The 72,089-nt window shown below is 42.3% G+C and overlaps 2 protein-coding genes and 1 non-coding gene across 4 annotated transcripts; 1 reads left to right on the top strand and 2 right to left on the bottom strand.

Moving 5' to 3' along the window:
• The first annotated feature begins 3,496 nt into the window (after positions 1-3,496).
• LOC141590259 (uncharacterized) lies at positions 3,497-4,991 on the top strand. Its single transcript, XM_074410864.1, has 2 exons — positions 3,497-3,797; positions 3,916-4,991. Exons 1-2 carry the CDS (start codon positions 3,497-3,499, stop codon positions 4,989-4,991), a joined length of 1,377 nt encoding a protein of 458 aa, XP_074266965.1.
• Positions 4,992-26,996: 22,005 nt separating this feature from the next.
• LOC141592307 (glycoprotein 3-alpha-L-fucosyltransferase A-like) lies at positions 26,997-35,622 on the bottom strand. Of its 2 annotated transcripts, none has more exons than XM_074412917.1 (7): positions 35,133-35,622; positions 34,149-34,309; positions 32,688-32,929; positions 32,027-32,131; positions 27,869-28,025; positions 27,512-27,739; positions 26,997-27,332 (listed from the first exon to the last, which is right to left on the bottom strand). In XM_074412917.1, the coding sequence occupies exons 1-7, from the start codon at positions 35,451-35,453 to the stop codon at positions 27,080-27,082; spliced, it is 1,467 nt and encodes a 488-aa protein (XP_074269018.1). In that variant the 5' UTR covers positions 35,454-35,622; the 3' UTR covers positions 26,997-27,079. The 2 variants fall into 2 exon arrangements, with proteins under 2 accessions (XP_074269018.1, XP_074269019.1); XM_074412918.1 differs by having other exon boundaries at positions 34,145-34,309; positions 35,133-35,320.
• A 6,525-nt stretch (positions 35,623-42,147) lies between these two features.
• LOC141593718 (small nucleolar RNA R71) lies at positions 42,148-42,254 on the bottom strand. Its single transcript, XR_012521787.1, has one exon. It is a non-coding gene; the product is annotated as a small nucleolar RNA R71 (small nucleolar RNA).
• Between the last annotated feature and the right edge of the window lie 29,835 nt (positions 42,255-72,089).

Below are 72,089 nucleotides of genomic sequence, written 5' to 3'. Positions count from 1 at the left end.
AGGTATCCTCATCCAACTCATTCCCCAAACTCTCCATGCTAACCCACCATCCTCCAAAGTCCTCAACCACTTGGTGTCAAGAAAGTACTCATGGTCCAAGGTAGGCACCATCGGAGTCAAGGGTGTATCGGCCGAGGAGGCCTCAAAAGAGGTCAGACGCTCCGCCAAACGCGTGGCAATGGCACCACAGCTCAGGAAACGAGTGTCATAAGAGGCCATCAAGGCCAAGCTAGCACACACTATGTCCGGGGCACTGAAGGTGACTCTCTGAGATCCGGTGGGGTTAAGGTATGCCGCAAGCAACATCACCTCGTGTGAGTTAAGCTCACTCACATATCTCCGCTCATAAAGTAAACAGGTCAAAGCACGGAGAAAGATCTTTAAGGTGACATGTTGAACATCATTAATAAACATGTTGCTGGAGGTGGGGGCGGGTTTGCTGGTAAAGCAAGGCATAAGGCTACTAGCTCCACACTCAGTCGGGATGTTCCTAAGAGCTCTATTCGCAGGTCTAGCAAGGCCGAGGTGGGTGGCAAACATTTCCATGGTCAGAAAGAAACTGGTGTTCATGAGGCGGAACTTGACGTTCTGTTCTACGGCATCATACTTGAAAGAACTCATGAACTCAAGAGTCAGAAAGGCATAAGAGTGTTTCCGAAGATGATACAACCCAGTCATACCCAAAAGATGTGCCTAACATCAATCTCAATCCCCAGGTCAGTCAAGAGAGTGGTATCGATACAACGGGTGGGTCTCATACGACGTCCCTGTAAAGCAATGAAAGCATCTCTTTGCATAAAGTCCGCAAAGACAACAGAAGGGTACTCGGGTACCGCTGGGATCGTAGGTCCCCCACTCCCCTCACCTACCTCGGGCTCAGAAGCCCTCCCTCTCTTACTTTGACGAGTTCCGACAGTTAATCTCGGCATCTGTTTCAACACATAACTTAGATACACAAACAACACTTACTTGCAATCATATAAATTCATGTAAAGACAAAAAAAGAATTACTATGCACACACTTTCCCCAAACAATCCAAAAATTACAATTAGAACCTCCTAAATAATCGTTAAACGGTCTCACAGCTACAACATTATGGCCAATTATGACAACAATTAACAACCCAACTACCAATTTTAAAGATTAAACTTTCAAAATAACTTCACCAATAAACAAATTTCACAAGCATATAGGACGAATTTCAGTTTGGGGCACTTTTAAGACGGAGTTTTAAGGCAAAATTTTGAGTACGAACCATCAAAATCAACACTAAACATGATGCCCATAACATACATTATCCAATTTCCCCTCTTTCATATGCAAAAGACAATCAAAATTCAACTTAAAATTCCAAACCCTAGAAATTTTGATACACACATTCCCCCAAATTGATTCGATTTTTGTATATCTAGCATCAATACTCAACAAATTAAAGCAAATAAATCATGTGACAACAATTATAAGCAAGATTCTACACATACAAATCGAATTTTTAGCAAATACCAACAACTTACATGCTTCTAATCAATTAAAAATATAGAAAGAGATGAATATCGTTACCTTGATTGATTAGCAAGCAAAAGGATGGATTAACAAGATGAACACCAAGAAATTTATGCACCCAAAACACAAGATTGAAAGCAAAAGAGAGGTATAAAGGATGTTAGGGCTTAGATGAGATAGGAAATAAGAAGAAAAGAAGATAGCAAAGGGTATAAGAATCCCGCAAATCCCCGGGTACTGTTCACTTACTCGATCGAGTAAGTGGGTTACTCGATCGAGTGGCCTCTACTCGATCGAGTGGGAGCTACTCGGTCGAGCTTCCGCTGGCAGATCCAACCTTTTCGATGTTATAGCTTCCTAATTAGATCGAATGAGGTCTACTCGATGGAGTAGATACTCTTTCTCGGTCGGGCAAGATTAAGAACAAGGTCAAAAGTTACGAGTTTGGTTAACGGTTCCTGCAAAAAAACAACTCGTGTCGATTCCAAAAATGAATTTGGAAATCGTCACAGATTATTATATTCATTCACAACGCACTATTACTACTTAAATGTAACGCCACAGTTTCATTCGACCAAGATACATATTACTTCATTCTATAACGGACATTACGCAAAACGATCTACTAAGCCATTACCTTATTCATGCATACCATCACACATTATTTTACTTCTAATCATGCATTTGCAATATCAACAATACAACTTATACTTATTCTATCGTAGTCATTCATCTAACATTAAACCATCATTTATCATCCAAGTTTGTTAATAATTTAACCATGTCACACCTAATTACCAACTAAGTTACTCAACTTAACTATGCCATATAATAAGAGCATTCAACCATTCATCCATCACAATTACCAAATACTACTTGACAAACATTACAACTAATTCAAAACTTACTACGTACTATCATCACCACATGCAGAACAAAAGATTGAGAAAAAAAGAAAAATGAAGAGAGATAAGCTAGAGAGAGAAAAGCTCTAAATTTCACAAAATATCTGTATCAGAAAACAAAAAACAGCAAGCTCGAAACCCTAAAAATGGCAATAATGGCGAGAGGATCTCAAGCCTCCTCGTCCAAAACACCAAAAAAATCTAATTCCTTTTCAGTACTTGCTACCCAGAATCCAACGAATGGTCCGACTGATTCAGTGAGTGCAAAGACGAAGAATATCAATGAAATTACTGGAATAGCGCCGTTTGACCTTGAATCAGTTGAAATTGATGAATCAGGAGAGGCATGGTTAGTTCAAGGGAAACGTAAGCAAACTTTGGAAACTATTGAAGAGGAACCTTCTGGATTGATACAATGTAGTGCTGAAGATATGCAAGAAGAGTTGAATTACTGGAAAAATTCAGTCTACTGCTTCATACTAGGAGCCAACCCTCCTTGGGAAATAGTTGAAGGTTTTGCGCGTCGAATTTGGGCTAATTATCCTGTTGATAAGGTATCGTTCCTTCCGAATGGTATATTCTTGGTAAGATTCATGAATGAAGCTAGTAAGGTTGTTGTCCTAAAACAGGGGCACTACTTGTTTGACAATAAACCTTTAATAGTGCGTGATTGGCAACCTAATATTGAGTTAACTAAGGATGATGTTAAGAATGTAGCCGTCTGGGTAAAACTCCATGATTTACCTCTTAAATTTTGGGGGAAATGTCTACCTAAAATTGCGGGACAGCTTGGTACATATCTCAGAAGTGACCCCTCTACTATGGAGAAAACTAGGCTAAGCTTTGCTAGGGTATTAGTGGAAGTCCCTTTTGGTGTCAAGCTTCATGAAGTTGTGAAATTTTTAGATGTGGATGGGCATGTTGTTACTATTAACCTGGAGTGGGAATGGAAACATGTACTTTGTGAGGATTGTGGGGGGATTGGCCATGAAAGTTCACAGTGCAGGAAACCAAAACCACAACCTAAAAAGAATGCTCCACCATCTAAGAAATGGGTACCAAAAAAACTAGTCCTACTGTAGCAACTATGGTTATTGGAACTCCGACTCCTGTTGTAAATGTGGCTCCACAGGCTGTGCAGTCTGAGTCTCCAGTCATAGCACCGGCTGCTGAGCTTACTGCTACTCCTGAGGAAGTTCAGCATCAGATTCAGGTGGTTTGGAATAAGGATGGTACTTATGGGCAAGTTAATACTCCATTGAGGCCTGTGGTTTCCTTGAGTAGGACTGCTATTATCAGAGCAGGTCAACAATCTTCAAAACTCTCTCAATACACCTTTTTGGATGCAATGAATAATGCTACACCCAAAGTAGGAATTGGCACGAAAGGTAGTGCATTACTCCCACGGGGGAGTAATGCATAACATTGGTTTTATGAATGTTAGGGGATTAAATAGTCCTACCAAGCAGAAATTTGTTAAGTGGTTTATGCACTCTCATAATGTAGGGCTATTTGGTCTCCTTGAGACCAAGGTAAAACCTAAGTCTCTAAATCATGTCCATATGAATATTTGTGATGGGTGGTCTATTACTACAAACACTACTTATCAACCTGGTGGAAAAGTTTGGGTTCTATGGAACCCTCAAAAATTTAAGGTTCAATTCCTGTTTTACAGTGCTCAAATGATACACATGAAAGTTACTGATTCTAGTCTCAATTTTGATTTCTATTGTTCTATGATTTATGCCTTTAATGATCTCAATGAAAGGAAGTCTTTATGGCAAGATTTAAATCAACTGTCTACTCAGTGTCAAGGTCCTTGGGTTCTTTGTGGTGACTTCAACTGTGTGTTATCCCCAACTGAAAGACTGGGTGGGCAAACCAGTAATGAGGAAATGGAGGATTTTCAAAATTGTATTGATCAATGTGGTCTGATTGATAGCCCTGCTGCTGGCTCACTTTATACCTGGACTAACAAGCAAGATCCCAGTACACGAGTTTATTCCAGACTGGATAGGGTTCTTGTTAATCAAGACTGGTTAACTGGCAGGAGGGATTATTTTGCTCAATTCTACAATGAAGGTCTTTTGGATCATACTCCTTGCATTATTCAGGATTCCACTAGTGCTTTGAATGGAAGAAAAAGTTTTAAATATTTCACTATGTGGAGTCAGGTTGGAAATTTTCTCCCCTGTGTTCAACATCATTGGCATGTATCCTACCAGGGAACAAAGATGTATCAAGTTGTGAAGAAATTGAAGAGTTTGAAGAAACCCTTGAGAGCTTTGAATAAGGAGCTTTTTGCTGATATTGAGAACAATGCAATTCATGCTTGGAAACATTTGGATAGCTTACAGACTAGTTTAAAGCAGAATCCAACTAATCCTTGTCTTATACTTCAAGAAATTGAAGCTGCAAAGGTGTACAGAGAATTGCAACAGGCAGCTGATAGTTTTCTCCTCCAAAAGTCAAAAGCCACTTGGGTAAATTTGGGAGATGATAACACTGGCTATTTTCATAAGATCCTGAAAGGGAGATATACAAGGAATAAAGTGCTAAAAAATGTTGATATGGATGGTTAGGAGCATTATGATGGTGATCATATCCAGCAGGCTTTCTTACAGTACTACCAATTACTACTGGGAACTGTATCCTCTACTTCTCCAGTTTGTAAAAGTGTTGTTCAACAGGGTAAACTTTGCACTGATGCCCACTGGCAAATTTTGTTATCACCTGTCCATAAAAAAAGAAATTCAGGAGGCTTTGTTTTCTATTCCTAATCACAAGGCTTCTGGGCCAGATGGATTTTCTAGTTCCTTTTATAAAGATGCATGGCCTGTTGTTGGAGAGGAGGTATGTGATGCTATTACTGATTTCTTTCACACTGGCAAACTTCTAAAGCAGATTAAGCACACTTTCATTACCTTATTGCCTAAGTGTGAGCTTCCTCAAGATGTGACTCAGTTTAGGCCCATTGCCTGTTGTAATGTCATCTATAAAGTGATTTCTAAGCTACTTTGCAATAGGCTTTCACTTGTTTTACCTGATATTATTAGTGAAACTCAAGGTGGGTTTATTAAAGGAAGGAATATAATTGAAAACATCCTGATTTGTCAGGATTTAGTCAGACTGTACAATAGGAAGTCTATCTCTCCTAGATGTTTGATCAAGGCTGATTTGAAAAAAGCTTATGACTCTGTTGATTGGGGTTTCTTGGATCAAATGCTGGTTGCTCTCAACTTTCCTCCCCATTTCATAAGGTTAATTATGGAGTGTGTCAAGTCTGCTTCCTACTCTCTGGTGCTTAATGGCCTAAATTTTGGCTTTTTTAAAGGGGCTAAAGGTTTAAGACAAGGGGACCCTATCTCCCCCTTACTTTTCACCATTACTATGGAGTATTTGAGTAGAGTCTTGGATCATGTGACTACTACTATGAAATTCAGGTTCCATCCTTTATGTGGTCAGCTCAAGTTATCTCAGTTAATGTTTGCTGATGATCTTCTTATGTTCTCAAAAAGAGATGTTACTTCTATCATGATCTTGCTACGTGCTTTTGCAACATTCTCAGCTGCTACTGGCTTACAGATGAACACTACCAAGTCAAATATCTACTTCAATGGAGTTTCAGAGCATCTTAAATCTGATATTTTACAAGTATCTGGTTTTTCTGAGGGGAGTGTTCCATTTAAATACCTTGGAGTACCTGTGTCTGCAGGGAGATTGAGTGTAAGACAATGTGCTGTTCTTATTGATAATGTTGTAGCCAGGATTAGAACCTTTGGTACAAGACATCTATCCTATGCAGGCAGGCTCACCCTTGTAAATTCTGTTTTGACTACTCTATATAATTATTGGGCCACTGTCTTCATAATCCCTAAAGGAGTTTTGAGGAGGATTGATGCAATTTGCAGAAACTACCTATGGGAGGGAGGTCCTGATTACATTAAAGTTCCCATGGTGAGTGTTATGGGCAAAATTCACATTTTCATATCGTTACACGTGGCAAGCAATGAATGGACAATCAAGGCTTGAGAGGATCAATGTCGTGGATGAATTCGGGTCGTAGATGAGAAAAGCACACATGGGATATTAGAACAAGTGCAGTCAAAGAGGTTAAGGGTCAACTCACCTACTTCCTATTTTTGGGCGACTGGACCTAGAAGTCGGGAAACAAATTCTAGAGGAGCCTGATTCTGGAAGAGCGAGCTTGATTCCAGAGGAGCCTGACTCCGGAGGAGCCTGACTCTAGAGGAGCCTGATTCTAGAGTGACTCGACTCTAGAGGAGTTTGACTCTGGAGGAGCCTGGCTCTAGAGGAGCCTGATCCCAGAGTGACGCGACTCTAGAGGAGCCTGATTCCAGAGGAGCCCGGCTATTGAGGAGCCTGAGGAAACGACACTCTAGAGGAAGCAGCAATATTAGAGGAATAAAGATTAGCAATAAATGGAGGAACTAATGGAGGATTTGGAAAAATAAAGACTAGCATTTAATGTGGCATTAGTTGAGCATTTAGTGGGGGATTTAAGAGGAAAGAGGAAACAGTCAAAGAAGAAAAAGTCAGCACATTTAATTCCTAAAAATCAGGTAACTGACCCCTAAAAAATGGGGTAACGGCTCCTGAAAAGTAGGAGGTCACCGGAGGAGCTGGAGGATCTAAACCCTAAGAAGAACAACTATAAAAGAAAGAGCAAATTCAGTCAAGAGACATCTCATTCCAAGGCAACACATAATCACTAAGCAACGACATCTTGTTTCTTCTATATCATTCTCATGAAACACCATTGTAGCTTCCTTACTTGCTAAAATATTCCGATTATAATGCTAATATTGGCGGGATTCCGACTCCCCCCGCGGTTGTTCCCACACCGGGTTTTCCGCGTCACCAAAAACTCCTTGCGTCGATCTTTCTTTCATTGTCTTTTACTTTGTTTTGCACCGTGACTCCTTGATTCACTTGTAGTTATAGACGATCACTTTGACTCACTAATCTAAACAACTAATCGGTAAATTTTTACCAAAACAATTTGGCGCCCACCGTGGGGCATAGTGATCATTCTCTATAACCTAATTTTGCAAGTGTAATTTTATTCATCTCTATGTCTGGAGCCAGTTCGAATCCGTCCAGCACCCAGGGAGCACCCCCTCAACCTTATGGTGGAAGGCCTCTTCCAGCATCCACGGAACCAGTCACTGCGTCACCAGCAGCCAGCCAGATGGTCCCCGTCAGCGTGTCTCCCAAAGCCATGCCACCACCTTTCAAGCCACCGCAGGTACCTAAAGCATCAGCGGCACCCGGTGTGACGGAATCTAGCGAGGAGAGCGGCCCCGGCGAGTGAAGTCCTTACTAGGACCCGGATCCGGAGGCGATCGGGGGAATTCCCAAGAAATCGGGAGCCTCGCCACCGGATCCAATGCGAGTGGTGCTAGAAGGAATGGATACCCGCACCGGCCATTGAAAGCTTGAGGAAGGACAATCGGGATCTCGGAACCGGATCGCAATGGTGGCACGAGTTAGGCCATCGGCTCCACTACCTCCACCTTCGAGGCCCCAGTTTCAGCCACCAGTGGAGGATTTTTCCGGCAAATTTCGTCAGACCTGGTCACCAGATTGGATCTCGAAGGAGTACCACCCAGAGGAGCCATCGAGCCCGGCGGATTAGGGTTCTGTCTTTTGATCGACCACCCGATCTGCGGCGGACTCCGGTAGTAATTTGTCTAATAGCTTGCCGGGGACTAACTTGCAATCTCTTGCGGGAACACCCGTCCAGGGCGACGGGGATGGAATCCGGGATCCAAAGCACTAACGTGATGAATCCGGCAAGAAGTCATTTCTCTGAGAGAACCTGGCTTGGAGGAACCTCCTCTCGGCGAGCACCAGAATGCCAACCAGGAACCATTATTTACACCAAACCTTTGGCGAGTCAAACAGTAATCGGTTCCCGGAGGAACCTGGTTCGGAGGTACACTGTTGGCTCTTTTCCGCCTCCCTCTAACCCTCTGGCGAACAGGTAGCTTCTGGAGCAATGTACCGGAGTTAAGGGACTGATGTACGAGATTCCGGCGTAGCACGACCCCCCGGAAAAGGCGACGCAATAGCTACGTAGACTCCCCTTTTGTGGATGACATAGAGCCCTCGTTGGTGTCCCCAAAGGATGCGTACCACCAACCATGACACTCTACGACGGGACCACGTATCCTCTCGATCACATCAACCATTACAAGCAGAAAATGATGGTGATAACCGCAACAGGGTCCCTAAAGGAAGCTTGTATGTGCAAGGGTTCGGTCCACGTTGTCCGGGCTTGACCTTGCGGTGGTTCGTCGGCACCGCCTAACAAGAGCATAGCCTGCTTCGCCGACCTAGTTAACGCCTTCCACCAGCAGTTTGTCAGCAGCCGCAAACCAGAAAAGCAAACCAGGGACCTGTATCGAATAGTGCAAAGACCAGAGGAGACTACCCGAGATTTCCTGAACGGGTTCAACGGGAGAAGGTAGCAATTCCCCGGTGTGACATAGCCACGGCTATCGAAGCCTTCCTCCAAGGACTCCACCAGATTGATTTATACAATGACCTAACCAAGTACCCATGCACTACCTTTGAGGAAGTACAAACAAAGGCAATCGTTTGTTATGCGGTGGAGGAAGACTCGGGGCCCGGGAGGGCTACCTATGGTGCTAACCCTACATCTAGAGAGGCTCTTGTGGCAAACCAGATTCGGGAGAACCACTGTTCCAATATCTACCAGTAACTGAGGTAGAAGTCAGTGCAGTAGTGATACGACAGCAGGAAGAAGCTCAACATACATTATACTATATCGTTAAGTCTCTGCTACCTGCATAGACCAGGGTACCAGGAGGGGACCCGATCGTCAAGCTTGAATAGTCCCAAAGTCAAGCACCAAACCATCCAAAACCAGACGGATCCCCCCTGCGGACCGAGAATCTGGGGGCGGACGCTCTCATTACTCACGGGGCAACATCTCGGCCAGACCAGGTATTTCTACAGATCCAATAGATAACCATGCTAGCTGGAAGATCCATCAGACGACTCTGCGTCCAGAATAACATTCAGAGAGAACAATTTCTGGAGGATCAACAAGGAGGTGAGGTATTCAGTGGTTGGTTGTTCGTTATCTTGCATTGTGATCCTTGGCGGGGTAGAGACCCATGGTGCGGGGCGGTGCATGTCGTTGAACCATCAATGAGTCCGAAACACTGAGGATCCGGAGATATTCAAAGAAACCCGAGAATCTTTGAAACACCAAATTCTCACGAGATAAAATGAAATAATCGGAAGAAAAAACTTGCAAACAACAAGATGGCTGCAGGAACCAGGGGCATTCTACAACCCGCCCGGAATATAACCGCTTATTACTCAACAAAGAAAGGTGTTCAGGTGTCAGGCTATTTTGTATGCCCTCCACAACGAAGCTGTGCAAGACATGCAGGGGGCAAGAGCCTCCCCAACAATTCGCCAGCATACTGCATATTTTGGTACATAGTCTACCAGATGAAACTCCGCCAAACTCAGGTTTCAGGTTTTATCGCCAGCACCCTCAATTTTTAAGACGACATATGTTGGTACACAGTCTACCAGATAAAACTCTACCAGTGAAGCGTGGGCCTATGGTTGAGTACCCACAGATCGGACGAACGAGGATCCTGTAGTACTCAGCACCCACGCAAGCGGGGCTCCTCTGAATAGAGTGGGCAACTAAATCCCAGAGCCTCCAATCAACGAAGGCCGGCAACAAAATAGCGAAAAAATATGCACGCACGATAAAACAAAAATACGCCAGAAAACGGCAGAATACAAAACAAAAGTACGCCAGAAACGGCAGAATACAAAACAAACGGTAGAACACTCGCGACATCATAACACACACTCAAACGTGATCATTCTCACGACACATTGATAGACATTGCATTCACAGCATATAAAGGTCACAACGTGCCTAGCCACCATATAGAGTAGATCATGCATTAGTATATTGTCGCATACACCTATATTGCATCACTGACATTTTTCAGGTACCAGCTGCATACTAACTGCAGGAGCAAGTTCTGCTCGAGGTTTTCACCACCAGAATTATCCCTGACACTCAGAGGCAGAATGGTAAAGTCAGTAGGAGGCTGGTCCCAGCTCGACCCAACAACCATAAGCTTTCATGAGCAACACCTAGCGTCCATCAGCATCCACCGGCTGGAATCCATAGGTCGATATCTATAAAGCATCTACTTGCTGCTACTTCCAGAGTAGGAGAACCGTAGAGAGTCTGGAAGAAGATCCTGGAGGAGGCAGCTTTGCTTATCCATCAACCTCACTCCAATGAGAATCTACCAACACCGCTCCGCCTCGATACCTACATAGCCTTACTTCCAAACCAGCACAAACAAAGAGACCCAAAAATCAGCCTACCAGGAGCCTGGAGTAAAAATCTCGAGTAAAATTCTGGGTACAGAGAATGGGTTCATAACTAGGCCCGGTGTATCCAGCAGGCAGGTATTTGTTCTAGCAGAATGACGACAACATCCAGAACTTGAAAGACTAATTTCCCTCCTCATCTTGAGGCTGAGGAGGAAAATTGGGGGCAATTGTTATGGGCAAAATTCACATTTTCATATCGTTACACGTGGCAAGCAACGAATGGACAATCAAGGCTTGAGAGGATCAATGTCGTGGATGAATTCGGGTCGTAGATGAGAAAAGCACACATGGGATATTAGAACAAGTGCAGTCAAAGAGGTTAAGGGTCAACTCACCTACTTCCTATTTTTGGGCGACTGGACCTAGAAGTCGGGAAACAAATTCTAGAGGAGCCTGATTCTGGAAGAGCGAGCTTGATTCCAGAGGAGCCTGACTCCGGAGGAGCCTGACTCTAGAGGAGCCTGATTCTAGAGTGACTCGACTCTAGAGGAGCCTGATTCCAGAGGAGCCTGACTCTCCGGAGGAGCCCGACTATGGAGGAGCCCGACTCTCTAGAGGAGCCCGATTCTAGAGTGACTCGACTCTAGAGGAGCTTGACTGAGGAGGAGCCTGGCTCTAGAGGAGCCCGATCCCAGTGACTCGACTCTAGAGGAGCCTGATTCCGAGAGAGCCGACTCGGAGGAGCCTGCTATTGAGGAGCCTGAGGAAACGACACTCTAGAGGAAGCAGCAATATTAGAGGAATAAAGATTAGCAATAAATGGAGGAACTAATGGAGGATTTGGAAAAATAAAGACTAGCATTTAATGTGGCATTAGTTGAGCATTTAGTGGGAGATTTAAGAGGAAAGAGGAAAGAGTCAAAGAAGAAAAAGTCAGCACATTTAATTCCTAAAAATCGGTAATCGACCCTAAAAAATGGGGTAACGGCTCCTGAAAAGTAGGAGGTCGACCGGAGGAGCCCGGAGGATCTAAACCCTAAGAAGAACAACTATAAAAGAAAGAGCAAATTCAGTCAAGAGACATCTCATTCCAAGGCAACACATAATCACTAAGCAACGACATCTTGTTTCTTCTATATCATTCTCATGAAACACCATTGTAGCTTCCTTACTTGCTAAAATATTCCGATTATAGTGCTAATATTGGCGGGATTCCGACTCCCCCCGCGGTTGTTCCCACACCGGGTTTTCCGCGTCACCAAAAACTCCTTGCGTCGATCTTTCTTTCATTGTCTTTTACTTTGTTTTGCACCGTGACTCCTTGATTCGCTCGTAGTTATAGACGATCACTTTGACTCACTAATCTAAACAACTAATCGGTAAATTTTTACCAAAACAGTGAGTTGGGAAAAAATATGTGTACCAAAGAGTGAAGGTGGATTTGGAATCAAGGATAGCTTTTCATGGAATATTGCAACCATTGGAAAGCTAGTATGGTGGATTTTTACTAAGCCTGATAGCTTGTGGGTCAAGTGGGTTGATCACCTTTATATAAAAGGGGGTGACTGGCTCACTTACACTCATGCATCTGATGCTACCTGGAGTTGGAAGACCATTTGCAGGGTGAAGGATACACTCAAAGCTGGCTTTTCTGCTGGACAGTGGCTCCCTAATTCTGCAGGTTACACAATTACAAGTGGATACAGCTGGTGCAGAGTCACCCAACCTGCTGTGCATTGGAAGGATTCTGTTTGGAACAATTGGTGTTTGCCTCGTCATAATTTTATCAATTGGCTAATGTCAAGGAAGGCTCTTAAGTTGAAAGATAAACTGTTCAGATTGGGGATTTGTACAGATGATATCTGTTGGTTATGTGCAGGGGCTACTGAAACACATGAGCATCTAATGTATCAGTGCCCTTATACTGTACGTGTGATGGGCAGGATTAGTTCTTGTTTGCAACTAGTCCTCCCTGTTCAGAATACTTTAGATTGGATACAAGGAAAGCCATGGTCTAAAGTCAGAAAAAGAGTGGCTAATGCATGGATTCAGGCTGCCTACTACAGCATATGGCATCAACGCAATCAAGTGAGGGTGGAAGGAGTTCTGTTGCACCCAAAACAAGTGATGGAGAATATCAGAAGCATGTTGAAAATTCGTTCTATATTTTGGCTAAGAAATGTAATGAAAGATAGAGATAAACAATGGATTATGGCATCTTTTTAATATGTTAAATGTCGTAATCATTGTGCAAATTGTAACCAATGTTGGTAGTTTGTAATAGTTTGTTTGTTCTTCAATGAAAGCTTACCTTTTACCAAAAAAAAAAAAAAAAGAAAAAAAAAGAAATCATCACCACATGCAAGACTCACAATTCCTTTATAACTAATACGCATAGAACGATTTAGAAACATTATTATCGCCACATCACACAACATTGTTACGTACTATAAACATTTCACCACTTCCACTACTTCCATGCACGCCTCTACTCAACCACGGACTTACACAGTTCTCATCACAGTTACATATACTAACATGACTAGAGACTCCATCACAGATATTTCCAACATAACCATTATACACTCTAGGCACATAATTCCCGACTCGATATCCCATAACCGGTGACTGGCTTAAGCATAATGGGGCCATGATTTTGAAATGAGGGTGCCTACTCACCCAAAATCTAGCATCAGCTGGGGCTCCCAAGATACATACACCATGTTCATTTTATTAGACTCTCTACGTTCATTAGGCTCATTTGTTACAGGTTCCAAAATCATCGCTCTGATACCACTTTGTAACACCCCCATATACCGAGGAGCCTTAACAAGACCTTCCCTAGGATATAAGGGTGTTACCATCTTGGTTGCCCGAGGACAGTAATAATCAAGTGTCGATAAAAGAACAATTAAGTTATATTACAAGTGATTAACAAAACTAAAGATATATAAAAGGTACAACTCAAAACCATTATCATCTATGTGAACTACTTCTGTCGTGACTCGTGATAGACTCATCCCGCCAAGCACCCAGCTATCATCCAGATCACAACCTGCTAAGACTGACTGCTCACCATAGTGGATCACGGCAGACACAACCGAAACAAACAACAAAACAAAACCACACAAGGTCAGCAACTGAGGAAACAGACACACAACCACAGACACAACACAGGCACAACAACATACACACACACACACACACACACCACATTTCCTCCAATCAATCACCATCACCGATTGTCCACTGGGCCAACCCTACCAGTGGGAGACCGCAGTCGTTCACACCTAAGCCCCACTCATCATACCGAGCAATAAACCCATGTCCATTAATGTGCACATCCCCTCCCATGGCGGGTTCCACGGAGGGCGAACTACGGGCGTGAAACCACTCTCGCAAGTGACTCCGCTCAGCCGAGGACACACCTCGAGAACCATAGACAAACAATCACAATCAGCTGTACCACAACAACGATAATCAAAACAACACAACACCCACCAATTACCACAATCAATCAACCATACCGACACTACATCAACCAAACCACATCAAAAGACACTCTAGACAACCAACAGTACTGAGTAGGCGAAACTACATTTAGCGCACCGCAGCGATTCCACGTCCGATCACAAGAAAACAACCAACCAAGCAAACCACTTATACAAACAGTACAACCATCTATCATTACCACTACTGTAACACCCCCATACTCCAAGTGCCTTACCAGGACCACTCAGGTATGAAGACATTACCATCTCGGTTACCCGAGGCAATGATAATCAAACACCAATAAAGAAACAACGTTTATTATAAATAATTTAGCGAATAGTTACAATCCTCAAAACCAAACCAAAAGTACGATACATGATCTCAAACAGACTGTTCTAACTGAAATGTAAATAAACTAAAGGCTACAGCGGAAGACTCCTATCATCATGTCGTGGCATCCCAGCTATCCCAGTACTCATCTCAATACCTGCTCAATATCTGCTCACCATCCCCGAATGGATCACCGCAGGTTTACAAAACAACACCGGGGTCAGTACTAATCACACAATCAATATGTATAACAACAATAAGATACACCGACAGCTTAACTGTCACACACACACACACAACCAACCAATTCCCATCATCTCAATACTCGATATCCCCTTTGGACCACGGACCACTGCCGATGGGGACCGCCCCGTACCCACCAAATCCCCGCTCCACATAGTGAGCGATAACCCTATCCATTAATGTGCACATCCCTTCTGTGGCGGGTTCCACGGAAGGCGAAACTAGGGCGTGAAGCCACTCCCGCAAGTGACCCCACTCGGTAGAGGCCACGCCCCGCGAACCATCAACAACGATCACAACCACAATCACAAGACAATTATTATATCAAACAACCAAATACAATACATCAACCAATATCCCATTATGGGACTAATACCGAGTAGAAATCCTACACGGTATGCACACAATCGACGGTCTCTCTTTCGCCGAGTCAAAAAGCCTCTTCTATGAACCCTCCTCCTATCATACAACACATAGAGGCTACCAATCACATACTACACATAAAAACCCCCAATCTCTAAATTAGGGTTTAACCAAATCAAAGGAAAAACAATAAAAAGGGTACATAGATCTTACCCTCGACGCAAGGAACCCAACGATATAAACAACGACAAGAACTCGACCGTCGAACTCCGGAATTGCTAAGAATACGATTAGGAAGATGAACTTGTTGCTTTCTCTTTTAAACAGAATTTAGGTTTTGTAAAAGTGGTTTAGAATAATGACGACGGAACTTAAATACCTTAATCGCATAATTAACAAAACCCGAGAAAACTCCCCGTAAAACCGGACACTCGATCGAGTACCCAAGGTACTCGATCGAGTACCCCTTACTCGATCGAGTGCCCTAGCTACTCGATCGAGTACCCAACAGTCGAAAACTATTTTATTTCGCAACTTACCCTTACTCGACAGAGTAAGGCCTACTCGATAGAGTACCCCAAGACTTATAAATACGGAGTATTACAGTCTTCCCTCCTTAAAAGGAACTTCGTCCCCGAAGTTCAAACCACTACTAAACAAAGGTACTCCCCCAACATTCCCGACTCAAAAACCAAAACAAAATTCAACATAAAACATGATACTAACCCAACTCATCCCGACAACATCCCGACACAACATATAAAAGGGGTATAAAACTCTTAAAAACTGCTCACGATCATCTCCTACCCCCCCTAAAAGAAACAAGGTTACGTCCCCGTAACCATACATACCTGATCAAAAAGGAAAGGGTAACGCTCTTTCATAGCTTCCTCTGGCTCCCATGTAGCTTCCTCGGTCTCGTGGTTAGACCACAGGATCTTAAGCAAAACTGTCTCACCACTCCTAGTCTTTCTAACCTTTCGGTCTAGAATCTGCTTAGGCACCTCAAGATATGATAAGGACTCATCTAGCTCTAAGCTCTCTGCCTCCAACACATGTGACGGGTCACTCACATACTTCCGCAGGTGCGATACATGAAACACATTATGCACTCTCTCTAACGCAGTTTGGTAAAGCCGGACGATAAGCAACTTCCCCAACTCGCTCTAAGATCTCATAAGGCCCTATAAACTTCTGACTTAACTTGCCTTTCTTCCCAAATCTCATAACCCCACGCATAGGAGACACTTTCAAAAGAACCTTGTCCCCAACTTGAAACTCTATGTCCCGACGATGTAGATCTCGCATAACTCTTTTGTCGATCCCCGGGTCGCTCTCTTCCGTTCCCGATCATCTTAATCTGTTCCACCATCTCATGCACCATCTCTGGTCCTAAAACCATCGCCTCAAAGACTATCGTCCCCACAGATTGGACTCCTACATCTCCTCCCATACAAAGCCTCAAACGGTGCCATACCTATACTTGGTGTGATAAGCTGTTATTGTAAGAAAATTCTATCAAGTCCGACCTCTCTGCTCCCACTACCACCAAAATCCATCACACAAGCTCGCAACATATCCTCAAGAGTCTTGATTGTTCTCTCGATCTGCCTCTGTCGCGGGATGAAATGTTGTACTCATCTTCAAGGTTGTTCCCAACGATTCCTGCAACTCCTTCCAAAACCTCGATATAAACCTCGCATCTCTGTCAGACACTATGTCCTTAGGGACTCCATGTAACTTAAGCACGTTCTTTCGATAGGCCATAGCCAATTGTGCCTTAGTCCATGTATCTTTCATTGGAACAAAGTGAGCGACTTGGTCGACGATCCACTATCACCCAAATCATGTTGTTACCTTGTTGACTCTTTGGCAAACCCACAATGAAATCCATGGAAATGGATTCCCACTTCTACTCGTGCACCTCTAAAGACCGAATCTTACCTTGTGGTCGTCATTGTTCCCCTTTAACTCTCTGGCATGTCAAACAACGGGACACAAACTCAGCTGTCTCTTTCTTCATCCCAGGCCACCAAAATGTTTTCTTCAAATCCTTGTATAGCTTGTCTCCACCTGGATGAACTGAATATGGTGTGCAATGTGCCTCTGTCATGATAGTCTTTTTCAACTCCTCGTCATTAGGAACACACCACCTACCATCAAACCTCAAACTACCATCTGTATGAATAGAAAACCGGACACTCTCTTTCTCTACTCCAGCTCTCCACTCCACTATCTTAGGATCCAAAGCCTGCTTACCCCGAATATCATCATAAAACTCCAGATGTACTGTCATATCACCCATGGCATCTCCTTTCTGCATCATATGTATCCCAAAACTCGCTACCTCATCTCTCAGCCTCATCAAAGATAGAGCTGTACACAGGGAATGTACACTCTTCCTACTCAAAGCATCAGCTACAACATTGGCTTTCCCTTCATGGTAGATGATTTCCATGTCATAATCGCCAATCAGCTCCATCCACCTCCTCTGTCTCATGTTCAACTCCTTCTGCGTGAAGATGTACTTGAGACTCTTGTGATCAGAAAATACCTTAAAGATTGCTCCATAAAGGTAATGTCTCCAAATCTTGAGAGCAAACACCACTGCACCCAACTCCAGATCATGAGTAGGGTAGTTCTCCTCATAAGGCTTCAATTGCCTAGAAGCATAGGCAATCACTTTGCCATTCTCGCATCAACACACATCCCACCCATTCTTGAGGCATCTGTATAAACCTCAAAGTTCTCGCTCCCTTCAGGCAATGCTAAGACAGGAGCTGTGGTCAACCGCTCCTTTAATGTTTGGAACGCCGTCTCACAACTCTCATCCCAACAAAACCTGTTCTCTTTCCTCATCAACGCTGTCATCGGTTTAGCTATCTTGGAGAAATCTTTCACGAACCGTCTGTAGTATCCAGCTAAACCCAAGAAACTCCTAACCTCAAGAACATTCTTCGGTGCTTCCCACTTTGTCCTTTGCCTCAATCTTCGTCGGATCCACAGCTACCCCATCTTTAGAGATTACATGCCCCAGAAAAGCAACTTTCTCTAACCAGAACTCACACTTGGACAGTTTAGCATACAACTCATGATCCCTCAAAGTCTGCAACACGATCCTCAGATGCTCCTCATGCTCCTCCTTAGTCTTAGAGTAGACTAAGATATCATCGATAAACACTACTACAAACTGGTCCAAGAACTGTCTGAAGATTCTATTCATCAAATCCATAAACACTGCCGGCGCATTAGACAACCCAAACGACATCACCACATACTCATAATGGCCATACCTCGACGTGAAAGCTGTCTTTGGTATGTCCACCTCTCTAATCTTCACCTGATGGTACCCCGACCTCAAATCAATCTTAGAAAAGACTGTTGCACCGCTCAACTGATCAAACAAGTCATCTATCCTTGGCAAAGGATACTTGTTCTTTATCGTCACACGGTTCAGCTCCCTGTAATCTATGCATAACCTCAAACTCCCATCTTTCTTCTTCACGAAAAGAACTGGTGCTCCCCACGACGATACACTTGGTCTAATGTATCCCTTCTCTATCAGATCATCCAACTGCTTCCTAAGCTCCTCCATCTCCTTAGGACCCATACGGTACGGTGCCTTAGAGATTGGCCCCGTCCCTGGCTTCAACTCAACGGTGAAATCTATCTCCCTCTTCGGTGGCAACCCCGGAATCTCCTCTGGAAAAACATCTGCAAACTCCCCCACCACTGGTATCTCATCAACTGTCGGACTCTCTATCCGATCATCTCTCACATGGCACAAGATCGGAGGACATCCCTTCCTCGGATAAGACTTCAAGGTGACAACCAATCAACTTAACTTTGGGTTTGACTAGAAACCCACGATAAGACACACTAACACCCTTAGGACCTCTTAAAGACACTTTCTTTTGATGACAGTCTATCTTAGCTTTATACTTTCCTAACCAATCCATCCCAACTATCATCTCAAAACCGTTAAAAGGAAACTCTAGCAAGTCTACAGGGAAATCAACTTGCCCAACTATCAAAGATACATCTCTGAACAATCTCCCACACGATACAGACTCACCCGAAGGTATGAAAACTTGCTCACTGACAGACTCATATACTCTAAAAACCCAACTGTTTGACATGACTCGAAGACACAAACGACTGAGAAGCCCCCGAATCAAACTAAACAAATGTAGGAATACCATTAACAAGGAATGTACCGGTGATAACGTGCGCATCTTCCTCAGCTGCTTTCTTCTCCATCATGAATAACTTGCCACTGGTTTTCTGCCCACCTCCCTGGACAGTACTGGCTGAGGTGGTCGGCTTAGCACCCGACCCTTGATTGTTGTTGTTGCTCGCTGGTGGTTTCTGATAAGAATTACCGCCGTTGCGGTTGCCTCCACTCTGGTAACTCTGACCTCCCCGGTTTGGCCACGATCCAGCCCGTCGGTTGCTCGCGAAGCTCTGCGCCGGTCTCTGGAAAGATCCCGGTGCACTTGTGCACTCATGTCTCTTGTGGCCTACACCACCACAGCTATAGCAGGTCACTCCCCAACTATTACTCACACTTCCACGGCCACGCCCAAAGGAAGCCCAAAGATCGAACCCGGACCCGAAGAAAATCCCTTAGACTGATTGTGGTTGCCTTTCTTGTGATTCGATTGGCCACCACCCTCACTCTCAGACTTCCTCTTCTCACCACCTAACCTCTCCTGAGCCATCTCCACCAACCTCTCAGCTCTCCCAGCCCTCTCATAAGCTTCCTTAACATCAGTAAGGACTCCCACGGGTAACTTATCCATAATCTTAGGGGTCAACCCTCTCTCAAACCTCAATGCCAGATTCTCCTCACTCAAACCCATATCCTCAGCATACCTAGACTTCTCATTGAACGGCTGTAGTACTCGGCCCACGGACATCTCGGCGGTCATCTTAAAACCATCAAACTCTTCTCTCATCTTACTCCTCACATGTTCCGGTACAAACTCCTTCCTCACAGCCCTACGAAACTCCTCCCAAGGTATAGCAGGTAAGCCTTGGTTTGTATATATCTCCTTAGCACTCACTTTCACTGAATCCCACCACTTGCCTGCTTGCCTCCCTCGGATAGAACGCACTGTTCCACTCTCATCTCATCAGGACAGTGAACCAAATCTAATATGTTCTCCATCTCTCTCAGCCAACTATCAAGAAGGTTAGGCTCCCCAACTCCCTTGTATTCTTTCGGGTTAAACCTCGCAATATAGAGGCTGATTTTTGAATGATCAACCTCCTTCTCCTTATCCTTATTCTTGTCCTCATTCACTTTCTTTAGGGTCTCAGTAAGAGCATCCTGGTGCTCTAACATCTTAACGATGTCATCCACGGTCATAAGCTCAGCTCTCGCATACAAAGCAGTTCTCTTGGGCGGCATCTTGAAACTATACATATATAAGAAAGGGTAGATATGAACACACGTACTAAACTTCAAAACACGAAAACACGCCACCCAGAACCCACTCGATCGAGTTCCCAAACACACTCGATCGAGTAACGGGCTACTCGATCGAGTGCCCCACGTACTCGATCGAGTACCCAAACTTCAGACCCCAAACAGACCTTCTGATCTCTTACCTACTCGATCGAGTATCTAGGCTACTCGATCGAGTGACCCCCTACTCGATCGAGTGCCCAAAAACGCGATTCTGGACTCAAAATCGTTAAAAACCCACCCGATCGAGTCAGTCCCACTCGATCGAGTCATTCTAATACATAAAAACTACCCGCATGTTACGTCATATGCTAACATGCTAAACTTATAAATCACATTATATCATAATAAACATACTACGCATCTTTTCTACTATCTACGAGATCATTTCATCATGTTATTAAATGCCACATTGTAAATCATCCAACATGTTATCATCTCATCAACAAGTTCCCACATATCACCATTTTCTTTCACATGCTCAACTTTCTACTTCAACACCCAACAATTAACACATTTCATCACATTCTTACACAAGTTAACCAAACACACATACGACTCGACAAACACTTCCCCCATGTGACCGGTTCAAAGTTGTAGGGCGACCCCTGCGACTTTAGGACGTCTCCCAAGCCTTTGCACTAGCTCCTACAACTTTTACCCCGGGTTCATTTTAATTGACTCCCTATGTTCATTAGGTTCATTGGTTACAGGTTTCAGGATCGTCGCTCTGATACCATTTGTAACACCCCCATACTCCAAGTGCCTTACCAGGACCACTCAGGTATGAAGACATTACCATCTCGGTTACCCGAGGCAATGATAATCAAACAACAATAAAGAAACAACGTTTATTATAAATAATTTAGCGAATAGTTACAATCCTCAAAACCAAACCAAAAGTACGATACATGATCTCAAACAGACTGTTCTAACTGAATGTAAATAAACTAAAGGCTACAAAAAGACTCCTATCATCATGTCGTGGCCATCCCCGCTATCCCAGTACTCATCTCATACCTGCTCAATATCTGCTCACCATCCCCGAATGGATCACCGCAGTTTACAAAACAACACCGGGGTCGATCTAATCACACAATCAATATGTATAACAACAATAAGATACACCGAAGCGACTTAACTGTCACACACACACACACAACTAACCAATTCCCATCATCTCAATCTTGTCCACTGGACCCGCCCCGCCATGGGGGACCGCAGCCCGTACCCACCAAATCCCCGCTCCACATAGTGAGCGATAACCCCGTCCATTAATGTGCACATCCCTTCGTGGCGGGTTCCACGAAGGCGAAACTAGGGCGTGAAGCCACTCCCGCAAGTGACCCCACTCGGTAGAGGCCACGCCCCGCGAACCATCAACAACGATCACAACCACAATCACAGTACAATTATTATATCAAACAACCAAATACAATACATCAACCAATATCCCATTATGGGACTAATACTGAGTAGGAAATCCTACCTGGTATGCACACAATCAGACGGTCTCTCTTCTGAGTCAAAAGCCTCTTCTATGAACCCTCCTCCTATCATACAACACATAGAGGCTACCAATCACATACTACACATAAAAACCCCCAATCTCTAAATTAGGGTTTAACCAAATCAAAGGTAAAACAATAAAAAGGGTACATAGATCTTACCCTCGACGCAAGGAACCCAACGATATAAACAACGACAAGAACTGACCGTCTGAACTCCGGGAATTGCTAAGAATGCGATTAGGAAGATGAACTTGTTGCTTTCTCTCTTAAACAGGAATTTAGGTTTTGTAAAAGTGGTTTAGAATAATGACGACGGAACTTAAATACCTTAATCACATAATTAACAAAACCCGAGAAAACTCCCCGTAAAACCGGACACTCGATCGAGTACCCAAGGTACTCGATCGAGTACCCCCTTACTCGATCGAGTGCCCCAGCTACTCGATCGAGTACCCAACAGGTCAGAAACTATTTTATTTCGCAACTTACCCTTACTCGACAGAGTAAGGCCTACTCGATAGAGTACCCCAAGACTTATAAATACGGAGTATTACAACTACAAACCTACATAAAACAACGATGACGATGATGGTGAGATAACATACCTACGTATAGCAATCCGGCGTCAAGACCGCTACCCGACTCAAGCAACCCATCCCCATGGTGTAAGCATCCTCAAAGAACCCCAAGGAAAGGATTAAGGTGAAGGAGAAAGAGGGTGACGGCATCTAGGTTTAGGAGAAGAAGTGCGGAAATGATTTGGGGTTTCACGATTATCGATTTATAAATCCCCGCTGCAAACCCGTTACTCGATCGAGTAACTAACTTACTCGATCGAGTGACCCCTACTCGATCGAGCTCCCAAGCTACTTGATCGAGTAGCCTCAGCTAGATCGAGTCACACACAAACCAAAGCTCACATCGTCACAAGACATCGCCCGTAAAGTTTCCCAAGGTCAAGATCAGTGTCTAAGGTCAGTCAACGTCAGTCAAGGGGTCCCTAAAAGGACGAGTATTACAGTTCAATGGTTCCCTTTTGGGTTAGGTTTTTAGGACTGAATCTGGAGTTTTGGGAGGCCAATAGTTTGGAAAAAGTTTCTTTATTAACTGGAAAGTCTGTTAAATATGATGAACTACTATTGATAAAACACGGGTTAGGGTGTGCAAGGGTAATGGTTGATGTCTCATTTGGTCAAGAAATTCCTGAGCGGATCCATTTCCTTGAGGAACAACAAATGGAAAATTCAGTTTTGCTTGAACATGAATGGAAATCAGTAAGATGTACTGGGTGTAATAGTATTGGTCATGTCCAAGAGCAATGTAGGAAAAGAGAAATGTCTAAACAAACTCAATTTATTTGGAAGCCCAAAGTTCAACAGATAACTCCTAAAATCCTACTATGGATAAGCAGAAGGATACGAAAGAGATGCCTTTATTATCGAGACTCATGTTCATATGGAAGGTGTTAATCAAGCTGGAATACAGAATATTTTTAATCCTTCCAGGACTATAACTCGAATTATGGGACAAGATAGGAAAACTTTGGAGACTGGACCTAGTACTAGTAGACAAGGTAGATTTTTTATGAATGTTTTAAATATTGCTTTGAAAACTGCATAATAAAAAAAAAAAGGCATAGATACATGCCTCACTCACTAAGGATGTATTTGGATAGAGGGATTTGGAAAGAAAAGAAAGGGAGGGAGAGTAAGGGATTTAAAATCCTTTGTTTGGATAGCAAATGAGGGTGGAGGGAAATGAAGGGGGAGGAGATTTGGAGGGATTCAATTTCCCTCTTCCAAGGCTAATCAAAATCTCTCCACAATAGGCAAGATTTGGAGGAAAATTGTATCCAAACACCCACACTCCATTTTCCCTCCCCTTCCCTTCTCTCCCTTTCCCTTCCCTCCTTCCCCCTCCCCTTCTTTTCCCTCCACTTTTGCTATCCAAACACACCCTAAGGGTCCGTTTGGATACAATTTTAGGAGGGAAAGGGAGGGGAGGGGGAGTGAGGGGAGGTGAAGGGAGGGGAGAGAAGGGGAGGGCAAATGGAATGTGGGTGTTTGGATAACAAAAATTATGAAGGGAAATGGAAGGGGAGGAAGGAGGGAGATGAAGAATGGATGGAGGATTGAAGGATGGTGGTGGTATAATTAGAGTCCAAATAATGTTTTCTTTCCAAATCTTGCCACCCTTGAAAAGATTATAATTTGTTCTATAGGGGGGAAAATAAGTCCTCTCATTTCTCTCCCCTTCCATTTCCTTTCTCCCATATTTTTTATCCAAAGAAAGGAAATTAAATCCCTCCCTTTCCCTCCCCTCCCCTTCTCTCCAATTCCTTCAATCCAAACGGACCCTAAGGGTGTGTTTGGATAGCAAAAGTGGAGGGAAAGGGAGGGGAGGGAGAAGGGGGGAAGAGAAAAGGAGGGAAGGGGAGGGGAAATGGGATGTGGGTATTTGGATACAATTTCCTTCCAAATCTTGTCTATTGTGGAGAGATTTTGATTTGTCTTGGAGGAGGGAAAATGGATCCCTCCCAATCTCTCCCCCTCCATTTCTATCTACCCTTATTTCCTATCCAAACAAGGGAGTTTAAGTCCCCTACTTTCCCTCCCTTTCCTTTCCCTCCAAATCCATCAATCCAAACATACCCTAAGGGTGGCAGAGGAGTCAACTAACCTAGTGATATCTGATAATGAATAATTTGGATTTTTGGAATATAAGGAGAATAAATATACTTACTAAATTAAATGAAATAAAATGACTTCTTAACCTAAATAAATGGGTTGTTGGAAAAAAAGGTGGGATCTGGTACTAGTACTTCTACCTATAATAATTTGTGTAATAATTAATTTGTGGTTACTAATAGTAACAGACATCCAAATGGTAGAGTATGAGTTGTTTGGAAGTCTAACTTATTTCAGATTTTTGTGCTTGATTGTGAGGCAATTCATCCATATGATTGTTAATATCTGTAGTACCAAGAAAATTTTCTTCCTCACAACGGTATATGCTTTCAATAAAATTGAGAGGCAAAGTTTGTGGGATGCTTCGAGGAGCAGCAGATGGTGTAATATGCCTTGTGCTGTTTGTAGTGATTCAATTGTGTGTTGAACTACAATGAGAGAATTGATACTGTCTTCACTATAATGAAATTAAAGATTAAAGATTTTCATGAGTGTGTTAGCTTCCGTGGTTTCAGGATATAAAAGCTAAAAAAGTTTTGTTTACCTGGAATAATAAGCAAAATGCTCAGACTAGGGTTTACTCTAGGATTGACAATACCTGGTTAATAATTATTGGCTTGTTGACTTCCCTAATTACTATGCTACCGTCACCTTAAGGGTGTGTTTGGATTGAGGGATTTGGAAAGAAAGGGAGGGGAGAGAATTGGAAGGATGAAAAATCCATTGTTTGGTTACTAAAGTGAAGGTAGAGGACTAGAGGGATTTGGATGGGAGGGAAAATAGATCCCTCTATTTCCCTCATACAAGGCAAATTATTTCCCCACCAACATAGGCAAGATCTCGAGGGAAAATTACCTCCTCCATTCTCCCTCCCCTCCCTTTCCCTTCCCTCCTTCCTCCTCTCCTACCTTTCCCTCCGTTTTTTCCTATCCAAACAAGGCTTAAGAGTTTCTTTTATCAAACCTCTTATCTTATTCAAAATCAATGTAGTCAAAGAAGGAGAAAGACTAATTTCAAATACTTCAACATGTGAAGTAAACCCCATGAGTTTCTTCCTGTTGTGAATCAGTATTGGCATACTAGGAAACATGATTTTTTCAAGTATAGGTTGGTTTGTAAACTGGAGATCCTTAAGAAGCCTCTTAAACAACTTAATAACGATCTTTTTGCTGAAGTGGAGAAATCTTGTGAGGTAGCTAAAAATCTGTTAGTAGAGCTACAACTGAAGCTTAAGATAGGGGTACCATGTAGGAAACGCAAAAACACAAAAAATATCCTATAGAAAAACCAAATTTTGATTTTGAAAACGGTTTATAACCGGCAAAATTATCACTCTCCGACGAGTATAAATTAGCAACCCTCTGAATCTTCATGTGGTTTAGGATTATTGACTAGTCTCTTATCTATAGTGGCATGAAGCCATGACACTCAATTTTAAAAATAGCTCATTTGGATTAATCAGAAAAAAAAAATATTTTGAGAACAATTGATGACCGACAAAATTGTTTCTCCGCTACGAGTATAAATTAGCAACCATGTGAACCTTCATGGGTTTGAAACTAGTAGCTACTTTCCTACCTGGTCGCATGAAGTCAGGGCCTAGGTAGCACGGGCACTTCACTTAACTAACGTTCCCCGCCAAAACGTGTCGAATACCTATAAAGCCGCGTCCAACTTTCATTTATTTGGACACGTGTCCATGGTATTTGTGCATATTTTGGACAAGTGTCCATGGTATTTGGGCACATTTTGGACAAACGTTCAAACGAAATTAAGTTGAATTTAAGGTGAATGGTGTGGATTGTTTTATGGTGTAGAGCTTGGTGAGGAAATGAGTTGAGTTAGGGAGAATAATGTTATTTAGACAAAGAATGAGATGTCGAAAGAGGTTGATTATAAGATGAGTTTGGGTGAAAAATGAGAATGAGTTATGGTCAATATCAAGTTTGAACTTTACTTGTATAAATTTAATATCAAATACTTTTAAAATCGTATGTTTATAACTATAAAATATTTTTTTTAGTAATTTAAATAACATGTCATGTGTCCTAAATTTCATGCAATGTCGTGTCACGTGTTCGTTTCGTATTCGTGTTCGTGTCTGGTTTGGTACTACGTAGGCTATGACGGCTCGAAAAACAATTTATATCCTCAAAGCTATACGAATATACAACCGCCCATAAAAGTGGTAACAGAAAAGGGAGAAATTAAACAAATATGACCTCAAACTTGGAACACGGATTTGCTTCTATATGACTCCTAAATTCCCTTGGACCTGGGAATGTGAAGCTATACAAAGCTTGCCTTTGGGTCAAGCCAAGCGGATATATTTTGTAAACTCGAAGGTTGTTTCCTCGTATACTTTCAGGCCTTTCGGGTTTCCAAATGGGCACATGTCTCAAGTAATCAAACTTCTTCAGCACTGCAGACTTCAAGGCCTCTAGTGTCAAATTGCTAGACCTATGAGGCAAAAATGGCAAACAAAATCAGCAAAACTGAAACAGTAAATGGCAGCAATTACACAAGTACATGTCGTGACAATCACTTTTTAATAAAAATTGATACAAGATCCATTTACAATTTTCACACAAAATTCAATATTGATGATAATTGAAAAAGAAGAAAAACTGAAGAATTACCTCAAAAAAATGGACTCCATCTCAAATGTCCCTCTCTCTCTCACATATACATGATAAATAGTTTCTGAGCCTTGGGAACACTTGCAAGGACGTTTCTCAGATTCTACACTTTTTTCCTCGTTTTCCCGGATTCTAGTAGCTAGAAGAATGCAAAGGCGGCAGGACGAGTGAACTGCAGCCATGTCAACAAGGGCCTTGAACGAGTCAGATGGCCCCTCGTACTTCCATCTAGAATACCAGTTCATTTTTGGACAAAAAAGTACTTCAATTTAGAGAATAAGAAATTACAACTGAGATCCTTTTTCTGTGGAGCAAACGAGAAGCTAATAAGCAAGACACCAAAAGCCTAAATTGTACCTTAATGACTGGTTATATGCATCTGGATTTTCAGCAAGAAAGTTCATCTTCTTGGCAACTACAGCAATATCGTCTATCTCTTTTATGTGCAGCACTGAGCCGGGGGAAGGTGCAAAGTCTTCAATGTTAGGAGCACCAACAACTACAGGGACAGTCCCTGCAGTAACAGTCAACTTTATCAAGACACTTCATAAACGATGAACTGCGACTATGTTATCAAAAAATGTGTGCATGGTTTAAAGTCGCTGTATCCCTCGTGGTAACAGTGTCGCAAAATCGTCCTCAACTCGGCCGTCGCGGTCCGGGGAATGGTTATCGCGGTGTTATTTATATTAAAAGATTTTGTAGATATTCTATCATCTACTCTCTATTCCATATCAAGTTAAGATTAAATCTATTTAGAATAATTAATTGGACCAATACTATACAAATTTTTAGTGTTTTTCATTACAAAATTTTGGGACTAAAGCTCTGATGTTGTTGTTTTCATTATAAAGTTTTGCCGGTGCAAGTTATAACTCAGCCATCATGGGGTTCATATTGGGCCGAATTGGCCGATACACTTTAAAAATCTCTGTCGGCTTGCCGATTCATTCCTATATTTAATTTGCCCGATACACCTCGGGGGATATCAGGGGATATCTCGTATCGGCGGCTTCCAATACCAATATACCTTGGCGATACAAGACATCAACCGAGAATTTAAGCCATGCTTGTGCGTGCCCTTTTCAGATCCTATTTGTTTTCTTCAAAAGGATCACAAAGTGAGTTTTGATGCCGAATGGTTCCGAACCCAAGTACTTCACCAGTTTTAGAAATGAAAATAAGTTTTGATCCACCCGTAGAAAAAACATCCTTTTTTAGAAACTATACGATAAGGAGAAAGGGAGAGGAAGAGAGAGGGAGGGAGGACGCAAGGGAAGTGTGGGAGAGAAGTTGGGTGTGGAGACAAAGGATGAATTTCGAGCCTTAGAAAGGAAGGAGGTTTTTCTTAACGCGATTAGGCTTCCAAAGTCCTAGTTTTCAAAAGGAGATAGAGTTCCCTCCATGACATCCACCTACTGGTACAAAACTCCAAAGATTAGCAAATTTTTTTCTTAATCAAACACCCTTTTATTGAAAAAGAAAAGTAAAAAAGTAATCACTACAATTCAAGGTAAAATGAAGTGTGAAAATCAATGCTAAAGGTAATATATCTTGTGAGATAGATAATAGAAAGCTATTCATAGAGATCACCATGACTGATCAATTTTTTCATCACTCGGAACTCCATAAACCATGTCCTCGAAATATTCCTAAACTTTTTACCAAATAGATGCATTGAGGCCTTGCAGCGCATAGGCGATTGTAATACTTGCAGTCTCATCTCCTATAACCTATCACAAAGTGAATCTTCCGCATTCTTATTAAGTCTTCTTAGTCCCTGAGTGAAACTCTTTATGTAAGTAACCAGAACTTTTTATGCCTATTTTATTGTAGCAATGCAAAGTTATTGACAAGAGGCACTTTACTTTGTCACATCATCAATTTTCAGCAAGAACATAGTTTCCAAATCCTTCTCACAACCTAGGCAGACGATATATTAGACACAAACAGCTAGGGTGTATTAAAGTCAGTAATAAAGGCACACATGAGAATATGGGCCAATAATACCTTCCAATAGAAACTATAGTTACATGAAACTGTTTCCTATAACTCAAGTCTGAAAGGTATTAAAATGTTCCCCTTACGTGATGGAATTTAAGATTGTCATTACGTTTTTTCCCACTAAATATTTTTTTCAAAATATCATCATTTCTTTTACATCATTATCTTGACTTAATCTACACTGCCCGGTTATTATTGGGAAAACATATGGAAAAAGGTCATCAGAGAGTGAAGGTAGGCTCCAAACATGGTAAATGAAATTTTTTTAAATTTTAAATCTTTAGAATAAGTGAAGATTTAACGCACTTGGTAAGCATTTTTGAAACTACAACAGCCTGGCTGCAACTCGTTACTTGCATCTGCCACGTATCGATTTTTGCGACTGTTACAGCAATCATGACAGTTAACAATAACGCACTTTTAATATCATGCACGTATGATATCCATGCCATAAGGTGGTAAATAGCTTATACATGTCCACAAGGATTCAATTACTTTGAATTAGCAAGAAATTCCTAACACATTTGATGCAACTTATTTGTGCAGAACTTTTTACTACATGCACATGTCAAGAGAAAGTGAGAAACCATAGTGGCTCCACCAACTACGGTTGTATGACACCAATACAACACATTATACGGGGGCGTCTGTATCGGGTATACAGCTCTACAGTACCTAAAATTCCAAGATCTAAATTTATGCTGTGAAACATTCTATACTTAAAAACTTTTGAAACATTTGGACCAATTTATTCACTACTCATTCAAAGATAGCTTTCTACTTTTGTAAGTACTTGCATTTCGGAGGATCCTACTTTACCAAAAAACAAATTCTACAAGTTCTAATAACAATACCCATAACATAAATAAATTAGAAATCATTTATTATTAAAGCTTTTAGAGGATAAAATTAATCTTTCTAGCTTTTACATTTTGATAGGGAAGAGTGACCATAATTTTATCATCTTAATTCGAAACAATAACATTAAAGTCTCAATCCCAAAATTGTTATGAGGTTTTTCAATTCCACTAAAAGTAAATATTTACCAAGTGTTTGATTATGTCATTTTAGTATTCAAGACATTATCAGCTATTTACCAAGATGAACGACTTGCCAGAAATGAATACCCCCCGCGACAACCACCCTTGGAGACCCCTCCTCAAGCCACGAAATTCCCTCTCTCCTCCCCTAAGAAACTAGATCCTGGTGTTTTAAGGGTGGAGAGGATTCCGTGGCTTTAGAAAGGGTTCTCAAGAGTCAAGGGTGGTTGCTGTTACGGGGTGGGTGAGGGGATTTCCTCAGGTACATAGCTTGGTTGGGGTCGGCAGCGAGCTCTATGGAGGGTGAGCGCCAGCGAGGGGACTAAGGTGACCGCCGGTGGTAGTTTTGGTTCCAGGTTGATGAGGATGGTTTGGGGTGGTTCTTGGGTTTGAGTCAATTTGTATTCACTCTTAGAAACTCAGAACCAAACACGTAAGGGAATGGAGGGTTAACCCATTCCTTTCCCCTTGAAACCCTTTCTTGATTCCATTCCATTCCCTTTAACAAATCAAACACCCCCTAAAATTTTATAATGTTACTTTTTGGGCTGTTCCACTCAAATCCATACATTTCTTTACGTGGTAAATCTTCACTCTGAATGTTACAATTATAAGAACTACCAAGTACCACCTCCCATAAAGCCAACACAGCCCACGCCTCTGCTGTCCTACGCCATCAGTCACCACCAAACCCACCACCATCACCCCGAACCACAGGCACGACGACTACAACCTTCACCAAGGCACATCAAACACACCACTTTTTCTCGTAGGTGCCAGATTTGAACCCACTAACGCCCAAGGCCACCAACCACAGCTTTCGATTACCCTATGACACCACCGAAGATCTCCAACATCGACCATTTCCTGTCGTAAGATTGTTTCGAGTGGCAGAGAGAATATTGATCAGGGTGTCGATGGTCTAGGTGCGGTGGTAGTATCATGTGGTTAGTGTACTCTAATGGTAGTGTCATATGGTTAATGGTCGCTAGGAGAGGGTAGGTCGACAAAGGCCAGGGCAAGAGGATGCTGACGAAGGTGCCAATAAGCTTGTGTGGCAAGACGGCGTAGGACTTTTGAAGGGGTTTGAGGGCGGTGTTATTTGATTTTTAAAGGAGTTTGAGGGGGCGGCCAACGGGGAAAGGCCCGGTAGGATTGTCGGTCAGCCGCGTTTCTAGTGTGTGTCAGGGTGGAGGTGTGGTGGTGGATGAGGGTGATTGGGGGATGGGATAGTGGTGGCAAGAGGTTGTGGGTAAAGTAAAGGTGTAAAATTGAATATAATAGTATTTTTCCTTAAAACTTCTGCAAAAAGTAAATGTATATAATTGAATGGAAAGGCCTCAAAGGAGTAGTTATAAAACCCAGAACCGGATTAGCGGTTATTACTACAGGCCTACAGCAGTACGGCTACAAAAGTATGTTGACGTCAACTAAGAAACAGTAGTTAGAATTGAAAGCTGAGGTTTCATACCAGCAACAAGCGACTGGAAGAATTTCTCAGTCACATAGTCCTCCTCATTTGAATTCTCAAAGGCCAAGCTGAATCTATAGTGCTTCAGAGCTTCTACCTTGTCAACTGAAATATAATAGAAAATCAAAAACACGCTCATTTGAGCATCAAGCAGTAATAAAAAAGGAAAAAAGAATGATAATGACAAAAGTAGAGAGGATTTAATATCTACAATGCTTCCGATGAGAGGCCAGTATAAATGGGGTTTTCAGGAAACGATCGGAGACAGCAATAACACAATACATGAAAAGTGATACTCCAAAAACAATGGACGCACGTTATGGACTTTGGAGTGGAATTACAACATTAGTCATAGGTCCAATATATCAAAAATTATGCAGAAACAAGAAAAAGCTATGTTACTCCGACACTTCACTTAACTGTCGTGTCGCGTGTCAGACACGTGTCGGTGTCCGACACAACACGACACTTCGACACTTCAATTTAGACCACAAAACAGGAAAATTCACCCCAAATAGCCGTGTCCGACACGCCGACACGTGTCAGACACCGACACGTGTCGGCGTGTCTGAGTAACACAGAGAAAAAGAACTGCGATGCAGCCAGAAATAAGATGTCAAAAGAAGTTCAAAAATAACTAATTACGATCCAACTGAATAACCTCTTCCATCACGGTTCCGGTGACAACCACCATAAGAGTCTATCGTTATCCCGCTCTTCTCAAGCCCTTCAAGTGCTTGAAGACGGAAATTGCGAGCACCGCAATTAGAGATGAAGGCTGCGGCCAAAGCTTTCTCCGTTTTCTGCTGCACTGGCGCCATGATATCATACTCTGACCAAGAGAAATATCCGACTGGAACATCAGAAGATAGACTAGTTGTCATAATGATATCATAGCCCCTCCTGACACGGCCAACACAAACATAAGAGGGAGAGCAAGAAGCAGCTATCTCAAGATAGAATAAACAGTGATAAGGCATGAACTAAGAATGCACAAACACCTCTACAATATGGTCATGTAGGCAGCAATCACTTTATATTCAAAATTGCATTCTGCTAACCAGGTTAAAGTGTTAAACCCATGGTCATGCTGATTCACAGTGACACAGGAGCGCAAACAGAGGGTTGGCCCTTTGTCAAGATCAACACAACACAAACGATAAAAATAAACAGAAAATTGTTTATGTGATGGACCAAATTCAAAATACAACAACAAAGAGTAATGGTTATTTGTACGTAGTAGAGCCTCCATTGTTGGGGCCTGGGGGTTTGACCCTTATATAGTTACGTCCCTCAAGTTTAAAATCTTGAGGAGATTGTTAGGTTGGATTTCCTAATTCTTCCACATCCCCAATCCTTGGTCAGTTAACTTTCCTGCCAAAAGTTAGGAGTGTAGATAATGGACTGCAGATAATGGATCAGGAAAAAAACAAAAAAAACTAATAACTGAGGGAAAAAGGGAAAACATGAGTAATAAAATCTTGAGGAGATACATCTTTTTTTTTACCTCCTTCACAACCAATCTTGCATATAATTACCAATTCACCTTTGTTTTAGCACCTTTTATAATCTTCTATGGTTCCTCTTTATACTTCTCATAACTTTTATTGCTCCAACAGTCCTACATTTTCTAAATATAAGACAGTATAAACACTCATGTTTAATCTTTACTACTTGTTTTACTTCATTGTCCACGAGACCTAACATCAACTTCAGTCGTCGTATCAATATATTTTTGTTGATTTTCCCCCATTTAATTAAGCATCCAGCACTAGATTATAGAACCAAACTAGAGGTCTGTCATGTAAGATGGTTCCTTGACAGGTAAATGGTAAAATTTCAAACCCAACAGAGAAAAGCATACAACTGATGGTAGCTAAACATATATCTTAAGAGTTCAAACAAAGGGTGACTTGTTGAACTCCTACAACTGAAGGACAAAAACTCTTCAGAGTCATTTTCTGAACAATTCTTCTCAAAAGAAGAAATTTGGCAGATTTATTTATTTTTCGCATAATCCAATGAGAAAGGAATTAGTTCAAATATATTAAACTTTGTGATAGCACAAAATAGGGCAAGATTCAAGCAATACTATCTTATGATATATGTGTTGCTTACCCACCGTCGTGCATTGGCAATATTATTTTCTGCATAGTATTGAGCTGATTCCATAGATCGCAATATAGAAGCTGTTCCATGCTCTTGAGGCCAGCCGAATGCAGCATCGGCCTTCTTGCCAGGCTCATATCCAAACTTGCATCCCACTGAGCAAGAGTTCCAATCCTTCGTAATTACAATTAGAAAAAAAAACGATTGATAAAGGTTCAGAATGTATCAAAATATGTGTTATTGGCTTCTACTTTGCAATGCATGAAAAGCGATAAGATTAAGAATCCATAATGCACTGCCCAATTATGAAAGTGAGAGGTTCTCACATTTAAATAAGCCAGAAATGAAATTTCCAATCTAAATATTTCGTACATCCAAAGAAAAGGCAAAATTTGACTGGACAATAAACCACTATAACTAGTTAACGATCTTTATCAAGCATTAAATAGCAAAGAAGCTGCTAATTTCATCGGGTTCTCCCTACAATACTTAACCATTCTGAAGCAACAAATAGAATGAGTCGAATACTTATTTCATCGGGGTAAGACATAAAGACTTATATTTATGACAAGCAAGGCTAACATGCTGCTGACCACTTACTCTAATACCACAAGGGTCCACAACGTTCTACAAATGTTCTTGGTTCTTTCAATTAAAAACCCCGTTCCCTCATCATCTCCCAGTTGAGACAATGAGCAGGATATTCACCCACTTTGACATCAAGTCATCCCCAAGCGCCTATGCTGTAAATTGGATAGATTTGAGATAACCATTAATCCTATAAGCCTGTATACTGAATTACTGATACAACGGCTCAAATGTACAACCACAAATTCTCAAATAAGATCATATTACAGCGTACCTTGACCTCATTAAACACAATCAGTATATAAGGTGCATAAACCTCATGATCTCAGCAACCTTCCAAAATAGAACTACATCAAAATTCCAAAAAAAAAAGCAAAAGCAGTGCAAAGCAGAAGAAAGAGGGGGGGACCTGCTCAGCGCCAGCAACGAGGACGGGATCTTTATCAAAGTTTCTAGAGTAAGGCAAGGCATCTTGCTTAAGAAGCCAGGTCTCACAAGTATTGTGTTGTGGCACAACGAAGGCGGCTGAGTCGGGAGAAGAATGACGGTTTAAGAGGGAATCGGCCCAGGAATTAACCAAGGCAGCGTTTTTAGCCATGTCTAGACGACCTAAGAAAGCGATCTCTGCAATTACGACTAAGGCTATGAAAATGGGCATTGCAGTGTAACATTTCTTCCTTGAGTTGCTTGAATTATCGTTACCAGCAGCTGCTGCCGGTTTTGGTGCCATTTGGAGTTGTCTTTGATGAATTCAGCATGAGATTAGATGAACGCCTTTGTTAGGTAGTGGGGATACCGACTACAACTCAAGCGTCAACGCCGATTGGTCCAATTCACCAACCCACTCTTCCTAACATCTTCTCACGCTTATTTACTCCCTCTACTTTTTCTTTTTTTTTTTCCTAATCTTCGGTTAGTCTTAACTCTTAGGCTCCATTTGGCACGACACTTCAAGTAGCTTATTTGACCAAAGTAACTTATTTGACCAAAATTTCAGCTACCTGATTTTTTTGCAAGTGTTTGGTAAGTAGCTTATTTGGTCAAATAAGGTACAAAAATGAAATCTTCCTCCTGAAAGATTTGAGAAATCGATCACGAAATTACTTATTTTCCATTTTGTACCCCGTTATTCTATAATATTAAATAATTTTCATATCCTTTTAGGTCATTTTACCAAAATCAGCTACATTTTCATCTAGTTTGCCAAACACATTTTTATATAATCAGTTACCTTATCAGCTCCTAATTTTCAGCTACCTTATCGATTCCTTTTCGGGTTTCGATTAATTTTTCAATTTTCAATACATTTTCGGTTTTAAATTCCTTTTTAGGTAGTTTTGCCAAACAGAGCCTTATAACCTAGGTAGCACTAAACCAGACACGGACACGACAAGGACACGTAACACATCCCATGAAATTTAGGACACGGGACACGTTATTTAAATTTAATAAAATTATAAACATTTGATTTTATTTTTATAATAGTCTTTGATATTAATTTAAATTGGTGAAGTTAAAACTTATCCTTTATTATAATAACTTATTTTCATTACCATTCAAACGCATCTTCTAATCAATCTCATCTGACAGCTCATTTCTCGTTTAAAGAACATCATTCACTCCAAATGATGTCCAAATGTCATGGACACGCGTCGGACACGTCCCAAATATCATGGACATGCGTTGGACACGTACCCGAATAAATGTAGAAAGTTAGACACGGCTTTATAGGTGCCCGACACGTTTCAACGTGTGTCCGAGGAGTGTCGGTGTCCGACACGGTGTCGGACACGGGACGGCTGATTAGGAGAAGTGTTCGTGCTACCTAGGTCTTAACTAGACATTGCAAATGGGTTATTTGGGTCGGGTCTAGTCCGGTTTAGATTGGGTCACTTCAAATCAGGTCATTTTCGGGTCAACAATTTATCGGTTATTTTTTAGTCGGGTCATTTTTGGTCGGGTTGCTTTAGGTCATTTTGGGTCATGATTTTGTCTTAATTAAGTCATTTCGGGTCAATCAGGTAATTTTGCATCACTCGAGTTGGGTCTATCGGGTCACTTTCGTGTCATACATTTCGGGTCATTTTCGGATCTCGAGTCAGCCTTATCGGGTCGGGTCATTTGGGTCGAGACAATTTTGTCAGGTCTAGTCTTAACTAGGGCATATCTCGTTGTACTGCACGCTCTTTTAGAGCTTATCTTTTAGAAAATTTTAGTTTTTAGGATTTGCTTTGATTGAGGGGAAAATGGTGGAAAAAAAATCAAAAATAATGGAGTAATAATTTTGGGTCATTTTAGTGAGTTTGGTATAAGAGTGATTATTCATCTAGGGAACTCATTACTCTTATATATACAGGGTAATGTATTACCCACCCTCCCTCATATGTAACTATTATTGGAGTAACGCATTACTCTTTATATTGCGCAAATATGAATTCATTTTATACCTAATGCACTAATTACACTTTTACCAAACCTGAAAATAGATTACCCCAATAATAATTCTCTTAACATTCCAAACTTGCAAATAAGGAACATATTACTTCCTGGACTATATTCCTTGATAATTATCTCTTAAAACATTACCCCACTAATTATTTCTGATAAGGCTAAAGTCGTATTACCTATATCAAAATAAACTTAAATTACTATTAACTAAGAAGGGTCGAATCCACAGGGGGGCGAGTTAATTATTCTAGTTTGTTGATATTTAAGTCTGTCTTAAAGTAACCGTTTTCTGGAAGGATTTGATTGGTTTGCTAAAACTAATTGCGATGTAAATAAAAGATGAATTCAATAGTATTAAAAAGTCTAGGGATCAAGTTTACTAGGTAGTTATCCGGAGGTGTCTTCTAACTAATTGATAGAGCAATTTATGTTGTTTAAGGTCATATATGATCGGTCGATTCTAATATGTCCCTTAGATCTAACTTAACATGTGGTCGCTATCATTAAGTTAATTCTATTTAGTTATTGTAGCCTTTATTACTCTTAACCCGGTCGGTGAAAATCCTAATTTGCAACACTGGTTAATTAATCCTGCAGAAACTAATCAACTACATTCAAAACAATCAACTGAACAACAACAAAGAATCAATTTAACTAACAATTCATTAATTACCTCCTTCTAACAACCTAGATCCCCATTCACCTTAGATTATGAAATTAGCTACTCATACTAATATTAACAACAACTATAACGATAGAACGAAGCATATTTAAGAACATGGTAAGATGAACAATAATAAAACAATTGTAATAATAAGAAATTTGAATTAATCAATAAATATAGAAAGATTAGTATCGTAATTATGGAGTATAGATCCGAAAACAATACGTAAATAAATTGAATCTAAAGTATTCTAGGAGTTTTTAGGGTAAAATAGACGTAAATTATAATAGGGCACTAATTAGGTATTTATAGTAAATATAAACCGACTTTAGGAAATTTCGCGGAAGTCATCATATCGGGGTATAATCGATCGAGTCATAGGGAACTCGATCGAGTACACACCCACTCGATCGAGTCCTTGTGTACTTGATCGAGTATTTCTCGTTTCAGCACCTTTCTTCGTCTAATCTTCTTCAATTCTCTTCCTTTATTCTTCTAGATTTTCGTGTCGTGCTTCGTGTATTCCTTCATGTCATCTCCGCGGTGCTACATTTCATTCCTTTACTCCATAAATGCATTATTCCTGTATTAAACACACACCAAATAGCGGAAGTAACAACATTCTAATTTAAATGGCATATAAACAATGTAATTTGGCACGAAAACCGTACCAAAAGTAACTAAGAGGAGGCATATAAATGTATATAAATATGACTCATCAAACTCCCCTAAATCAATTATTTGCTTGTCCATAAGCAAAGCATCACACAATACATAGGGCAATCGTACAAATGGCGAATAAATAACTCAGAGCTAATGTTAATGCACATACAAATCCCAAGCTATCCATATTTATAACAAAGTAATGACCAATGTGTACCAATAAAACAAATTCAAAGCCACGGGTTGTATTACCCGGATAATTTGGGACCCACAAAGGACCTAGGGACACGTGAGGGGACCCACGCATACTCGGAAATAAATGATGACCCTTCCACTAGACCAAGTAATACCTAAACTAGACCTAGTAGACTTTCAGTGGACCGAGTAGAATCCCTAGCGGACCAAGTGATCGGCACTCGTTTGAGTAAGGAGTATACTCGACCGAGTGGGAGGCACTCTGTCGAGTGAATCGGTCACTCGGTCGAGTGACACTGTGCAGTACCCGAGAAATGATATTTCGGGATTTCATCTTATCCAAACCCCTTATCCTCTTCATTCTTCGGTAGTGAAATGGCAATGGGCTCGGCTTCTTTTGCTTTGGTAGTAGTTTTGGAAGCACCGTGGTCAGTTACGGGGGTTACTCGATCGAGTATAAGGGTCACTCGATCGAGTACAAGGGTCACTCGATCGAGTACCCTATTTTCACCAAAAGCCGTAGCTGAAAAACGTTAAATATCAGCTTCTGGGGTGGATACTCGATCGAGTCCAGACAGGCTCGATCGAGTACACACTGTTTTACTCACTTTTTCTTATCCCGTGTTTTATCTTTACTTATTTCTTTCTCGTCCTCACTCAACTCCAAGTTACCCAACTCCTTAGGATGCATGTAGGGGACCTCATCTTCATCAATGGGCATCTCCGGACTCTGATAAGTAGTACCGCTCCTCAATGAAATAGCATTAACTTGTTCATGTGCTTGTTTACCTTGAGGAGGAAGGTTGCCAGGTTGTTTTGAGGGATTTTGAACCGCCAATTGAACAACTTGAGTGTCCAACATCTTGTTATGAGCTATAAGTTCGGGAATTTGAGTCGTCTGCTTTTGTTGAATTAGCAACAAGGCCTTCATCTCTGTCATATCATTACTAGGAGCTTGTTGAAAAGGCTGCATTTGCTGAAAACCTCCTTGATTTTGTTTAACAAAATTCCCTTGTGATTGATTAAAACGATTCTTGGGACTAACATAGGCATTCTGCTGCGGGGCTTTATTGAATATGTTCTGACTTGTTTCAGGGAAGAAGTTAGAATATGGAGTACCTTGCTTAAAAGACTGAAAAGCTTGGACCTGTTCAATTGTACTCATACATTTGGCCGCAGTGTGGCCATTGATATGTCCATTTTATATATACTTGTACCCTTCATTTTAGCTCGTTTCTATTGTTTATCATACTTTAATTAGTATATTTTTGAGCTAATCTTGTGGTCTAGGTGTATTGTTGTGTTTGTTACATTTTTGTAGGAATCTAAGCATTTAGAGGCTTTTTCCTATCATTTTGTACACAAAGTCCACTTAGCTAAACAAGACCAAGTGTTGGACTAAGCATGGAGTATTGGAATGGGTTTTGCATGAAGAAACTGGTGGATCAATATATTTAATTCAAATATTGTCAAAAGCAAAGTCAAGCCCAACTCAAAGTCCAAGTCAAAGAGGAAAGAATAGGATTCCAAGCTACCTAGGATGCCAAGGGATTAGGTCTTTAACCGGGTAATCAATCACACAATTAATCACCAACATAGGATTCTCCAAGTAATTAAGAGGAGAATTAAGGCAAACAACCCGGAATCCTACGTCCCCGATCGGGGCCCCCAACCCTAATCGGGGTTGCATGCTTCTTGGTGATTTACGTTTTACCTCCCTCTCCTATAAATAGGAGAGGCATTTCAAGGCTTAGGCATCTCATTTTTTATCTCGTATTCTACGTCTCATATACTTACAATAAGCCTTAAGCATTATATTTTCTCTCAATAGTTTTTCATATTAGTTTTACAATATTGTTAAGCTTGTATTCTCAAACAATTAGTCCTTAATATATTTCAAGCATTTGGTTATAATTTACTTCTTCCTTACAAGTTCTTCTCTATTAAGGTATTCTTATTTCTAGTTTGCAATTTTACATTTCTATTTTAGTTTACACATAGTTTATAATTAAAGTACTTTATTTAGATTACATTAGCATTATTTCTTTTACATGTTATATCACCTAGTCTATATAAATCATACAACCATGTGTAGCATTTCTTACAACATAGTTTGCAATTTACATTCTAATATGAGTAGCTAAATTTCCTAGTCTAAGGGCTAGGGGAGCCATGCAAAATCAAGTGTATAGCATGTTAAAATAGGTTGATAATAATATTGTTCATATTGCTTCTATCCCATGCTTGTGCCATAATGTTTAATCTTTGTTTAAGGCCTTATTCAATTGATTAAGTTTGTTCATTCGTTCTAAAGTCGAGAGGCACGAAATTGAATTAGACTAAGCATGTATAGTAGGACGACCTAGTCATGGACGAGAGTTTCTCTAGAATCCGGTCTATGGTTGACACTAATGCCGTAAGGTGGGTGTCTCTAAGCCTAAGCAATTGACAATGTTTTTAATACCAAGTTTAACATAATTATATACTTACCTTTGCATGTGTGACCCGACCCCCTTAAACTCTTTTCAATTATATAATTTACACCATAATTTTCATTAGTCATCAAACCAACAACAAACAAACAAAACGAAATTGACCTTGATAAGAATCTTCCCATAGCATTTCACAACGTAAATCCCGTTTCCTTGTGTTCGACTCCTATTTCTACATTAATTTGTTGTTTAGGGTAATTATCTTTGCATAGGTACACGATAAGCCTATCAAATTTTGACGCTGTTGCCGGGGAAACGGCTTTATTGCGTTTTGAATTGTCGATTTTTATCTTGTTTTCTTTTGTCTTGAGGAACACTTGTTCCTTGAGACCGTTACTTATCATTTCTCTAGAAATTGTTGTCTTATGCCCAGGTCCTCTTGTCGTGGAGAATTGCTTTCACCGGATTCCGATGCCGAGAAAACCTTTTGGAGAAGACGACGTTTTTGGAAGGAAGTGAAAGAGGCCTCTTCCCCCGTACAAGTTGAAAGTTCTAGAAAGTCTTACTTAGACGATCTAGAAGCCCTTGAAGAGGAGGAGGTTTCAAGTTCATCATCTCCACCACCACCACCACCATCTACTACCAAAAAGATGGTGAAACTTTCCGATCACTCAAAGCCCACCGCGGCCATGCTTCCGGCCGGTATCACAACCACTCAAATCACCGCGCCGGACTTCGAGATCAAACCGGTTTTCATTAGCCTTGTGGAGAGGAAGCAATTTGGGGGAAGTCCTTTGGAGGATCCCAATTTGCATGTGCAAAATTTTTGTGATTATTGCTCCATGATCCGACAAACGGGCGTCACTCAAGCTCAAATAAGGGAAATACTTTTCCCTTTGTCTTTGAAGGACAAGGCCAAGTTTTGGATCAATAGCCTTGACTGCACCGCCATGGGAATCACTAATTGGGAGACATTGACTCTTGCTTTCTATCAAAAGTTTTTTCCACCGGAGAAAACTCAAACTTTGAGGAGCCAAATCACCGGATTCCGTCAACAAGCTCTTGAGAGCTTATATGAAGCTTGGGAGAGGTACAAGGAGCTACAAAGACAATGCCCACATCATGGGCTAGATGATTGGTTTCTATAAATAACATTCTACAATGGATGTTGTGCCGAGTCCCAAAGGATTCTTGATTCCGCCAACAATGGGCGGTTTGATCAAATTAACACAGACCTTGCTCATGCCACAATCGAATCTATGGCGGTCCATGATGCACAATATGTCAATTCCCGAATTGTGCCACCCAAAAGTAAAGAATAATCCTCCAACAACTCCGTTTTGCTAGCTTAAATTGCCTTGCTCCAACAATAATTGGCGGAAAGAGATGCTAGAAATTCCGTTTAACAACTCAATGCCATGTCTTCTACAAGCCAAATCATCGTTTTTGATGGTTGTGGAGGTGCGGGTCACTACATCGCTCATTGCCAAGCTCCCATTGAAGGGGTAAATGCTTTTCAAGCTTTAAGACAAAATGCTTATCCACCGGGTACATTCTCAAACACATATAATCCAAATACAAGATTTCACCCGAATATGTCTTATAGAAGCAACAATGTGCTTAATCCTCAGCCACAACCCCCACCACAACAAAATGCCTATGTCCCTCAACAACAAAAGTATATCCCTCCACCGGGTTATCAAAATCAACAAAGGCCCCCACAAAACAATTACCAACAAAATCAACCCCCACCACAAAATGGCCAACAAAATAACCAAGAAGGAGGTAAGCTTGAGGGCTTGATAGTCCGAATGCAAAAGGAATTGTTGGCTCAAATCCAAAAGAATGAGCAAGCTTAAAATGCCGCAATCAAGATGTTGGAGCAACAAATGGCTCAATTGGCCTCATTTAGCTCTTCGAGGAAAATGGGTCAACTACCCCCTCAAGGTGAGCAACCACATGTTACCCTTAATGCTATCTCCTTAAGAAGTGGTACGAAATATGATGGGCCATCCATGCTCAAAGAAGATGAGGAGTTACTTGTTGAATTGGAGATTTCTCCAAATGATAAAACCATTCGTCGCACACCGATGACATTAGGGGCGTCGAACGTACTTTTGTAGCTCAAAACCATACTTTGGGCAACGACTCGAGTTTTTGTCGTCCCAGATGCTTGTTGGGCGACGACTTTCTCCATTTGTAGCCTATTTTATAAGTATTGGGCAACAAATATATTCGTTGTCCTTTCTCGAAAAAAAGAGGCGCAGAAATTTACCTCCAAATAATTTTCATGCATTTGAAAAATTGAAACACAGAGTTAAAAATTAAAAATAAACACACACAAGATTTCATTCACTCCCAGATTTCATTAAAAATAAACAATAGAAAGAACCCTAAATCTGAGTTTCTTACCAATCTCATTCACTCCCAGATTCCATTCACTTCTCTTATCTTATTAGTCCATCCGGTGAGTTCAATCTAACTATATTAATTTTCCCTTTTAAAATTTTATTGAATTGTAATTTTGTGCATAAGTTGTCCTTTAATGCTTTTGATTTATCCCCAATGAAACATGTTTGTGGAACTTAAATGTGAATTTATCTTATGCAAGACTTTATGCCCAAATAATTTCATTGATTTGTAGGTTAGATTTTTCCTGTATTGGGTTTCAAGTTTTCGAATTATAAACGGAGTATGCTGTAATTATTCCGTAATACGTGATGTTTCTCTAATTGAGTATTTGTTTTGATTTTGTTATAGATTAATGTTTATCAGAGTAAATAGTTTATTACTCTCAACAATTAGTATAACCTGATGAAAGTATGGGTCTTTTAATTTTATCTTCTGTGTATTAGTGTAAATATGTAAATATTTTATACACCGTATCATCAGCCTTGTAATTAGCCTTGTAACTAGGTTATGTATATGGATTGTATGAGATACGATATTGTAATTACCGAGTATATATACTAAGCTTTGCTAATCACCCTAATCAGGAGATTACACAATTTACATGGTATCGAGCCTAGTTCCGAAACCCATATACGTAACCTAGTTACAAGGCTAATTACAAGGCTAATGATACGGTGTATAAAATATTTACATATTTACACTAATACTGTGGATAGGTAACCTGTAAAATTCAGGAAACTAAGTGTTATTCTTAGTGGGTGAAGCTCTTGAGTTTTTGGTGATATGATATTCAGTAAACGATTGTATGATGTGAATCATAAGATGGTGTGAGTCCATTTTCTTTTTCCGGTTTCTTGTTTTAATCTTTTCTTTAGGTGAAATGCTTGTAATTGTCAGTGTAGTTCTTTGTGTGAGTATGATATAGTTTAATGATGTTTTTATTTTATATTAGTAAAGACTACTAGTATCTACCTTTGTGTTAGAAAATATTTTGCCTTTTCATAGAGGGTACCTTTGTGTTAGACGATTGTTTTAACTAAATTTACACATGTGGATGATGTTATTGTCTTATCTTTTTATTTCAATAATGACCAAAACATAGGCTAAAATCAGAATATAAAGATAGTGTGACGATTGGGTTTGGCTCATAACTCGAAGACTATGCAGGTTTACATGGACACGACATACAAAGTGTTTGGGGAAATGAGGTATGATGTGTTCCTTCTCCCTTTTTTCACTTTAGCTTCATCCTTTATGTATAATAATAAGAGAGGGTGATTGATATTTAAATTTGTTTTCTTGCTCTGTTTTAAGCCAATTAAACTCTTTGGTAAGTAACAAACCCTTGACCTCTTAATTGTCCTTACTGCTGCTTTTCAAAACATTTACCTGCTCTAATTGGCAATTTGGAAGTTATTAAGGTATTGGATAGATGAGGCAATGAGGCATGTATGGTGTACCCGTTCAATTTCCATTCCCCTCGGATAACTCCAGAAAGAAAGTCAGGGTCAGCACAAGTAGGTTTGTCATTGACTTACTGCAGGAGCACATAACACTAGCAACATTCCTATCTACAACACAACTCTTGAATGGAGGTTGGTATGTATCATCCAAGTCTTGTTGTGTCACATGTACCGTAGGCGTAACCATGCTTACATTTTTACCATAATATCAAGCTAAACATGATTAAGAAGTTAGAAACTTACGACGACATTAAAATGATGATCGACACCTTTGTGACCTTTCCAATTATCAACATCATAAGCAGTGTAGTGTTTACAACAAGCAGCAACCTTAAGCTTATTGGGATCAGCATCATTAGTTAAGTGTAAGCCCTTCATACAAGATGATCCATATTTACTTGAAAGAAGTGGTCTTCCCCTGAGTCCCATCTTGGGTCTCTGAATATGTTCACATTTGGTGACCAATATGTCAACCCTGCCAATCCCACATTGTACATTGCCCTTGCTTTATTTGATATTACCTATATCATGGTTCATGCATATATGCATGCCCATTATTATCCCATATTGTACTCTTTTGTCTCAATCATTTGTTTGACTTTTTTATTCTTTGTGAGAGGTATTTGAATCAAAGGCAAATAAATGACTGAGACGAAGGAGTATTTGTCTCAAGATTTTAAAATGTTTAGCTCCTCTCAAGGTCTATTGCACATATACACTATGAAAATATGCGTTGTAATGCAGTCGATTATATTATGGCATAATTTGTTTGTACGGGAGGCGGGGATAATGGTGCATATGAATGCTTTGTGGATTTTTATCAATTCTTTCGCATCTGGTGCAGATTGAAGTTGGATAATTGGGCTTTATTTAGTTAAATATACATGTTTAAGCTTAGTGTTTTATTGTAAATTTTGTATCTCCTTAGGCTTCACCTTTTGCTACATTATATTTCATTTAGTCGAATGTATATGAATAAGAAGCATATGCTTACCAACCTTATGATATATTTTAAGAAAATTATCTATTTTATAGGAGTTTGAAAGAAATATGGATGACGATCGTGCCTAGAAATGAAATTCTGGAGTATTATCTCTCTAGACACTGAAAAAATGATGTCCTGGCAACAAAAGGGTTTAGTCCAACAAATTAGGATGGGCGACAAAAACCTTTTTAATATTCAATTTTTTTTTGGCAAATGTATACCATATTACCATTATGTTGCACTAAAAATACGTTATGAGCAACGAAAGAGTTTTGACGCCTAAAACTTTATTTTTGTACGACAAGATTTTTTTTGATGCACAAAGCCACCTTTGGGCAACAATGGAAAATTGTCCGCACATAAATGTATTTGGACGACGAAACGATGTGTCGTTGCACAAAATATTAAGGGCGTCGAGCCTTGGGCGTCAAAGTCACGACAAAATTTGTTTTGTTGCACAAGCGTTTGGGCGACGAAAATAGGACTTTGGGCGACGGAATATTTTGTCGCCCAAAGTTGTTTTTCTTGTAGTGTAGTCCGAATGCAAAAGGAATTGTTGGCTCAAATCCAAAAGAATGAGCAAGCTCAAAATGCCACAATCAAGATGTTGGAGCAACAAATGGCTCAATTGGCCTCATTTAGCTCTTCGAGGAAAACGGGTTAACTACCCCCTCAAGGTGAGGAACCACATGTTACCCTTAATGCTATCTCCTTAAGAAGTGGTACGAAATATGATGGGCCATCCATGCCTAAAAAAGATGAGGAGTTACTTGTTGAATTGGAGATTTCTCCAAATGATAAAGAAAGTGAAGAAGTTCCCAAGAAGGTGGATGATCCACTTGTTGAGAAAGTCAAGGAAGTGGAGGATGGTCCTCCAAAGAAAGATGTTGAAGCAAAGATTCCGGAAAAAGTCAAAGTGCCATTTCCTCATAGATTGGCAAAGCATTAAAAGAATTCTCAATTCGGTAAATTCATGGAAGTTGTGAAGAATCTCCAGGTAACCGTTCCATTTATCGAATTAATCATTCAAATTCCATCTTACACTAAGTTCATGAAAGACATTTTAACTAAGAAGTGGACTTTTGATGAAGTTGAAACAATAGCTCTCACCGCCGAGGTGAGTGCTCTTTTACAAAACAAGTCCCCTCCTAAGTTAAAAGATCCCGGTAGCTTTTCTATTCCATGCACAATTGGCACCTACCAAATTGATAAAGCTTTATGCGATTTAGGTGCTAGTGTGAGTGTAATACCTTACTCTATTTGTGCTAAGCTTAATATGGGAGTCTTAAAATGAACTAGTGTCACATTGCAAATGGCGGACCGTTCTATAAAATGCCCTTTGGGAGTTTTGGAGGATGTCCCCGTTAAAGTTGGTAAGTTTTTTATTCCGGTTGATTTCATTGTTCTTGACATGGCCGAAGATGCCCAAATCCCAATCATTTTGGGAAGACCCTTTTTACATACCGCGGGTGCGTTAATTGATGTCAAGAATGGTAAAATTACATTGGAAGTGGATGACGATAAGGTCACATATAATTTGAATAGTGCCATGAAGAGTCCAATGATAGAAGAGTCTTGTTATTCTATTGACATTTTGGATGTTGTTGACATTGTTATAGAAGACTCTACACCTCGATCTTTATCTAATTATCCCTTGGAGGCACTCTTGTTATTGGAATCATTTGCAGGTGATTACGAGATTGGAAATGAGGAGATTGATGCTTTGGAGCAAGAATTAGATGGATAGGAGTTATCATTGGAGGAGAGCTCACACTTTATAGGCTTGGTTGCTACACCTCAAGATCTTGAGGTACAAAAACCAGAGCTTAAGCCCCTTCCTTCCAATTTGAGGTATGCTTTTCTTGATGATAAGGAGATGTGTCCGGTAATCGTTAGTGCTAAAGATGAGAGTCAATTGGCTAAATTGCTTCATGTCTTAAGGTCTCACAAGAAAGCCATTGGTTATAAACTTGACGATTTAAAAGGCATAAGTCCCAAATTTTGCATGCACCGAATTAATCTTGAGGAAGATCATAAACCATGTGTCCAAGGTCAAAGACGACTAAATCCTAACATGCAAGAAGTGGTAAAAAAGGAAGTGCTAAAATTGTTAGATGCGGGAATTATCTATGCAATTTCCGATTCCAAATGGGTGTGTCCGGTCCAAGTTGTTCCTAAGAAAGGAGAAACCACTGTAGTTAAAAATGATAAAGATAAGCTAATTCCAACTAGAATTGTGACGGGTTGGAGAATGTGCATTGACTATAGGAGGCTAAATCTAGCCACCAAGAAAGACCACTACCCATTACCTTTAATTGACCAAATGTTGGAAAGGTTGGCATGTCACAAGTATTTTTGCTATCTAGATGGTTATTCCGGGCTCTTTCAAATACCCATTCACCCGGATGACCAAGAGAAGACCACGTTTACATGTCCCTATGGTACCTTTGCCTACCGTAGAATGCCTTTTGGTCTTTGTAATGCCCCCACCACTTTCCAACGTTGCATGATAAGCATCTTTTCCGACTACATTGAGTCTATCATGGAGGTGTTTATGGATGATTTTAGTGTCTATGGTTCTTCTTTTAATGCTTGTTTGGCTAACTTGTCTAAAGTATTGAAGCGTTGTGAAGAGGTTAATTTGGTGTTGAATTGGGAAAAGTGCCACTTCATGGTGAATGAAGGAGTGGTGCTTGGTCATATTGTTTCGGAAAGAGGAATTGAAGTGGACCGTGCTAAGGTCCAAGTTATTGAGCAACTACCCCCACCGGTAAATGTGAAAAGTGTAAGGAGTTTCTTAGGCCATGCGGGTTTTTACCGCCGTTTTATTAAAGATTTTTCTAAGATTGCCAAACCCCTTACGGAGCTTCTTTTAAAAGATGCTCCCTATGTGTTTACTAACGATTGTCTTGAGTCTTTTAATAGGATCAAGAAGGCTTTAATTTCCGCACCTATCATCCAATCACCGGATTGGAACTTGCCATTCGAGCTCATGTGTGATGCAAGTGAATATGCGGTAGGTGCCATGCTAGGACAAAGAAAAGACAAGGTTCTCCATGCTATCTACTACGCTAGCAAAACCTTGGATGCGGCTCAAATTAACTATGCCACCACGGAGAAAGAGCTACTTGCCATTGTCTATGCCTTAGACAAATTCCGCTCTTACTTGATCGGTTCCAAAGTCATTGTTCATACCGATCATGCCGTATTGAAGCATCTCCTAGCCAAATAAGAAGCTAAGCCAAGGTTGATAAGATGGATCTTGCTTTTGCAAGAATTTGATCTTGAGATTAAAGACAAGAAGGGGGCCGAAAATGTTGTTGCCGATCACTTATCCCGTTTGGAGTTCAATGATGGAGGTATTGAATTACCTATCGATAATTCCTTCGCCGATGATGTTCTAATGATGTTGAAAGCCAATACTCCTTGGTATGCCGACATAGCCAACTACCTAGTTGGAAGAGAATTGCCACCCAACCTTTCATATCAACAAAGGAAGAAGTTCTTACATGATGTCAAGTTCTTCCTATGGGACGATCCACATTTGTTCAAACATTGCTCCGATGGGCTATTCCGGAGATGTATCCCACAATGGGATGTGAAAGGGGTGCTAGAAGGATTCCATTCTTCCCCTTATGGTGGTCATCATGGACCATCCAAGATCGTTGCTAAGGTGTTGCAATCCGGCTTCTATTGGCCAACTATGTTCCAAAATGCTAAAAATTTCGTGATGGCTTGTGATGCTTACCAAAGGACGGGCTCCATATCAAGGAGGCACGAGATGCCTTTAAATGGTATCTTGGAAGTAGAGGTGTTCGATGTTTGGGGCATAGATTATCAAGGACCGTTTCCTTCCTCAAAAGGGAATCAGTATATTTTGGTTGCCGTTGATTATGTCTCTAAATGGGTAGAGGCAATTGCTACTCCAACCAACGATGCTCGCACCGTGATAAAATTATTCAAGAAGATCATATTTCCAAGGTTCGGTGTTCCGAGAGCGATCATTAGTAATCGTGGTACTCATTTTGGTGAGAAACAACTTGATGCCTTGTTGAAAAAATATGGAGTCTCTCATAGAAAAGGCTTGGCTTACCATCCACAAACTAGTGGCCAAGTGGAGGTTTCCAAACGTGAGATCAAGTCCATACTTGAGAACGTTGTTGCCAAATCACGAAAGGATTGGAGTACGAAGCTCGATGATACCTTATGGGCCTACCGTACCGCATATAAGACACCTATTGGTACCTCACCATATAGGTTGGTCTATGGAAATGCGTGCCATCTTCCCGTTGAGATGGAACAAAAAGCTTTTTGGGCAATTAAGGAGCTTAACATGGACCCGAAATTGAGTGGAGAAAAGCGGTTATTGCAACTCAATAAACTCGATGAATTCCGCTTGCAAGCTTATGAGAGCTCCCGTATCCACAAGGAGAAAACAAAAAGATGGCATGACAAGAAGATCTTGAACAAGGAATTTCAAATTGGTGATAAGGTCTTGCTATTCAATTCCCGTTACAAGCTATTTCCGGGAAAGTTACGATCACGGTGGACCGGTCCATATACCATCACAAATGTCAACAAGTTCGGTTCCGTTGAAGTGATGACCACCAAGGGCAAAAAATTCAAAGCAAACGGTCATCGTTTGAAGCTTTACCATGAGAATGTGATCGTTGGTGTGATAGAGGAAATGACCGTTCAACCTTTACCAAAGAAAGCTTAATCCGACTCAAGCTTTTACGTTGTGTAGGACGTTAAACCAGTGCTTCTTGGGAGGCAACCCAAGCTTTTTATTTTGTTTTTATTTTTTTTTTAATTTTCTGCAATTTATTGTTTTTCGTAGATTAGTAATAAAATACTCAACTTGACGATGTCTCTTTTTGTGATTTTTAGGTGAAAATGAAGAAAGGAGAATATGGAGAGCATATGGCACGCTTCCCCATGCAAGAATCCCATTCGGGGACGTGGTTTTCGGAAAACGAGATGGAAATTAAATCAACACGGAAAGGAGTCAAAAAGCTGAAGAAGTGGTCAACCCCAATCGGGGTTGCCAACCCCGATCGGGGTCGTGGTTCTCGTGATTTCTGGCAGCTGTTTTTGACGGGTAAAACAGAAAAAAAAACAAAAAAAGGATTCATTTGGTATCTTATCCACACTCGACGGTACCTTTCTTCTTCTCTCTTCTATATTTTCTTCAATTCTTCACTGAAAATCACAAGGAACATTACTTTCTTCATCAATTTTGCAAGAATCATTCAACCATTAACATCAATTGGTAAGTTTTCTTCTCTTTTCTCTTTAAATTTCATCAATTTCAATCAATTAAATTGAATTATGCAAACCCTAACTCAATTTGGGGGAATTTGATTTTGTGCTTTTTAGTGCTAGAAATTGATTGTAGAATGTTTATTTCATGTTTGTAGTGTGAATTAGTTCACTAATTCGTACTATTATATCTATTAGGATGAATTTTGGTTTGCCTTAAGATGAATTTTTGTCTTAAATTTCAGAAAAAATGGCACCAAGAAAAGCTCCTACCCAAGGTGCTCCTAAGAGAAGGAGAGGTGAGGCGGAACCTTCAAATGTTGCGAAGGATGTGCAAAGAGCAAAGGTATGAAACCAACCAAATTTATCAACCAAGCTTCTTTAAACAACATTGGAATTGAGAAAAATGTTAAGACTTTATTTAAATATCTTGGTATGAAGCATTGTTACACAATGAATTATAAGACCTTTCCCGAACTCACCCTTGATTTCTTAAGCTTTTTCGAGTTTCATAGGTCTAGGAAACCCGTTTTTATAGTTTTTGTTACCTTTCACTTGTTTAATGAAGACCATCGGATGGACTTAGCGGACTTTGCCAATATCTTTCAATTGCCTCACAAGGACTTACCCACCGAATCACCCGAATCGTATAACCCCATTTTGACTTGGAATGCCATTTCTCACCTGCCTTTTCAAGGTTGGGACCATAGCCCCCATCAATATATACATTACCCCGACATAAGGATTTGGCAAAGGTTTATGGGATGGTGTGGTCATGGGCCACATCTCGGTCTGCGGATTCGGGCCGCCTACCGGTCCGTAGTCGCGGGCCACCTGCAAGTCCAGTCGATCTGTGGGCATGCAGCGGTCTTTTGAAAGCCACGCTCGGCGGCGTAAAGTTGCCTTCGACCGGATCGTTTTAGATCGGTCGGTTTCGTCTCGGTAAGGGTCTCGAAACGATTAGAGATGTTCGGAGTCGCCACCAAGCATTTGTGGGATGCCTGGAACCTGTTCGAATTCCACTTTATACCTCGGTCAAATCGAAGCACAAAGCAGCGTTTTGACATAGGTACTAAAGATAAGGAAATCGTCCCTCTTTAGCATCCTATCTCTAGAATGACTCTCGTACGCCCTGGATAAGGTCGTCCACTATCCAAAGTTTCTGAGTAAGAGGTGAAGGTACGTATTGAGAAGCCCTTTAATCAGACACCCAATCCCGCCCGCGTTTAGCGGCCTCTACTGATCGATCTTGGTTGGTTGAATGCAAAAGTTGATGAAACGGTTTAAATGCATGAATGCACATCCAATAATTTAAACCTAACATGTGGGAGCTTTCTAAGTCGGTTGATTTAATCCAAGTATCAAGTATAAGATGTCGAGTTGGATTAATGATTGATTTGCATGCAAGACGGAAATTAAACATCCATTTACCGTATTAGGTTTAGGGTGCATAACATGATCCATTTGTCTAAGTAAGGCATTTTGCAAATATGGTTTTGAATAATCGAAAAGTCATCTGATCCGTCCTATATCCAGGTTAATCGGAGTCGGGATCGTCCTAGACTAATGCTGGAAGGGATCAGGCCCTGTATCAGACAGCTAAATGAGGCGCGAGCCAGCTGGCGATACAAAGGGCTTCCCTCTGGTTTTGAAAATGAGAAATGGAGAGCCTGTTTAGGCTCGGGTTAGCCCACGGTTTATGTGCCGTGTTCTGACCTTTTAGAAAATGTTATAAAACGTGTTGAAAATGGGTATTCGAACCCGGTTTGATTTGAAGGGGTCGTTTAGACCGCATTTGTTGATTTGAAGAACTAGACTCGAATAATCATCATTATTTGATAATATTCGGCGTCGGGTTCGATTTGACAAACTTGACATGAATAGTTTTGAAAATGATGATGGACTAATTGTTTTAAGTCCATTTGAATGTAATTAGTCGGTACTCATCATCGTGCCCGGGTTAAAATCCGGCATGGTATGTAGTACCAAGGATGACTTTGTGTTGGTGACTAATATGTCGGTTTGAAAATGTAAAGAAATGAAATAAAAGGCTTTAAAATACCTTCTAAATGTCGTTAACCAAATATTATCACCGAAACACGGATTTAACCGTCATGGTATGAGGAACCAAGGGTGAAAAATGTTTTATGGTTAAAACATGTGAAATAAGATGAAAAGGGTTCGAAAATACTTGAAATGGTGAAAACCGATTACAAATATGAAAAATGGATTAAGGGAAATGACGAGAACAAACACGGTTGATTTAAGTCCGAATACCCCATTTAGGCGCGAGCTAGTTGGCGACTGAGGGGCTTCGCCTCGGACAAAAATCGATTTTGGCTCGTTTATTCCATGTTTTGGTTCATGTTATGCATGTTTTAGCATGCTAGAGTCATGAAACAAATGAAAACATAATAAACGAGGATTTTTACACCCTCATACTTACATGTTTGGTTATGGCGAGTGACCGACGTAAGTGTAATAACTCGATTGATCGGAAAAAACTCGGTTTAAAACCGTTTTGGTAAGTAAAAGAGTGTTTTAAAAGTTTAGTGATGGTGTAGTGGTCAAAGTGGTCGGACAATTGATTTAATGCACGATGACGGTACCAAAAAATGTGTAAGGCTTGTATTTACGATCGGTAGGTCGTAAACACGCGTCGGGTCATGACTTAAGAAGTCGAGTCGAGAATTTTAAGGGAGAAAAGAGGGGGCGGACACTCGCGTAAGTCTCAAATGGGTGGCATTTGAGGGGTATTTATAGGAGAATGAGTGGTTGTGTGAGTTTTGAGCGACGTGGCCACCTGGGCTGCTCAAAGAGGCGCGAGCCACGCCGCGGCACTTCGAGTTGTGTTGTCACTATCACAACAAACGCAATCATGATTTGTTCTATCCTAGGTTTTGTAGTCACATGTTTGGTACTTGACCAACATGAATCCGAGAAAACTTAGCATAGAAGGCTTGAAGATATTTTGTTTTTGTGGTTGACTCGGTTTGACTCGTTGTTGGAGTCGGGATTTGAATGTTCGAGTCGGTTTTTGGTCCGGTGTCGGTTTTGACTCTAGTTAGTGTCATTGCGACCCAGTCGTCGTGCATTAAACACTCCAGGTATTTTTGAAATGTTGTGAAATGTTTTGTTTTCGAATCGTTTTATGTTTTCCGACGTAAAGTTGTACACAAATTGTCGATCAAACGCTGCGATCCCAAAACATGTTGTAGTCCGATAATCATCGGGTGTTTGTTGGAGTCTCGGCAGATACTGGGTATCTACAGAGCCCCCACTTTGACTGAGGCTTGGACAGGGCGAAAGTCAAAGTAGAGTCCCCAGGTCAATCGAAGATTACAACCTGAAGACCCATGCGACGTCGAGGTGGCTCGAAAGGATTCGGGCCAAGGACCTGCCGTCGGGAAGGGCGACGCCAAGGCGACTCGAGGGTACGAGTCAAGGACCTATCGTCGGGAACAGTTTAGAGTCTGTCGACTATCCTGTTCGGGTCGTTTAAAGTCCATTAGACTACGTACGAAGGCTCGCCAGCCATAAGAAGGAGTCATACCTAAGGCATCTTCGGATATGTCCTTGCATGGTTGCGGATAAATGCTCGCCAGCTGCGGTGCGTACGTTAGGAGGGCTCGCTAGACGCGGTGCGTTGTAAGGCTCGCCAGCCGAGACAAGGAAATGTACCCGAGGCATCTTCGGGATGTGTCCTTGAAAGGTTGCGGACAAAGGCTCGTCAGCCATGGTGCGTATGTGAGGAGGGCTCGCCAGCCGCGATGCGTTGTAAGGCCCGCCAGCCGCGATGCGTTGTAAGGCTCGCCAGCCATGGTGCGTTGTAAGGCTCGCCAGCCATGGTGCGTATGTGAGGAGGACTCGCCAGCCGCGATGCGTTGTAAGGCTCGCCAGCCGTGGTGCGTATGTGAGGAGGGCTCGCCAGCCGCGGTGCGTTGTAAGGCTCGCTAGCCGTGGTGCGTTTTAAGGCTCGCCAGCCATAGTACGATTGTGAGGAGGGCTCGCCAGCCGCGATGCATTGTAAGGCTCGCCAGCCGTGGTGCGTATGTGAGGAGGGCTCGCCAGCCGCGGTGCGTTGTAAGGCTCGCCAGCCGTGGTGCGTTGTAAGGCTCGCCATCCATGGTGCGTATGTGAGGAGGGCTCGTCAGCCGCGATGCGTTGTAAGGCTCACCAGCCGAGACAAGGAAATGTACCCGAGGCATCTTCGGGATGTGTCCTTGAAAAGGTAAGGAAATGTACCCGAGGCATCTTCGGGATGTATCCTTGAAAAGGTTGTGGACAAAGGCTCGCCAACCAGTGGTATGGTCGGTTAATGGACCATGGGAGTAGCCGCGTCGAATGGGCTTGTTTTGAAAGTAGCGAACTCGTGATGTCGCTGGGGAAATAGCGAGTATGGATTCTCACTATCACTGTTTTTGGAATGAGCGGGTTCCGCGAGGAAGCCCCCTGCTGGTTTTTGAAGGAATAGTGAATTTGGAGTCTTCACCATTCGGTTTGAATTTGCAGTGGCGGTTGTGATCGCCGTTTGTTCTAATTTTGAAGGAAAATAGCAAATTTGAGTTTTGCTATAGCGTTTGAAGTGACGGTTTATGTGCCGCCGTTGACATTTTGAAAGAAATAGTGAATTTGGAATCTTCACTATCGATTGAAGTGACGGTTTATGTGTCGCCATTGACATTTTGAAAGAAATAGTGAATTTGGAATCTTCACTATCGATTGAAGTGACGGTTTATGTGCCGCCGTTGACATTTTGAAAGAAATAGTGAATTCACTATTAATTGAAGTGACGGTTTATGTGCCGTCGTTGACATTTGATGGAAATAGTGAATTTGGAATCTTCACTATTAATTGAAGTGACGGTTTATGTGCCGCCGTTGACATTTTGAAAGAAATAGTGAATTTGGAATCTTCACTATTAATCGAAGTGACGGTTTATGTGCCGTCGTTGACATTTGTGGTGAAAATAGTGGAATTCAATTTCCAACTATTATTTTGAAATTGACGGTTTTAATTGCCGTTGCTTGAAATAGCGGTTTTTGAATTTTCGCCATTATTTTGGAAAATTTGAAGGAAAATGGTGAATTTTGATTTCGCCATTATTTTTGAAATTGGCGATTTTGATCGCCGTTTGCTTGAAAATAGCGAGTTTTAAATTTTCACTATTTGTTTTGTTTGTTTTCGAGGAAATGACGACATTCAATATCGTCAACGAAAATTTTGGAGTTTGTTGTGGGAAATTGGGGCAAAGCCCAAATTTCGCTGAAAAAGAAAAGGGGAGGCCTCGTTTAGGCGCGAGCCACCTGGCGATGCAAGCTGGCTTCCCTATTTCTTGTTAAAAAGACGCGAGGTTGAGCTGCGGATGATTATTCATCTTCAACCTCAAAATCCCGCAAAATCGCCATTAAAGGACCTTCAAGCTTGCTTTCACTTGTGCCATTGTCAACAAATGTCATCTCAAGGTAAGTATTTCCTCTTGAATCCTTTCAAATTTGTTGATTGTTAGCTTAGTTGAATTAGGGCGGATTTTGCCCTAAAAAATCGAATTGGGTGTTTTTGATTGATCCAATTTCGAGTGAAATTGATGTTTTCATTAGGTTAGAAACCTGTTTAGGAGTATAGGGGTGCTTTTAGTTTGCATTTTGGTCCCCGTTCCCGCTTCCTAGGCTCGAAAAACGTGATTGAGGCGAGAAACCGTCTAATTTCACAATGCCAAGTTTATTTGCTTGGGTAGTGGGTCCCACTAGGTTGCATTGTAGTTGGGAAAACCCGTATTTGCCATTTAAGGACCTTCGTTGGATGTTTGTGGGCAAAATTGAATTTTTGCCTTTTGCGACGGTCTTACGTCTGACCAAATAAGCGCCTGTCTGGGCTTGAATTGAGTCAGTTTGCCTTGAAATGGACCTTATTGGTAATTTAGGTCGTGTTGAAGCGTGATAAAATCACGTTTGCCTTTTTGCGGTCGTTTTTGAATTTTTGACCGGCTCGGGCTCAAATTAGCGTATGAATTGCCTTTTTGAGCCGCAGAAAAATCCCCATTATGTCGGGAATGTATTTTGGGTTATTGGCAGACCTTGTATGGGTCTTGAAATGCCGTTTTTGTGATTTTGACTCGTCTTTTGCTTGAAAAGAGGGGCGAGTCGTTTTTGTGTTTTTTTTTGTGAACCGTTTGGGGGCGGGATTGCCCTTGTTTTTGCATTGCAGGTTGTGTTGTTGTTTTTGGATTTATCCATTCCATGCCGTCGTAATGCTGAAATTTCGGCTGACGTTTTTTGTTTGTAGGAGAGTGTTCGGAGCAGGCCGGGTTCATGGCTGCGACTTTTGAGGAGTTGTTCGGGCCGGGCCCGGTTAGTACTCTGGTTAGCACGCCCGCCGTGGTTGTGGAGGACGTTACTGAGGAGGAGAGACCTCCTGAGTAGACTGCTGGGGCCTCAGGGGCCGTCGAGGAGTGTGCAGAGCCCGTTGTTGGGGCTGTTAGTGCCGGTAGAGCTCAGACTGGGGCTGAGGCGAGTACCTCCGGGAGGAGGATTTCTTTAAGGGAGCGCCGTCCTCGGGCGACTAGGCGGACATTGCGGGACGTCAACAGGGTTGTTGAGTTGGGCCCTATCCACCACGTTGAGTCTCGCGGCCATAAGAGGCGGAGAGCGGAGACGGTCGAGGATGATGCTGACGTCGCGAGTTTCATAGCCAGGCGAGTTACGGCCCCGCGGGGGTTGCTTTTACGGGAAGCGCCAAAGTGGGCCGAGGGTTTTGGCGGTAGCCAGTTGTTGCTTCGACTAGACCGGCATCTTTCCTACCGTGCTCACGAGGGCATGATGAGTCTCATTCCCCGGTTGAAATTTGTCATTCATTTTTGAAGTGTCGAGCCTAAATAGGCATTCTGACGTTGTCTGTTTTTGATTTCAGGAGATCGGCACCATGAGGACTTTCTCTGGCTGCTCTACCTGCTTGGGCCTCTACGACGTTCTTCGAGCCGGGTCGAGGGCGTTGATAGAGAGGTCGGCGTTTGGGCCGTTGGTGGCCGCTTGGCGGGACATTCACAGGTCCTCGATTAGGGCGAACTTGTGTTTGATCCGTGCCATGTTGGATCGGTACTGGGACACGACGTCGTCGTTCCACATGGAGTTTGGGGAGGTCAGTGTGACTTTAGAGGACTTCGTCATGGTATCCGGCCTTCCCTGTGGTGAGCTGCCCATTGAGTTTACCGCGACACCGGAGAGGGTGTCCTCTCCTGCGGTCACTGCTTTGCCGGAGCCTTCCGACGTCACCCCGTACCTGATTGCGAGTTCATACATGAAGGACCACTTCACTGAGAGGGTGGCAGGTGTTGCCCCGGCGCCGTTGGCGAGCCCGGAGGCAGAGGCTGTGGCCGACGCAGAGGAGGCGCGGCTGTGGTTGTGGTACTTCTTGGGTGCCACGTACTTTGGCGACAAGGGCGCGCGCTTGTCGACCAAGGTGCTTTCTCTTCTTGCTGACCTTGACGCTTTGGGTCGGTTTGACTGGGTTACGCCGGCTTTTGCGAGTTTCACCCGGTGCTTGCACGCGGTGGTGTGTCCGGAGACAGTGGGAGCGGGTAGTGCTCCTGCTCTGGTTGGTCCCGGCCTTATCTTTGAGGTACGAGCGTTTTTTTTTTGTAGTAGTTTTTTTTTTATTTTGATTTTGATTTCGACTTTGGCAATTTTTGAGAAATTGGCTAATTTGTGTTTGCTGTGTTTGATTACAGGCTTGGTTGTATGCTTACTTCACTCCTCTGCGTCCGGGTACTACGGACGATGTTCCCTCGGCTTACCCTGCTGTGAGGGGTTGGACGGTGGGTCGGAAGAAGTCGACTAAGTCGACTTACGAGGACTGCAGGTGTCGCGTGAACAAGCTTCGGGTTGCTGATGTAAGTTTCTGCTTTCCCTTCTCCTTTATAGAAGTAGCTAGAGATAGGATGATTAGGTAGCTTAGGAAGCCCCCAGTTAGCTGAGTAGCTTTGTTTCGAGTGCAGTTTGTTGGGCGGCCTTGGGAGCACTACACTGGTGTGCCGGCTGCCGTCACGGAGCGTTTGTGACCTCGCAGCTCCCTGCGCCTATACTTGGAGACGGCGATTGAGCCGGTTTGGTACTTGGGCGAGCGCCTAGTTCGCCAGTGCTTTACCGAGACTTTCGTCGTGCCGGTTGACCCGCCTGGGGTGTTGTTCCAGGAGTCGAATCCTGATGAGGTTGAGGAGCACCTTCAAGGTCGAGGAGGTGAGGAGCTGTTGCTGCGGGACGCCGACTACGACACCTTCCGGTTGTCGAGGCTTGCTTGGTACCCGATCGAGGTATGTTTTCCTCTTTTCTTTATTTTCATTGCCTCCCTTGATAGGAGGGTTTGCCATTTTTGATGTGGATCCAAATGGCAGGGAGTCGACCCGCTGATGAGGACTCAGCCCCCAGCTTTCCCGACGGAGACCACTTTTCAGGGGCCGGGTGGCGAGGAGCTTCACTTGCGCTTACCGGAGCCCGCGGTGGCCGAGGTGGCCGATGCCGGCATGGAGTGGAGGTTGGCTGTTCTGAGGGTGAGTTCCTGACTTGAACACTTTCTCCAATTATACTTTGCCTTACATTGTATTGAAGGACATTTTTGTTTTGTAGGTGACGACTGTTAGTCACCAGAACTTGTGGCGGATGGCTAACCGCTGGAGGGCGCTTGCGGGTGACCTGGCTACGAGTGAGGCTCGGCTTTCTCAGGTACGTTTTATGTGTTGTTTTTGTATATTTGGTGTTGTATTTCACGTTTTTAGATCTTGAGGATCTGTTATTGTGTTTGGCAGGGCACAGCGGATCCGGTGGAGCTTGCTCGGGTCCGTGCTGAGTTGGAGGCAGTCAGGTCGACGATCGCAGGCCAGGAGCTGGGGATCATCCGTCGGGACCAGGACTTGAGGCATTATGAGGACGAGCTGCGGAGTCGAGACGCGGAGATTGCCTCTCGAAGGCTCGATTGGGCTGCGGCGGAGGAGCTTCACGTCGAGATGGAGCGTGAGACGCTGGAGAGTTCCCCGGAGAGGGAGTCTGAGCTGGTGGTGGTGTCTGCGTTGGCGGCGACTCTTAGTGAGACCAGGACTGGTCCGACGGGAGACGTCGAGTAGTTGTTGTAGCTTGTCCGTGTCTTGGACTCTTGCATGTACATATTTCCATTTTGCATGAGGCGGTTTGTATATATGTGTTTTTTGGATTGTGGTTTGTTTTGTGATTTTTGGCTTTTTGTGTTGTGTTTCGGAGGAGCGCTTGTCGGCTGTTGATTCTCCTTTTGCTTTGCACCAGTTCCTGCATCGTTAGTGTAGAAAACAGGCAACAGATAACATATACGCATAAACGTAAACACGTAAAAGCATTTGATTGAAAATCACGTAAAGCATTTGTTTGAAAATCAAAAATTAACCAAGATGACTTGAAGTTAAAATTGAAATTTTGAAATGAATTTTGAAAATTCCGTGACAAATCGCCGCGTTTGGAATTCAAAAGGAATTGATTTGAAAATTTGAGCAATTAACTCGTGTCGTGAATTAAATTGCATCGAAATTTTTGAAAATTGACTCGAAAAAATAAAACTCAAACCGTCAGGAAAGAATTTTAGAAAAGGATTTTTGCGAGTATATTTGGCTCTTGAGGTCAAGACTTGAATTTGTGAGTACTTGAATTTTTGAGGAAAATTGATGTCGTGTTATCAATTTTCGATTTTGATTTTTGTTTTGCGAAAAAGCGAAAAATTTTCGGAATTTCGACTGACATGGAAACGATCCGTCGCGGATCGGGGCGACTGAATTTCGACTGACATGGAAACGATCCGTCGCGGATCGGGGCGACTAGCCCTTCCCCCCTAAAAAAAGAAAGAAAAATCCGTATGTTTAAAGCTGCGTCATGGAAACCGTGTCGGATTTCGTAAAACGCGAAAACAAGGAAATGTGAGTGGAAGAAACACAAAATTTCCCGGATCATCCCGAAGAGGCGCGAGGTTCCTGGCGGGAGGTTTGAGGTGTCAGGAGAAAACACATGTTGAAAGAGACAAGTCAACAGCGGGAATCCTGGAGAAGCCTCAAAGAGGAGCGAGCTGCTCGGCGATGGAAGCCGGCTCTCCTCTTTTTCTGAAAAACGCGCTGATCATTTTGTATAAATAGGGACGTTTGCGCTTCATTGTTTCATCATCCAAAACACAAAAACATCTCTACAAAACCTCTTCTTCTTCCACAAAAATATTTCATGGATGCTTTTGAGAACGCATTGCGACAATGGTGCCGGGATTTGTCGCCTCCCGAGAAGTATCAACTCGATTGCATGGGAGTTGGTCAATTATTGGTGCTTCGTCAAGTCAAGGTGCAACCTTCGTTTCTTGAAGCATGCTCTCGGTTTTGGGATTCAAAACATCATGTTTTCGTTTTCCCGAAAGGTGAGATTTGTCCTCTTGCCGAAGAAGTTGGAGCCATTGGTGGGTGGCCGGGTTGTGCTCCGGTGCTTCCTCCGACTCGTTTGTGCTACAAGGAGAAATTCCGTTCCATGTTGGGCTTGTCAACAAGCCAAGTCAACTTTCTTCTTGCTCCACATGGTGTGGATATGTTGGCTCTTATCAACATCTTCTCGAATCGGTTAGATGCTAATGTCTCGGAGGTGGCTAGGAGAAGGGCTCTTGCATTTTTCCTTGTCCATGTGTACCTCTTTGTTGACGTCTTGAAGAAGGAGGGGCCAAGATGTCATGGTAGCATGACCCTCATCCATGTGATCGAGCAAATGGAGCATGGTAGAGATCCATCATGGTTGGTGCTTGGAGAGATTATCCAAGCTTTGGACAAGGAAGGCTCTTGTGGAGAAGCTCCCTCTTTTGGATCGCCAAGGATCCTCCAAGTGTGGCTATTGGAGAGGCTAAGGTATGTAGAGCCTCCGGTTAATCCTTCTTCTTACTCCTTCCGTCACCTTACCATGAGGAAGAAGTTATACCCGGATAGTTTTACTTCCACCGAGGCCTATTGGGCCGCAAGATTGGCGGAGGAGGGTGGTTCTCATATCCGTTGGGTGGTGCCGTGGTGGCACTTGAGGTCCTTCACGGGGTTGCCCGCTTCGGGTGCTAGTCCTCGTTCTTTGATGGTGGTGGGTTTGAAGGTTGTTTCCTTCATTTATCCCGAAAGGCTCATGAGGCAAATGGGGCGTCAACAAAAGGTGCCCGCTCAAGATACTCTTGTCCAAGAGAATGTTTTCTAGAACTACGAGCTTGTGGAGTTCTTTGAAAGGTGGTGGGCCACTCGGCCGCTTTGGGAGGTGCCAAACCCCGTTGCCACGATATGGGTGACTCCCGCTTATGTCAAGTGATCACGTGCTCTGTCCTTGGAAGAGAGATCCAAATTCCGTAAGGACGAGGTTGTCGACTTGAAGTACCGAGAGGTTGGCAAGACCAACCGTGCCTTCTTTGAGGATTATGTTGATGGAGCTACTCCCGATGTGATGAGACCACCGAAGAGGAGGAGTTCCGGCCCTAAGCATATGGTGGGCCGTGCATTGGCGCGTCTTGGGTCGAACATGAGGTCTTGTGCTAGACCGGAGGCCGTCGCCGTCTTAGATCCGTTGAGGATCCGTTCCGAGGAGGAAGTCCATGCTAGGCGGGCCAACAAGAAGAACAAGGGGAAGATGTACCCCGAAGGAAAAGGCAAGGGTAGAATGGAAGAGTGAAGACCTCCATTACCCATTTTATTATTATGCTGTATTATTGTTGTGAGTTTGTATTATGTTGTACTAGCTAGTTGTTGTGTGTTTTGTGCTAGTTTTACTATATGAGGTGTGTTAGTGGACTCCTTAGCTTTCACAAGTTGTAGACTCGTCGTGCTTTATTTGAAGTTGTAATCCCTCCCATTATTAATTAAATAAGAGGATTGCTCGTGTCAAAAATTGTGAACGCTTGTTTCCTCCATCCGTTTTGCGAAGGCAATTCGATTTGAATCGTCCTCAGCATTTGCACTTGGGAAAGTGGTATTTTGTGGAAAGGGAGAAAGGCTCGTTTTTGTATTTGGTGGGAAAGGGAATGGTTTTCCCTTTTTTTTTCTGGAGGTTGTTTGTATGTGGGGATTTTTGTACGGGGATGGTTGTTTTTTTATTGTGGGAATGGTTGCATCCTCCTTGTGTAAGGAAGGACTGCCTACGTATCCACCTGAAGAGGTGAAATCAAACCATGATCGTAGTTCGAAACGTTTTGTGAATTTGAATGGGTTTTGTGGTTGTATCCCTCAGGCATAAGAGGGACTGCCTACGTATCCACCTGAAGAGGTGAAATCAAACCATGCTCGTAGTTTAGGGGGTTTGTTTTTGTAGTGCAAATGGACGTTGCCTTTGACGGATCAAAGGACATTCGAAACGGGCAAGGTGCCGCAGCTTAGACTCGATAAAACATGCAATTTCAAATCAGAACATATTGAGGAACTTGACTTGAAAAGGGTTGAGGTTGGTGGCTAGTTGCAAAACTAGGCTAGGCTGTTGGTTGATAGGGCTCAAGGGTAGTATTTCTTGAGTTGGTCTAGGTTGGTCGGGTTTGTAAAGTCCTCCCCGTCTAGGTCACTCAGTCTCACTACGCCCCCCGAAAGTATCTTCTTGACCAGGTATGGCCCGGCCCAGTTGGGTTTGAATTTTACCCTCGGATCGACGGGTAATGGTGCTCAAACTGACTTGAGGACCAAGTCGCCCTCTTGGATGTTTCTGGGTTTAACCTTCTTGTTGAATGCCCGCTGTATACGTCGTTGGTATAGCTGGACGTTGTGCAAGGCGTTGAGTCGCCGTTCGTCTAGAAGAGTGAGTTGTTCGTACCTTCGACGGGTCCATTCCGCCTCAGGGACTTGACTCTCCAGTAGGATGCGTAGAGATGGGACCTCTAACTCCACTGGTTGAACCGCCTCCATACCGTAAGCTAGGTAGAAGGGTGTGGCGCCTGTCGGTGTTCGAATGGAGGTTCGGTATCCCCAGAGTGCGAATGGGAGTTTGCTCGGCCAATCGCGATAGTTTTCTTGCATTTTCTTGATAATGGTAACAAGAGTTTTGTTCGCTGCCTCCACCACTCCGTTGGTTTGGGGACGGTAGGGGGATGATTGCTGTCGTTTGATCTTGTATTTGTCCAGCAAGGTTTGACTTTCCGCCCGGAAGTGAGAGCCTTGATCGCTGATAATTTCATGAGGTACCTCATATCGGCAGATGATGTTGTTTTGAATGAACTTGGCCACTTGCTTGGCGGTCAAGACTGCATATGACTGCGCTTCCACCCATTTGGTGAAGTAGTCGATGGCGACGAGGACAAAACAATGCCCCTTGGTGCCTATCGGGTTGACTTTTCCGATGATGTCGATGCCCCAGGTTGAGAATGGCCAGGGTGATGTCATGGTGTATAAAAGGCATGGTGGTATGTGTTGTATGTTGGCGAAGATTTGGCAATTGTGGCAATGTTTGACGTAGTTACGGCAATCGGCTTCCATGGTTGTCCAGTAGTAACCTAGCCGCATGATTTTCCGTGTAAGCATCATTGCACTCATGCGAGGGCCACATTCTCCGTCGTGAATCTCTCCCATGACTTTTTTGGCTTTGTGATGGTCAATGCAAAGGAGGAGAATTCCTTGGGGTGTTCTTTTGTAGAGTTGATTTTGGTTTATCACGAATTGTGAGGCAAGTAAACGGATGGCTCTTTGTCCTCTTTGATCAGAGTTGGGAGGAAATTCGTTTTTGGTTTTGTAATTGAGGATGGCTTGGTACCAAGGTTCATCATGGCTTTCCTCGTCGTCGATAATGGCACAAATGTGAGTTGGCTCGCTCCTTCTCTCGACACATAGGGGCATCGATTTCACGTCGTCCGGTATGTTGACGAGCGCGGAAAGTTTTGCCAGGGCATCGGCAAATTGATTTTCCTCTCGCGGCAAGTGGAAGTAGTCGACTTGGTCGAAGAACTCGGTCTCTTGATTGATCTTTGCTCGGTAGGGAGCTAAGTTGTCAGATCGGATTTTCCATGATCCGGAAGTAGTCGACTTGGTCCTCAGAAGTGTGCATGCTTCATATTCAGCGGCATTGTTGGTGACGGCGAAGTCTTCAAGTCTAGCTTGACCGAGATCGGAACATGTTCTCCCTCTGGTGATATTAGAAGGATTCCTACCCCGAAGCCTCTCAGATTATATGCACCATCAAAGTATAGGTCCCATGCGTCGGAGTCGGCACAAAGGATGTCTTCGTCAGGAAGTGACCATGTGTCGGTCGTTGGATCCTCGTTGACGGGATTTTCCGCTAGGAAATCGGCAACTGCTCTTCCCTTGATAACCTTGAGGGGTACGAACTTGAGATCGAACTCGGACAGCATAAGTGTCCACCTAGACAGCCTTCCGTTTAGCACGGGTTTATCGAAGATTTATTTAACCGGGTCCATCTTAGAGTAGATGTGGACCGTGTAGCTGAGCATGTAATGCCACAGCTTCTTTGTTGACCATACTAGGGCAAGGCAAGTCTTTTCCAGTTGGGTATACCTCGTCTCGTACTCAATGAACTTTTTGCTGATGTAGTAGATAGCTCGCTCTTCGTTGCCAACTGTTTGTGCTAGCATTGCTCCCATAGCCATGTTGGTAACAGTCATGTATAAGGATAGAGGAATCCCCGGTTGAGGTGGCATGAGAACAGGAGGTTTGGATAGGATTTCCTTTATCCTGTCGAAGGCCTTCTGACAGTCGTCGTCCCAATCGGTGTGATCGGAGGCATGAAGCTTCTTGAATATCGGTTCACAAATCATAGTAAGCTTGGCAATGAACCGGCTGATGTATTGGACCTGACCGAGAAATCCCCGAATCTCCTTCTCATTCTTAGGCCGAGCCATTTGTTGAAGGGCTTTGATTTTGGTTGGATCAATCCCAATGCCTCTTTTGCTGACGACATGTCCCAAGAGTGTTTCGGAGGTGACCCCGAATGCACACTTCTGAGGATTTAGTCTCATGTTATATTTCCGCAGACGAGCGAAGAATTTCCGGAGGGCATTGATGTGGCCGTCCCGTTCTTTTGATTTGACAATCATGTCATCGACATATACCTCTACCTCCTTGTGCATCATATCATGTAGGAGAGTAGTAGCGGTTCTCTGATAGGTTGCTCCGGCGTTGATGAGGCCGAAAGGCATGACCGTGTAGCAATATGTACCCCACTGCATAGTGAACGCAGTCTTGTGCATGTCTTCCTCAGCCATTTTAATCTGGTTGTACCCGGCATACTCGTCCATGAATGATAGGAGAGCATGTTCGGCAGTGTTGTCCACCAGAATGTCAACATGTGGCAAAGGGAAGTCGTCTTTTGGACTTGCCTTGTTCAGATCCCTGAAGTCGACGCAAACCCGAATTCGTCCGTCTTTCTTTGGTACGGGCACAATGTTGGCCACCCAATCCGAGTATTCAGATACTTTGATGAACCCGGCTTTGAACTGTTTGTCCACCTCTTCTGTGATTTTTAAGGCCCACTCAGGACGCATCCGGCGTAGCTTCTGTTTCACAGGTTTAGCCCCGGGTTTGATGGGTATCCGGTGCTCTGCATTTTCTCAGTCAATCCCAGGCATGTCTTTGTAAGACCAGGCGAACACGTCCTTGTATTCGTGGAGGAGGTCAATGAACTGTTATCTTTCCGAGGGGTCCAGGGTTATCCCTATCCTAAGTTATTGAGGTGTATTGTCGGTTCCTACGTTAATAGGCTCGGTTTCCTCAATGATGGGGGTTCTGGTTTCCCGTTTGTCAAGTTTTTTGGCCAAGTGAGGTGGGTAGTCACTCAAGTCAAATTCCTCATAATCATTCAGAATCGCATTGCAGTTAAATTGAGACGAGTCATAAGCAAACTTAGCATTCATTAAGTTGACATGAGCGAAAAGCTCGGAGAGAACAGACATCTCGTGGTCAGTCAGAGGCGACACGACAGAAGAAGTGGCCCCTGGAACAGGCTCCAGGTTGTCACCTTTCATGGGAGTGGGGGTGACCTTAGTAGACTCAGCCTCTGAATCAGCCACGACTTTGTGATAAAATAGTGGGAAGGGGACCTTCACTGGGACTTCCAGAGTGTTAGGAGCTATAACAGACTCTGACTCCGACTCAGTATAGATACCTCATTTCTGCACCTCTCGCAAACCACCCGGTGATGATTGGGCCGCATGTTTGCTACGCGGAAAGATTTGTGACAGTTCGTAAGTTTATCGTCAAGTGATTGCTCAAATATTAATGTCTACCTCTTAGTTGTCATCTACGTGCCGATACGGTCGTTTTGACAGTAATTAGAGTACATTTGGAGTCCGGGCCTAAAACCGTCTTCATTTTCTGATAACCGTTGAATCCCGAGTCAGAATGTTCTGGAATGTTCCGGATATTTCTATTCCATATTTTATAAATATTTCATAATCTTTATCCTTTGGCAAGAAATTTCCCGTAATATTCACATAAAATATTAAGAAAAACCAAATTATTTCGTCCTACCATAACTTAAACACGGAAATCTTTCCTCCGCAGGAGGAAATCACTTGGGAACAGACGCAGCAGGTGCTGCGCCTCTTCCAAGAGACGCAGTGACTGCTGCGCCTCTTCCCAGGTCCTTCTCTGCATAATTTTCGTATCTTTTTCATATCTTTACGAGATTCACTTCCAAAGAGTCTCCGAAACCCTAATTCCTTCACGTGATTAGTATAAATAGGAGCCTTCGCTCCTCATATTTCTCACGCGAGTGTCCGCCCTTCTCTTATCCCTTTGCATTCTAGACCTTTGTTCTTACTTTTTGGCGTCTACGTGCTTGAACATTCGACCACGTAAGCTCGGATCCTTCTGAGTACCAGCCTCGTTTGCATGACCGACCAACTTGACCAACTTCACCATAATCAACTTAATTAATCTAATCGTTTTCCTCTCACGAGGGCACTTTCTTTACATTCGCGTCGAGCATCACTAATCGATATCTTAGTCCTTCTCGTTTCGTCAAACATGTAAGTCTGAGGGTGTATAATCTCTCTTTTATTATTGTTATTTACCTTTTTGTATCACTAATGTAAGGTTTATGTCGAAAAATACCAATTAAAACCGATTTCTAAAGCCTTGTTTAAAACCTCTTTTTACGGATTTCCAGTAGACAGACGTCGAGAAAAGACGCAGCAACTGCTGCGCCTCTTCGAAGGAACGCAGTACCTGCTGCGCCTCTTCGTGAGGCTGCCGCAGTTCCAGCTTCTTTTCTTCTTCCTCCGTTCTCTGTAATTCGTTTGTTTGATTTGTTTTATTTGTTTTCGTCAATTCTTTGATACAATAGCATAGTAACCTCACATGTATATTAGTTATCATCTTTAATATGTTTAATTCGTCATTAAATCCGTTTTAAATCCCAAGTAATCTCATATTTGCGGGTTTTCGTCATTAAATTCAATCCGGGTTGTAGAAATTCGATTTGTTCATATTGAGTTTCTGTAATTCGATCCTTTGATAAATTTTCATCTGTCTATTGTCATATTCGTCATTAATTTGTCGTTAATTTATCATGTTTAGTTTATTTCATTCACCCATGTCACTAATCAATCATTCTTTCATGTAATTAATCCGTCTTAATTCCGTCTTATCCGTGTTTTATTGTTTTATGACCCTTAATGACATGTAAATAATCCACTAATCACTTTCATCCGAGTAAATAATTTAATCAATCATTAAATTTACCAACGAGTATTAACGACACGCAATTAAAGCCACAACCAGAATTGGTCAGAACAGACGCAAAGAATCGCTGCGCCTATTCCAAGAGACGCGGCTCTCTGCTTTGTTCGAGTTGAATTACGTCCCCCCCAACTCCGTTTTTGCCTTGACTTAGTTATTTAGCTTACGTATAATTAACTATTATTCGTATTATCACTTTCTGATTTGTTCGTTATTTCTTTTATTTATTCTTTTATTCTTTTTTTTTCTCAAATTATCCGTTTTAAAGGTATTTTCGACATAAATCGCCTAATCCGATGTAATTATTGTAATCTTCATTATTGTAATTTTATTTTATTGCATTTATCATATTTCTTGTATCATTTATATGCTTTCACATGTAATTGAGCATTAAATCCTACTTTGACATTAATTGTATGTTAAACTACGTGTTTACCGACTTAGCCTAATTCTCAAATGTTAGGATTAAAACTTGGATGTTGCATTGCATGCATATAGCCGACGATATATCGAGTATAAGTGATGTCCCTAATCATTAGTAGAGGCCGCTATCGAGGCGGGCGGGATTAGGTGTTCGATCAAAAGAGCTTCATAATACGTACCCTCACCCCTTACTCCAGATCTCCGTGAGCACCCGTGTTCATTGGCATCCACGAGAGTCATTCTAGACATAGAATGCTAAGGGTAACGATTGCTTAGTGTTCATGTCTTTACTTTGTGTCTAGACATGACACGAGGTATTCGAACGGTTCCAATTTCCCATAAAAATTGGTGGCGACTCCAACAAAAATGCAAACGCTTGTTCTCTTCCTCCCAAGCGCCCCCGTGGGCCCCCCGCTGTCCACAGTTTGGCGACTCCGCTGGGGATAATACACTTACGTGTAGCAAGGGTGAAACTTGAATAAGGTTAGGGAATAATTTGTACAAGACAATTGTCGGTTTTCATAACTCGGTCTTCCTAAACCTTTTTATTCGGCCTTCCTTGGCCCAACCCAACCCATTCGACCAATCGTCCCGTCTAAATGGTCCTAATTCTTATTTGGGCCTAAGGATGGATAACGATTGACGTCATCCATACCATGATGCTTACTCTTGTTTGTATCAAGAGCCTTCACTACTTGAGGAAATGGACTAGGAATCGGCCTTACTCTTGTTTGGTACGAGCCTCTCCACAGACTTCGGGTTTGATGGTTCGGTATGGCAACCCACCCTTTAAACCAAAACCCTTTTAAATGCACTCAGCATCCCGTTATAATGCTTGTATGAATGTTTGTACCTTACGTGATCACCATTTCTAAACAAAACCATGACGATTTTGCAAAAATCAAAACCTTCTTTTAATGAAAATTTCGAAAAAATATAGGCCATTGATTAGCGCAAAACCCAGTCAAAACTCTGTCCATTTGTCGAGTCAAAATTCGGGCCACAAGCCCATTTCAAAACCTCACTTCGAGTCCACTCCTACAACTACACTACGGTTGCCTAGGATACACATTTTCAAAACCTTGTCCTTTCTTCAAAGCTCACTCAACACAAGTGGCACACACCCACTTCACGAGTCCAAACATTTCTTCTTTTAGCAAGTGTGTTAGAATGGTCGATCGTGTTTTGATTCGTCATCGATCTCTTATCCAGTTTTCAAGATGCCTGGATCCAGCGAAACAAACCTCCACCAACTTCAAGATGGTAATGATCGAATCCTAGCCGCGTTAGCCCGTATCCAAGATACCCAAGACCAAGTCCATGATCGCCTTGAGACCATCGAGGGACGGATCTATGCCGTAGAGGGAAGATTGCCTTCCCATGAAAGTGAAGTAATAGGTGACTCCGCAGATTAATCCAGGGATGCAAATCCTCTCATGGGGATGACTGTAGCTGAGAAAAGACTCCAATACTTAGAGGAGCAATTGATGTACCTTAAAGGGGATGGCATTTATAGGGAGAACAATCGTAAGTACGAAGCCGTCGATTCCAAATTACCAACCAATTTCAATATGACGGATATCCCTAAATTCAAGGGGCACGAGAACCCTTTGAACCACATCCGTACCTTCAAGGATTACATGTCTATCAAAGGCATCAAACCCGAGATGTTCTTAAGGATCTTTCCTTCATCTCTTGACACCATCCCGAAGCAATGGTTCTACTCCTTAGAACACAAGAAGGTCGCTACTTGGGAAGATGCCGCAATCGAGTTTTCTAAACAATATGCGGATAATGCCGAGATCCAAGTTAACATGCGCACTTTAGAGGTTCTTACCCAAAATGACAAAGAAGGATTCACCGACTTCCTAAGTAGGTGGAGGAAGACTAGTACCCAACTAGTTGAACGCCCGGATGAGGCTACCCTTGTGGAGAAGTTTGTGGACAATCTCAAACCCATCTATGCCAATCATTTGAGATACCAAAATATCAAAACTTTCAAAGACTTAACCGTACTAGGGACGAGGATCGAAGATGACATCCGTAAAGGACTCTTGTCCAAAACGGTAGGTCGAGGATATCAAGGCTCAACAAGTCGTTCATACGGCTCCACTAGCAAGACAGGTGAAGTTAACCTTCTCGAGCCATCCAAGAAAACTACTCCACCAAGGAAATTCACAAATCTTGGGGAAACTTACTTCAACGCTCTAAAAAGGTTAATGAAGCAAGGAAAACTCCAACCCATTGGACCTACTCCCGAACTCGAAAGGAAATCCAAATTCTGGGACGAGAACTCGTACTGTGAATACCATGGGGGCAAGGGGCACGACATAGAAAAATGCTACAAATTGAAAAATGTGCTTCAAGACATGATTGAAGATGGTCGATTGCCAATACCGCCGGGAGGTAAACCCAACAACACTCAGAATCCTCTTGGAGTTCTGGTGATTACAAGTGACGAATCTACCTTAGATTGCTCACACCTCATTTCTCCAATCGAAGATGAAATCCATGCAATCGAGAATGAAGGGTTCTATTCTTCTATCTCTCCTACTATTTCCGATTTCATCACATGGGCAAGAAGTGTGGATAGACAAGTTTGGGAATTAGGAAATATGGTGATAACTTTGCGCAATCCCAACACAACACCCAAAGAGCATATGCCACTGATCTTCTCTCAAAACGCTACTATGCAAGAAATAGTCGCCGTGGTAGATAAACTAGTCGACCAAATCA

The sequence above is a fragment of the Silene latifolia genome, chromosome 7 (assembly GCF_048544455.1).
Source record: "Silene latifolia isolate original U9 population chromosome 7, ASM4854445v1, whole genome shotgun sequence".
NCBI classification, from domain to species: Eukaryota; Viridiplantae; Streptophyta; class Magnoliopsida; order Caryophyllales; family Caryophyllaceae; genus Silene; species Silene latifolia.
The sequence above is the reverse complement of the archived record's forward strand: the minus strand, read 5'-3'. Positions and strand labels throughout refer to the sequence as shown.

Coding starts and splice junctions, on each gene's coding strand:
- LOC141592307 (XM_074412917.1), bottom strand. CDS start 35,453: ATGGCACCAAAACCGGCAGCAGCTGCTGGTAACGATAATTCAAGCAAC. Junction 32,930..34,148: donor AATATTGCCAATGCACGACG/GTGGGTAAGCAA, acceptor TGGCCGTGTCAG/GAGGGGCTATGATATCATTA. Junction 32,132..32,687: donor CCGGAACCGTGATGGAAGAG/GTTATTCAGTTG, acceptor ATTATATTTCAG/TTGACAAGGTAGAAGCTCTG.
- LOC141590259 (XM_074410864.1), top strand. CDS start 3,497: ATGGTTATTGGAACTCCGACTCCTGTTGTAAATGTGGCTCCACAGGCT. Junction 3,798..3,915: donor AGTAGGAATTGGCACGAAAG/GTAGTGCATTAC, acceptor CTCATAATGTAG/GGCTATTTGGTCTCCTTGAG.